At 46.5% G+C, this 72,089-nt stretch overlaps 2 long non-coding RNA genes across 2 annotated transcripts in view; both read left to right on the top strand.

The window, feature by feature from the left end:
- LOC144118637 (uncharacterized) overlaps positions 1 to 8,053 on the top strand; it is a 10,767-nt gene extending 2,714 nt beyond the window's left edge. Inside the window, exon 3 of the long non-coding RNA XR_013312085.1 lies at positions 7,975 to 8,053. This is a non-coding gene — a long non-coding RNA (uncharacterized LOC144118637). The remainder of the gene's footprint in view (positions 1 to 7,974) is intronic.
- An 11,155-nt stretch (positions 8,054 to 19,208) lies between these two features.
- On the top strand, positions 19,209 to 43,260 carry LOC144118636 (uncharacterized). Its single transcript, XR_013312084.1, has 3 exons — positions 19,209 to 19,248; positions 21,236 to 21,304; positions 43,219 to 43,260. It is a non-coding gene; the product is annotated as an uncharacterized LOC144118636 (long non-coding RNA).
- The last annotated feature ends 28,829 nt before the right edge of the window (positions 43,261 to 72,089 follow it).

Raw genomic sequence — 72,089 nt, 5'->3', positions numbered from 1 at the left:
AATATTTCCGCAGAGCACACGGCATGCTTTTACAAACACGAACAACGCTATAGAAAAATATTTTAGTACAGGTTACTTTCAACAATTAAAAAAATCTGGCAGGTGATGCAGCTCGATCGGCAATGATTAACGAAATATTTAAAGTGTCAATTTCATTTAACGTGTCACAGCGCTATGGCATGGTATGCGACCATGGAGCGAGAAAAACATATTACGTGTCCTTCGGCTCATATTTTTCGAGACGAGCCGTGAGGATAGTAATAACAGCGGCCGCTCATGGCATATGGCTTATTTACTTTGCTGGTGTCTTAAAAACGGGCGTCAAACAATACTCCTGCTCCTTTCACGCTTTCCCCAATTTCTAGCAGCGACCAAATGGCCGTTTTGAGATAGAATAAAAAAACTTTTGTGATAGGCGCATGCTTCACTCTCTTGTAGTGTTCGAACAGAAGTTTCACACGCCAGCAATACAACCGGGCCCCTGGTCTAAATAGACAAAGAAATAGGTTTTTCTAATTTCCGCTCAGTAAAAATTAAATTGTACTGATAGTCTACTAATAGTGCACTCATATCGTTGCAATTGTGACTAGCTCCGAAGGAGATTTTATATCTTACTCGAGTGGTAATCCAGATGCTCAGACTAAGTGCCGTTCTGCAAAATCGGGATTATCACTGCTGTGTGGCGGAATGTATTAGATATCAGCGTGTATTCCACTGAAAGGAAGGAAGGCCGGCGAGAAAAGTGGGCGTCAGTTAACGAAACCATTCGGCTGCTGACCCGAAACAGCCCGGACCTATCCCAGCCGTGGTGGTCGCTTTCCCACGGAAGCCAAATGCTAGAAGCCTGTGTAGTGCAGGATGTCAGTAGGCGTTAAAGAATATCAGGCAATCAAAATTATCTGGAGTCTTCCACTACGCACCTCTCATAGCCTGATTCGCTATGGTGTGCCCAACTCTAGCGCTAATAAATGCATTGTGGCTTGGTTAGGTTTAGGGACCTTAATGTCCCTAAACCAAACAAGCCAGAATTCTTAGCTCAAGAGTTGGGCACGAGGGCTGACAGCATTACGGCTTCTCAAGATAGCCCCGCTCAGTGACAATCGGTGAAGACTGGCCTGCTGCTTGTTTCCCTGCACTCATCTCCTCCGATTCCCGGGCTAGCTTTTATAACCTCGGCAGTACTCCAGTGTGGTTCCAGGCAGAAGCACGGATGTATGACACAAAGATTATCTGGTCTTGAGCAGGTGTTTCGCAGCTACGACAGGAGATTCACCGCAAGTGCCACTCAAAGGTGATGCTGCATTCTGAAACACCTTTATTTCAATTTGCACCAGCCCAAGCACGCCGAATGTGTTGCCGACTCAAGATGAGATGGCACTGCGCCGGTTATTTGGCGCCTGGTTCCAGAAGCTAGCCAGCTGCAGTAACTGTCGTAGAAATATAGCCTGGCACAACTGTCTCCTGCTGGCTAGACGGTGTCTCAGAGCATCCTAGTTAAACAAATATTACACGTGAAATAGCAGCTTCTATCATCACCATGTGTTTCATGCGAAACTATTGAGACTGTTTTGAGTTCTGGATGAAATTATGATAGAGCGGCGAGAAGAAATGGCAAGCGCTAGATATCCAGCACGGTTGCAGCTTTGAGCACGTAATGGAGAGGCGGGTTGAGATCGCACGGCGCTGCATTTCCCGCACTGGCCCATACCGACCGAGCCGAGCCATCCCAATGTTTTCAGCGCAGAGGAGGTAGACAAGAAGCAGGTTTTGTCAAGCCCACCAGTTCGGAAACGTCTGGAGTCCGCAGTGCTGACTGCGGCTATTCCGAGCTGTGCTTTACCGTTAACGTGACCTTTGTTTTGATTCGGGTGCACTAGCAATGACATCGTATTTCTTAAAAAAAAATTAGAGACGCCTAAGCTCCATCTTAAGAGTGAAACGCGACAGCACCCACTTTTTATACCATGCACATAAAGGCATTACTGCACACTGCTCCTAAAGGCACCCATGCGCTTGCTCAAGGACGGACGATGACGTCGCACCCACACATAGCACTCCTGGTGGCCTTCACAAGAAGTGGACAGCCTTTGGTCTCTCAAGCTACGCCAGGCCTCCACCGCTGGGGCTCCTGGGATTTTTGGGGCACTAACGACACGAAGGAGCCGCCGCAGCCCCACACTTTGGCGACACTGACGACGGCGACGACGCCGGCTTTTCCGCCTCATGAGCTCTTCAACACTCTCGCTTTAAAATCTCAGGAACTACATATTTTTTAAAAGCGCGAAACCATGGGAAAACAGATTAGTAAGGAGCGGACATTGGGCAAAATCTGGCCTTATAGGATATACGAATGATGCCCTCAAGCTTGAACACTCTCCAACCAACCAATGGCGCCGGCCCCCGCACGCTCGTGTCTCCGAGCACAAGGATTCGCGATCAGTGACCCTGACAGTCAGACTGTACGCGCTTGGAATTTCCCGTTTATTCATTTGTAGTTCGTACAAACCGACCTGACCGTCTGAGTGTTTTTGCGTCCCCCCTGCTGTTCAACGCTGCAGTCCTGCGGTCTTTTGACAACTGCAAGGTGGGAAATAGTTTTTGTTAATCTATACGGCGCATATCAAGCAATTGAGACAGCACACAGGGCGAGCGCGCGGGTGCCTCAAACAGGGCAGTTAGAGCAGGCACGCCGGCCGCAAATACTGTCACTGTGACTCTTATGGGCATGAGATGCTTTTCTATATCCCCAGCAATGCATAATTTCTTTACATTTGCTGGCGGCGGGATTAAATGACGTAAACTTTGCAAAAACTGGCAAGTGTGTCAATTACAAGCGTTCTTGCAGTGACAGCACGGGATTGCGCTTGTCAAAACGTCATGAAATCAGGTATTGTACAGGACTTAAAACTTAAAGACCAGTAAATTCGGCGTCCAAAACTTCGAGCTCTGCGCGAATTAATATAGGCATTGCACCCGCGTATTTGTTCTCACTCTCCCCAGGAGGCATTGTGCGGACGACTGGCTTGGAGCCCCTGCTGTGGCAACCCCGGTGCAAAATTTTGTTTTTTTTACGAACAAAACAATAGTCAGCCGTGTATTCGGACGTTTAGGGTGGAGGGGATGACGTCGGTGAATTAAGGAATCCTTCTAAATCATTGCGAAATGTTACCGCCGTGTAGAAAATTATGTGGCGTGTCGACGTTCCCCACGCGCTGTCCGTAAAAACGTTTGCCCCTGGTCATAATTTCGACTCTTCGCCGCTTTTGCACCGTTCGACTGTTTAGGCAGTTTGGGTGTAAGGTTTATAAGGACGACACGTGCTTGTAATTTGCGTGTTTGAGCTGGTGTTGACCTCTAGGAGCGAGAATCACTGCTGTATGCCGTGATGCCACAACAGTGTACGCACAAGAGCAACAGAACGAACTTAATAATGTTGCCAAATGGGAGAAGGAATGTTTTTTAAATGCGCATGGTTGGAGGGGGGGGGATATTTCACAGCTGACATGGCCGCAGTAAACTGTTTACTTGTTCTCAGGTGCTTCTATTGTTTATTAATCATTCCTTATTATTTCATATATATTTTACTGTCGACAGCTTTTCGCGAACACAGCCATGCAGATAAATATGCATGCCGTAGTTACGACGCAGTATATCCTTACTGGTTTTGAATAGTTACTCAAAGTTAGGAACCAAATTTAAATGCTTATAAAAACTCCACAATATTTCTGCATCGCCAGCTCAACTATGCTCTGTGTGTTCTTGCAATGTTCGCAGAATTTTTATCTGTAAAATACACCTCGACGAGACTAATATTGCTCAAGTGATATAAACATAGCGCAGAACGTAGAAAAACATTTTAGCGGTTCTACTTTCTTTTATTGTGCAGAGATAAAGGCGAGTAAACTGAGTGAAACATCGTTCTGGGCGTCAATTTCTAGAAATTTCAGAAAAGAAACGGATAAGTCTCAGAAATCGAAAAGAACTCTAACCTTGAAGATTTTAGTACTCCTCGTCACGATGCACATTTTTGTTCGGTTAATAAAATTAGTACAGGCACGCGTAAACGCGACTGTATCCTCTTTCGCAATTTTTTTTTCAACGTGCATGTTTGCTTCTTTCTAGACGAATACTAATTATCGTTTAACTGTACATATCAAACAATTGCATGGATTGCTGCTTGAATCCACCCAACATAACTTGTAAGAAAATGTATCGGATCCATCCGACCTACCTTAGACCACGGTATTTCCTAAATTTAGGAGCGATCACAGAAATTTTCCACCAAAGCCGCGTGGCTTATGTCAGCAGAAGAAACTGGCGCCTAACCGGACAACACACAGCGAGAAGGACTGGACAGGCGCAACTTGCAACTGTTTATTCACAGTGTGAGCGAGTGAATATAAGAAGGTACATATATAAGAAGGTCTTTCTACAGTTTAAACCTTAGCGATGTCTTATGCTTTATGTTGGCTCTTTGATACTGCTGGTTTCCATGGTTGTTTCCTCTTCAACCTAAATATATGCATTCCCATTCGATAAAGACCCACATTTCAACTGAAGCTCACTGGCCGCACCTATATCACATACATTGTCGGCACACTGTTTTCAATGCTTACAGATTACATGTGTCGATTTCTATTAATTTTGCTGAAGGTAGGCTGTAAAAAACTACACACGCGTGAGGTCGCGGTGCCCTTTAAAATGGTTCAGCCCACACACTTCCTCGCTACTGACCCAGCCCTCAGCTAGACGTTTAGTCGACATATTATGTCATATGCGTCCCTGTTACTTAACAGGAGACAGATGATTGGGAAAGATCGCAGCCCAAGCTGCCCCAAGCTTTATAAAACCTTATCTGAGTTGAGCACTGAGCAACGCAGAATGCAAAGGCCGAGCACTTCGTCCGGGCCTCGTACAGCAGCGTTCGCTTTCCGAGCACAGAAGAGAATCCCCGTTCAGCGTGTCATCGCTCAAAAAACTTCCGCAGCCTCACGGTTATGGCTCTACATCAGCAAATCAAAGAATGGTAAGCGGCCCTCTGTCCCTTTTTGGCAACCCCGCTGTGAGGAATCAGTAGTTTTTTTGAATGGTAATTTGTGTTGCTGGCTTCTTTTTTCCTTATCTGAGCACCGTCCCCAGTTAGAACCAAGTTAGAATCTTGGTCCATGTTAGTTATCCCACACAAGGTACTTTTGCATTTATTAGGCTGGGGCTGCAAATGAGATATAAAAACTATAACCCCGTATGAGCACTTTGTTTCACAAGTCTTTGTGGCGTATTAGCCTACGCTATTGGATTCTCTCTCTGCGGGAGAGACAGACATATTGCATTGAGTAGAACATATTGGGGGCCTAGTTGACGTATATCAACAGACAAAACTATTAGTAAATGTCAATAATTGCAGTGCACTCGTTGCAGTGCAACAGCGATGAACGTCTTGTTAGAACGTGTCAAAATTACATCGCAGCATTTGAAGCGCTTGATTCCTGGTCTCTGCTTTTGGAATTTATATAAATATATTGTCGTTTATTTTTCCGGAAGCAAAAGGCGAGCAAACTGAGCGAAAGACTTGATAACTTAGGCGCGTACGCTTGACAGCCACCCCCAACGACGTGGTATGTCCAAACGGCAGTGCAACTGGAGATGAGAATAAAGTCAAGCTAGCAAGGAAGCCAGGTTGACACAGCTTACAAAAAAAACGCGCACTTTTCCTCCGTGTCTGGTTTCTCGTCCATCGTAATTCCCGCGCTATGTGTCAATCACGAATATGATTCGCCAACTTCCTTAAACTAATACCCTTGAAAAGTAAGGGCGACAGCAAGGTGACGCTTGCTGAAAAGGCAACAGTCACCATAATGATGGCTTTGGACAGAGTCGGCGCTCCGTCGCGCTGCAACGCTGGCTCAATGTGCTCAGTATAGCTCCGAGACGATAAAAATTTAACTTTAAGCCGGATATTGGACTTATAATTCGCTTTTAGCGATCTTTTGCTGTTCTTCTAGAAAAGCATGCGCGTGATATTTTGTTAGTTGCGACCATTTTTTGCCATTCCATGACAGGTTCTCTCATATCATGAATGGCAGTGTACCAGCGTCCCTCAAGAGAAAAGTGTACAACAGCTATATCTTACCGGTACTCACCTACGGGGCAGAAACGTGGAGGCTAACTAAAAGTGCTCAGCCTAAGTTTAGGACAGCGCAGCGAGCCATGGAAAGAAAAATGATAGGAGTAAAGTAGAGAGACCGGAAGCGGGCAGAGTGGGTGAGGGAACAAACGCGGGTTAATGGCATCCTAGTCGAAATCAAGAGGAAGAAATGGGCTCGGGCAGGGAATGTGATGCGAATGCAAGACAACCGCTGGTCCTTAAGAGTAACGCAGTGGATTCCAAGAGAAGGCAAGCGTAGCAGGGGCCGCAGAAGGTTAGGTGGGCGGATGAGATTAAGAAGTTTGCAGGCATAGGGTGGGCGCCGCTGGCCAAGGACAGGAACATGGGGGAGGACTTGGCCCTGCAGTGGGTGTAGTCAGGCTGATGGTAATGAATGTATGATGATTTTTTCCCATAATCCGCTTTTAGAGCTCTTTACCGTTCTTCGAGACAAGCATGCGTGTGATATTTGTTTCAGTAGCAACCATATTTTCTGTTATACTATTTTCGGGGAGGCGTTTATTACGGGGCCATTTTTTCCTACATTTTGCTTTGTTTCTGTTCATAATGCTAACGCTGCAAGCGGCCATTTTACTTTGCTAACGACAGCTCAAGTGTCACTGGATCAGCGTGCGCTCTTTAAAAAGGCAGTCACTACCATTTTTATCTAGCGATTCGGTGGTTGCCGCCCGCTGATTATGATTTTGGGGATCCATTTGATCCTGATGACCGCGAACAAGACTTTGATATGTCTATGATATTGTCAGTTCTAGTCTTCAAAGCATGCTGCTTGAGTGCAAATTTTGCTAATTTCTTGGTCAAGGCGTCCATTTATCTAGTATAAAAGTCATTCTTGATGAGTCGCTGTAGAGTACTCTACAACGCTCGGTTCCGAGGTGCGAAAAAAAAGGATGCTGTTTGTCCAACCAGATTCTGAACTTCTTGAAACAGCTGTTTCACGCTATGTGTTACAATGGCCCCATATTCTTGTGAAGCCAACCGCAATATCTCTGAAATTATTCGTGATATGATTCGCAATTATATTGAAGTTGAGCAAGAGCCCTGTAAACTTTAGCTCCTTATATGCAAATATTTCGAGCGGAAAACAACCTACATTATTTTCTTTTTTTTTCAACACAAACATGAACATATGTTACTATTGTTCATTATCATGTTCTGCCCCATGGCCTACCTAATAAATAAAGCACAACGCGCACTTGCTGTTCTGGTGGACAGCGCAAGGTTGCATCTTGCGCAGAACGTGCAGGAACAGCCGAATACACGCCAAGCTGGATATCAAGGCCAAACAGGGCACTTTATCCAGCGAACTTACTGAGAAGTCCATATCGATAACTTTACCTTTTACCACAAGGCTAGAGCTGTTTTTCATGGTGCCAACTTTATTTGATGGCCATGGCGCCATTGTTTATTTTCAGTCGGGTTATGCTCGTAAAGTGTCGTGCACCTCCGGCAGAAATATTACTGAATAGAAATGTGACGGAATTTAGGCTTTTATATTAAGACAAGCTACCTAGCGAGTTCTTTCTTCTTTGTGAAAGATATTCTACCACAGCAAAAACAGGAAAAAAAGAGAGATGCGATTTGAATGTGGTTACCGTATCTAGTAGTTTACTCAGGTTGCTGTAAAAGAGTTAAAGTTGGAGATTGTGTTGGGAAAGTGTAGAGGACATTGCGGACATTGCTGTAGAAAAAATTAAAATGTTTTTGATGAAATTAGGTTGCTCGAGCAGAGTTTTCGGACAGCACTGCTGAAAATATGTTTCCAAAAAAGCGCGCGATCCACCCCCCCCCCCCCCCATTCGTTTCAGAAATAAACGATTGCTATGAAACTCCTGGAATCTGGAGCTCTTTTGATATTGACGTGGTTTGTCTCCACGGTGGCCAAACGTGAGTGTTGCTTCCTCTCTTCGCTAATAAATAGAGATGAGAGATGAACCGAGGTGAAAAAATTCGCGCATTTCCATTTAGAACCTAGCACAGTACGACTGAAATGTGCACCCTTATATGTCTGTCGTTAATGTCGCGCGACGTGTTTTGGCGGGCTTATTACTACCACTTGCCACCACTTTGAGTCAAGAAAATAGGGAAACACTCCGAGATTAGGCCTTGGCAACTTACGGCGCTGGTGGAACCCGTGGCTCACATCCCACGAGTTGTGAGCAGATGAGGGAATACTAAATTATCTAAGTCATTGTAATTGATACAGTAAACCACAACGTAGACCGTACTTCTGGTACCTGAATCTTGAGAAAGGTCAACCAGCGCAAAACACGGGAAGAAGGAAAAAGATGATATGCATCACATCGACTAACAACTCGTGTTTAATCCGCCAGAAGCGAAATATATAGTCAGAAAAAGGAAGATAACAATGATGAACAAAACACTACAGGACAGATGACTTGATACAAGGGCTCGAATAATTATCAAGTCAACAGGAGAGATAGGTGATTTTTTCTCGAGCAGGTGAGCAGATGGTTTGCTGACACAAATGTGGCTCATCTGCTGAACAACCAGAGCCTCGAAAACTTCCCTCTCTTTCTTTATTTTTGTATTTGGTCATCACGCTCGTGCGGTGCAGGAAAGGCCTGCAAGTTTTTGGAGGAACCGTGCTTACAGTGTGCAGCTATATTGCTGTCTGTGCCAGTTCTATGTGATCTTGCGTGCTCGCTTAATCTGATGAACAGACAACGACCTGTTTGCATACTTATTTTTTACCAAAATAAGTAGCACACCATACATGACACAGCACTGACATGTGGATCCCCATTGCTTGACGTTGGTGATTCAGGGCTGTACTCTATTGTGGACTAATAATTGTTCTCTGCAGCGTTACATTTGACAGGTGGTATGAAGCTTGCCTATTTAGCTACATTCTGCACAGGAAACTTCTTTCGCCAAATGGTAACGCGTCTCCGACTGCCGAAGCGGAACGCTATCGCGTGCAGGTTCGAACGAAACAACAAAGAGATCAGAAAAAACAAAACGAAGCCGTATTTATAATTTAAAGCAAAATGGCCAATAAGAAACGAAAACGAGAACAAGAAAAACACACTGAACTCGTGTACAACACTACAGAATCAAGGAAACAGTTCACCAGGCACTGAGTGCCTCAGGTGAAACGGAAGAAAGGGCGGATGCGGGTGGATGCAGTACGACGCGTCGCTGGTGTTACGTCGAAGAAAGCGGCGGAATTGAGCCAGGTGGTGGTAGGAGCGGAGAGAAACACAGGGAGAGGCCGGTGGCTCCCGTCAACAGCTCGAAGTATTTGGCCGATGCAGGAGAGTCGCAGCAAGGTCGACGGCGTACTGAAACGGCGGAGGCTTAACGCAGGCTATCTAAGGGGGCCTTTCTGCAGCACGGACCTTCATTTCATCGGCTGCCACCTCTATTCTTGCAAGAAACGCAGGAGGTTTACGTTGGTGATCCTAGAGCGGTCACTGCAGCACGGGCCCAACGTCCGACGGCTGCCACCTCCCTGCTTGAATGACACGATCTCCGCAGCAATGTCTCCCTTTACACCTCGGTTTTCTGACACGTCAGCTCTCCGCTCTTGACACGTCAGCTCTCCGCTCTTTGTGCTCGCCACGTTCTTCGTCACCATCTCGCACACACCATTCGAACGCGCACACGTGCAACGCTGGACTTTCTCGCGCAGCGCTCCGCTGTCGACGCACCACTGTCGACGCGTCGCGTTCAAACGTCCCCCGACGATTCCGTGTGCCCATCACATATGCCCCCCCCCTCAGCTTCGGAAAAGTATTTTCTCATGGAAAAAAACTACCGTTGGTGCTCACAACACCTATGTTCATGTGGTAACCAGACAACTTATATGCTGCCGAAGTCACCGAAGGCACTTTACACGGTGACACATAGAGACACATGGAAACGTGGACAGAGGGAACATGTTAAAACTTATACACAGAGGGTAAAACCTTATACATGTGACAAAAGGGAAAATAAAAACAGTAAAAAATATCAGACACAAACTTTAAACATGTCTGTACCATGAAGGTGAATATGTACACACTCAACAACCCTTATGCGAAGAAAGAGGGAAAAATAATGTACAAACACTACCAAACTACCTTTGCACAGATAACAATTGCATACAGCGGATAGTAGCACAGTACGTTGGGCATACCCTTCCGGCAATTTTCAAACGACTTGTGCAATCAACGCTTACGTTTTCCGAGCCTGTCATCTTCTTCGACTATGATAAAAGATGACGCCGGCATGGACTCTTGGGACGCACGCTCTTTGTACCGTTTGAGCGTATTGATGTGGAATAGCTTCTTAGTGTGGCCCAAGTCGATCTAAAAATCACGTCGTTCTTTTTGCCAGAAACCACGAATGGACCTTTCCACTGCATCAGGAGTTCATTGCCGCTACTCTGCAAAAGAATGAGGGCTCAATCTCCAACCCTTAAATGCCGCTTCCTGCTGTTCCTGTCATAATATCTGTTCTGAGACTGTCGGGCACGCAACAAATTTTGTTGTGCCGCTCTCACAGTTTGCTCGAGACGTTTTCTTAGATCGAAAACGTAATCATATGTCGTCTTCGTGTCTTCTCCCAGCTCTTCCCTTGTCCAGAGCTCTCTGAGAACTGCGAGCGGTCCTCGCACATGTCGTCCAAATATCAACTCAAATGGAGAAAACCCCAAACTCACCTGCGGATCCTCTCTGTATGTGAACAGAAGCGAAGTGATATAATGATCCTATGCTTTGGGCTACTCATGACTGAGCTTCCGCAGCATCTGCTTGAGCGTGCCGTTACACTTCTCCACCATCCCATTGCACATTGGATGGTAAGGGGTCGTGCTGAGATGTTTCACCGCCAAGAGATCATTGAACGTTCTCACCGTTTCGGAAGTTAAACAGAAGCCCTAATCACAAAGGATCACTCTCTGAAAACCTGTTCGCGAAAACATCTCTACCAAACCTTCTGCCACAGTCGCTGAATCTATCTTTGGCACAGCAGCGGCATCGGGATACCGCGTGGCAAAATCGACGAGAGTGAGAATATATCTATTCTCTTTCAGAGATGTGGGCCACAGCAGACCGATAATATCGACAGCGACCCGATCAAATGGAGTGTCGATAAGACGCATGCGTCCCAACGAAGCTTTCCCTACTTTGTGCATTTCGGGCACGTCCTTTGGCAGGTATCGCACGACCTGAGATACCTATTTATCTCCTCCTGCACTCCTGGCCAGTAGAGATATTCCAGAACACGAGTTGTGGTTTTCTTAATACCCTGATGGCACGCAAACGGGCTATCGTAGGCGAGCTTTAACACCTGCGATCTGTAAGAGTTTGTAAGTACTACCTGTCGAACCTCTCTGCCAGAGGCGAGATGATAGAGGCGATACAGCAACCCCTTTTTGACAGAATACAAGTGCGAAGTGCCGTGTTTGCTTTGGAACACCTTTCCTACTTTACTACAACACGTCTTCAAAGACTCATCGTCTCTTAGCTCGTTTTGTAGCATTTCCTTCGTGAACCTCATGTGACCAAAGCTTAAAGCAGTACTCTACCTCCTTCGTCCGGAAACTTTCTTTCCAGCCAACACCACTTTTGGGCCCTCGCCCTCACCATTATCACTCGCAACCTCGTCACAAACTGCGCCAGGACATAATTTAGCAATGCACCCCCCCATTTCTTCAAATTAATATCTGGATTTGACGGCTCACGGTCCTCTGGAATATTTCAGATTGTGACATCGTACAATGGTGTCTCCATGCACTTTACCACTGCCGCGCCACTGAAGTAAGGAGAAGCGATATAGACTTCTGCCTCGGGAACTTCCAGACTACTGCCATCAACAAATAACACCGTAGATCTCGAGCCGGTGAGAGCTGAGTAAGGAACTAGGGCTCTCCGCACTACCACTGTATTGCCCCTCGTCTCGCGTAAAACACGTACGGGTAGGCCTCCGAGCTCTCCCTCTACTACAGGCATGTCTTGGGCGTCTGCAGGCTTTTTTCGGACAAGACCGATCACCGCGTTACCCTCAGCAAGTTCACGCCTATCTGCTGTTATCGACACGATTTCAGGCGCAACACGTTCTGGCTGAACACAACAAGACGATTGCTTCTGGTTTTCGTGCTTTCTTGAGCAGGAGCTTACATCATGCCCTGTTTTACGACAATAAGCGGAATAAAGCTGTTTCGGCTTAGAGCGACAGTCAGCAGCCGTATGTCCAGGTCGATTACAAATGAGACACCTTCCTAACTGTCTATTGATGGTACATCCTTCTCTCTCGGAATGCCCACCTCGAGCGATTCTTTGAACGAAGCCAAGTTTCTTTGCCGCGGGGCCTCTAGAAAGTTGTCTGCTGCCTGAGCCATTTTGTTCAGTGTCTTGCATTCTCTTTCTCGAAAGAAAATCGCCATACGACCATGGCAGTTTCTCATGAACTGTTCGGCCACCACCAAGTCACATAAATCATTGCACTTTGTGACCGTTCCAGATTTCTCGACCCCTCGATTAAAAAGACTGAGCAAGCGTGCTTCGTATTGCTTGCCTGTTTCTTTATCTAGCGGCTTACTTTCATGAAACCTTCCGCGATAACCCTCTGCTGTGACCGAAAATGTTGGAGCAAGGCTAGTTTTGCCTTATCATAATCCTTTGAATCTGCTGGACACAATCGACCGAACACAAGGAGAGCTTCCCCAGTCAAGGACATACTCCGTTTTTCCTTGGGCCAGCTGTGCCCTTTTGGAATACGCTCAAAAAGCTTGAGGTATGCATCCAAGTCATCCCTGCGATTGTCTAAAGGCGGGATCAGTTTGTGTGGGCTAACCGCTGCTGAGGGCTCCGGTGCGGGTTCTCGATTACCCCACCCCCCCTTCCCAGCTTCTGTGAGCCTTAATTGGAGCTGCAATATACGCTTTTCAGCCACTGCTAGCGATTTTGCATTTTCGCGTTCGGCTTGTGCTTTACGTTCCTCAGCCTCTGCTTGCACCTTTCATGCTCGCGTCCGGCTTCTGCTTGGGCCTTGGCATGCTCGCGTTCGGCACTTGCTAGCGCCTTTGGATGCTCATGTTGAGCCTCACGTTCGGCTGCACGTGCTGCGCGTTCGTTCCTTTGTTCGGCAGCCACCCAGGTGAGCAGCTCTTCATCTTTCAACCCCATGCGTTCACCCAACTCGACAAAATTCGTTAGTGTTGCCATCGTTTCTTTTTACAGACCCACGAAAGGAAAAAAAAACACGGCTTTGTCGTGTTCGGGTAGGTAAAAAGAAACGATAACAACACTAAGGAATTTTGTCGAGTCTGGTGACCGCATAGGGTTGAAAGACGAAGAGCTGCTCACCTGGTTGGCTGCCGAACAAAGGAAGGAACGCGCTTCACGTGCAGCCGAACGTGAGGCTCAAAGTGAGCATGCAACGGCGCTAGCAGGTAACTAAGAAAAAATTCCTTAGTGTTGACATCATTTCTTTTTACCAAACTACGAAAGTAAAATAAAGAAAAAAACACAACTTCGTCCTGTCGCGACCCTGCCGCGGTGGCTCAGTGGTTAGGGCACTAGGCTACTGATCCGGAGATCCCAGGTTCGAACCTGACAGCGGCGGCTGCGTTTTGATGGAGGCGAAACGCTAAGGCGCGCGTGTGCTGTGCGAAGTGCGCGTTGAAAATACCCAGGTGGTCGAAATTATTCCGGAGCCCTCCACTACGGCACCTCCTTCTTCCTTTCCTTCTCTTAGTCCCTCCTTTATCCCTTCCCTTACGGCGCAATTCAGGTGTCCGCCGATATGTGCGACAGATACTGTGCCATTTTCTTTCCCCAAAAACCATTGTTCATTTCTGTTTTTCCTGTCGCGGACGCCAATTGTCGCGAATTGGTAACGCGTCCCCAACTGCCGAAGGGGAACGCTATCGCGTGTAGGTTCGAACAAAACAACAAAAAGATGAGAAAAAAACAAAAGGAAGCCGTATTTATAATTTAAAGGGAAAGGGGCCAATAAGAAACGGACACATAAACAATAAAACCACACACTTAACACGCGTACAACACTACAGAATAAAAGAAAGAGTTCACCAAGTACTGAGCATCCCAGATGAAGCGGGGATGCCTTGCAGAAAGGGCGGATGCTGGTGGATGCAGTGCGTCGCTGGCGTTGCGTCCAAGGAAACGGCGGAAGAGAGCCAGGTGGGAGCGAACAGGAACACAGGGAGACGCCGTTAGCCTCCCGTCAGCAGCCCGAAGAACTTGGCAGCAGCAGGAGAATTGCAGCCAGGACCCGTCGTCTGCGTCCCGAAATGGAGGGGACTTAAAGCAGGCTATCCAAGAGTGCATTTCGGCAGCACGGACCCTCAGTCCATCGGTTGCAGGAAGCTTGCATCGGTGATCCAATGGAGATCACGGCAGCACAGACCCAACGTCCGACGGCTGCAACCTCCGCGCTTGAATGACACCACCTCCGCTGCGCTGTCTCCCTTCACGCCTCGGTTTTCGGTCGCGTCAGCTTTCCGCTCCTCGTGCTTGCCACGCTCTTCGTCGCCGTCGCCTCGAACACATCATTCGCACGCGCACACGCGCAACGCTGGGTTGGCACGCGCAGCGCTCCGCTGTCCAACGCACCGCTGTCGACGCACCGCTATCAAGAATCCCCTGATGATTTCGTGTGCACATCCCAACTTGCTACTGCAATTCGCTTCATTGCAGCGCAGCTTTTTGCAGGCTCTCTGTCCTCAACGTCGATAGGTGTATCCGCGTCACACTTTTGCTGCATGGAGTCGTCACCAAATGACTCTTTACACTGCAGGATTACGTTGTGAAGAAGACAGGAGGCTAAAATGCAGTTTCTCATCCTCAATGTGGGTTGCATGTCGAGATACTTAGTCTTCGGAATTTTCCTTTGAGCTGAGCAAATGCTCGCTCAATTACTGGCCTGGCTACTCCTAGGGTTTCATTGATCTTTGCTGTTTTGTCAAGTGCACAATATTTCTGTATGGTAGCATGAGATCTACTGACCGGGGACAGGCAGAGTCGCTTTAGATGTGAAAAACCTCTGACAAGTTGTCAGCTACTTTATGAAGATCACACCTGGCAAAAACTTTGGCATCATACATTCGTCCCGGGCGGCCTGCATGTATGTGAGTGAATATCATGTGTCTGTTGCAGCAACCCTGTAATGTGACTTAATTAAAATATTTCCTCTTGTACTACGCATCTTGTTCCTTTTCAGCGGCTTTGATTGCAAGGTTGTAGCCGCCCAGAGCACCAATAGCCCCATGAAAGTGCCATTTTCTGCCAAACTCCTGAGCAACTTCTTGGAGGTTTGCAGGCCAATGAATGTGGCCTTTTGCAGCACATGCCCATACCTCTATAATGCCATCAGATAGAACAGCAGACTCCTTATTGACACCAGCCAGATCGATCAGCAACTCCACGAAATGATTCCTGGTTGCTCAGCACATACAGTGTCTTCAGAACTTTTGTTTGCAGAGGTACGCGAGGTGTCCTCTCTATAGTCAGCCGCTTTTGTGTGATTCTCAGCAGCACCTGCGTATCAGGCAGAGTATTTAAACGTCGCGTAGTGGAGAGCGCGAATTCTGGCTCTCCAGTCGAAAGTTGGGAGCTTAGAGCATCGATGGAGTGAAGTTCAGAAGGAACAAAATAAATAAGTGGATTTTAAAATACTGGCTGACTGCAAGTGTGAAGTATTGCCTTTTCGGTGGACAAGTATGACCTTACAGCGTTCGTGCACACAGTGGCCAACAAGGCATTGGCTGAGGAGAGAGCATTCTGCCTTTTTGAAAGCGTAGAACATTTGCGAAGGAATTTCACCAAGAAGTCCGGTACCGCCCTGTGCCGTCACCTCCCTCAGTCCTGTGTGTGCTGCGGTGTAAAGCACCTGATGTCTCACCAACTGGCCTACACATCTACCCTCCTAAAGGCTGGAAGTGTTCACCGAAGACGGTCCGTTTGAGCGGCTTTGTCATGCATGATGTCATTCATGTACAGTGCAGCCAACCAACTTGTATGCACCGACGCCGCCGGGACGCTACAAGGGACGGGCTGAAGGCAAGTCTCGTTCAACCTAGCCTCCTGGAACGCCGCCGGGGAGTAGGTGCGGCTATCTGGGTCATCACAATGTCAAGGACGCCCGCAGGCGGCCTCGCCCATATTTATTCATTTATTAGCAGACTATGCAACGCGGCTGTTGCCTGCACCAGCATCTGGCTGCGGCCAACATCATGAGCGTTCGAAGGCGTTCCTGTTAGCGCAGTCTCAACCTCTTCGGAGCACGGCAGGCGTAGGTCACGCGAGTCGCTACTGTGTTATTTAGGTGTAGGAAGCGGTTCTTTACGGCATAAGCCACTCAATGGGAGCGCAAGCATATGTGGAGTAGCTAAAGGCCTTCCGAGCCTTTGCATTGGGAATAATTAGATGAACGGTTTTCCTTTATTTCTTAGGAAAATTTACCGCATTTGAATCTTTCATATGAAGAAGCCATTTTACCTATTGGAGTTGCTTTCGCCATATCCGCATATTTTTGCTGGAATTTTCTATCTAGGACCTCCATCACCCTGAAGCACCATGTGCATACAGTCGGGAACACTGGTGGGCTACCGTCGGAGCTGCTTTACAGCGCCGTGCTTAAACAATTTAAACAAAGGAATATGGTCTACTTCTACATAATGTCGCTGTGCCTTGCCTGAGTTCTTATTACAACAGGTCAGGAAATTGAAAATTATTTTTTCAGGACAGGAAATGGCATAGTAACTGTCTCACTTATCTAGGTGGACAGCCTAACCGCGTCATAAGGAAAGGAATAAAGAAGAGAGAGAAAGAAGAAAGGAAGAAAGGGGTGCCGTAGTAGAGGTCTCCGGAATAATGAAATGAGGCGAAACGCAAAAGGCGCCCGTGTGCTGTGCAATGCCAGTGCACGTAAAGCACCCCTACGTGGTCGAAATTACCCGGATCCCGCCACTACGGCATCGTTTTCTCTCTTTATTCTTTCAGGCCTCTTTCCTTCCTTCTTTACGGCGCAGTTCTGGTGTCAACTGATATATGTGACTCAATTATTGCGCCATTTCTCATCCTCAAAAACCAATTTTAATTTTTTTTAATTTTCTGCCACACTGAGCAGATTGATATAGAAACACTTACCGTCCTAACACACAAAATTATATATCTGGAAGTTCAGCAATGATTGGCAACTTCAACAAGACAATATTAAATGAGCACAATTATATATTAATTAGAAATATAATAAAAAGAGACAATCTGAAAATTTTTCTTCTCTGAAAGGACATTGGTAGCGTAAATTGTCTAAAAAAAATTGTTTTTTTCTTGCGTTAGTCAGACCTGCCGCATTTACCAAACAATGTATATCTGTTAAGCTTTAAACGTGGCATGAACAGAGCAATTAAACTAAATATGCTTCTCAATGATTTTTTTCATTATTTAATTATGGCAACTTAACATAAATCCCATTCAGCTTTGGTACTAGGCGCGAACACACACAGAACACAAGGAAGGAAGCGGGACAAACGGCGCTTTGTCGCGTTTCCTTCCTTGTGTTCTGTGTGTGTTCGCGCCTAGTACCAAAGATGAATTGTGACCAACTCGCCCAAGAAGACGTTCTTTTAAGAAATCCCATGAAGTAAGCCGAAGTTCTACTCGTGACCGCTACATTTTAAACTCACGCTATCATCGAACCGTAAGGTAATATGGAATATAGACATAATCTAGGTCGTGCGTTATATATAACGGTCTACGTTATATATTGGTGCAAAATAACGCAAGGATTATTGCTGCCTTACAGAGGTGAGCTACCGAGAGGATTTCAGAGAGATTTGTTCAAATCCAGGATGAAAGTTTTTTTTCATTACATTTGTGTTACGGTTTGCCACTCGTTAGCCACTTTTGAATTCCAACCGATTTAAGACGCAAATATGAAGCATATTGAGCCAGGTCGTTAACTGGCAAGACCAAAACCTGAATAAAGGTTTCGGAGTCCATACTATGCGTCCTCCTTTTTTGTCAGTTTATTGCTGCCTTAATCTCTGTTCAAGTGGGGGGGGGGGGGGGGCGAGGCGGGGGGGGGGGCGAGGTTCATGTTCCAAGAAACGTATCAATAATTGAGACAGTGCACACTTACTCATTATCGAAGAAAAACTGCCTACAAATGACCAAAGAAGGATGGTTATGATTATGTAACGCGAGATTCAGTGATAGCGGTTTAGACATTTAGTTTTGGGGATACTTTGTGGTAGAAGAGATACAATGACTTAACATCGCATTGCTGTAGTGGTAAAGTGATGCACACCTGCAATGGCAGGCGGCTGTTTCAAACATAGTCACCCGTAGGCTTATGCGACCCAGGTTGACTGTGATATAAGGTGAGTGCATTAATGACCCGTGGGTGCGTTAATGACATCCGCCCACCACCATGGACGCCGATAGCGACGACGGCGGACTACTACGACGCGCAAGCCAGGGGCGGGCGCCTCACAGCTGTCGCTGTAAAAGCAAGTGACATAACTTTAGAGGATGTGGGGCTAGACGTTAGAGTTTACTGAACTCGAAGTGCGGATGAAAAGTGGTAACGATGTACAAATTAAGAGCGCCGCTAAACAATATGCATCATTTCAGCCTGTCGTGATCTGGTACTAGAAATATTTTCGGCTTGCAGAGCTGCTATCAGAATGCATAGTTGTCGGTTCGCTGAATGAGACATTTGTGGTTCTTTCATTTGCTTCTTACTCCTTTCTGTCACTGAATGTACACTTCCCGATCAGCAGAAGAAGTTAAAGCGCAAGAGAAAGCACGCAAGATGGGTGTGACAAATATTTATCTCACTTCACTCTGATACTCACTGTTTCAAGATTCACTCCAAAAATGACATCAATCATCTTGAAAGCAGGAACTTGCTAAAATTTTAATGTTCTATACATTAGGTCATTCAAATTATTAGAGCGGTTATAGCATCTCCTTAGCAATCTAGTTGAAAGAATGGGGGAACCAGGAAGTAGTTATTATATTCCGGAGTGACGATTTTTTGGCCTGGCGCACTTTTTCTCTTCTTCTTCAGCCAATCCATTAATTGTGCCAAGGTCTTCCTTTCCAAACGTGAGTGAATTTCTGTTATCTTCAGGTTGCTTGTTCGTGCTCCACTAATAAGCTAATATACACACTTAGACAATGCACAGCCGCAAGGTATAAGATATTGGGCAATGCGCGAGAACGCCCCAGGCTTTTCCTCTTCCAAAAAAATGCGATGAGGGAAAAATTGCAGGTTTAGAATTATGTTCGAACAGTTGCCGCGCTGCGTTAGAGCCTTCTTTTCTACTTACTATCAGCAATTTTCAAATAGACACTGTTTTCTTGAATATGATGCACAGTTTTTGGGATGCACTAGTAACTTCATCTATGCAGATCTGTCACCATATGACTGCTAATTTATTTTGTATAGGAGTAACACGCTTTTGGGTATAAATTATCAACTGTTGCAATTATTGATGGCCGGTCATGAGCACACTTGTACACATTGCATCAGTATATATGTGACCAACTGCATCAGCAGCTCGGTGTTTTATGAGTTATGCTTCATGAAAAGGAAACCGTCTTCAAGAATTCTGAAATCTTATTCCAAATTTCATACTCATATAAATACATGATCGTACTAGAAAACAGTGACTGTTTCAAATTGGCAGTTTAGCGGTAACATAGCAAAGGGTGTGTATTTAAACCTTGTCTGCATGGTGAAATGTTGTTTTGAACACCTATAAAACAAGTACAAAATAATGAGGATTGTACGGGATCGGTGATGCGCGGGAATACAACTGGTCCGCCGGTCTCGGCGCCCCACCGCTGCAGCCTTCCTTTGAACTCCCCCCTCACCCCGGCGACGGGCGGCGGAGGGACGCGCTGAAAAGAAGCGCCCGTCTTGTGGTTAAGCACCCCGGGCAGCAGCGGCCATGAGCTTTGTTCTCCAAGGCTCTTTCGCGCCGGACGTTTCCCTCGTATTGACAGACACCAGAAGCGACGCGACCTTGCAACGAACGTCTCGCTTGGAAGATTTTGAAAAATGGCAGTCTTCTCAAGGAGGGGGGCAATAAAAATTACAAATGGGCAGCGACGGCCAGATTTGAGATAACCCCACCGACCGGGTAGATGAGGCGTTAGCTAGCCGGTAGGCATGGGGCGAGCTAAGCCGTCTTGGTATTCCTGCATATGCCCACAAGAACGCGAATCCCACTGGGAAACTCGGGATCGAGTAGACAGTCGCGCGCCGGAGCCTGATGAGAGCTCTAATTGCGGGACGGCGCCAAGGTTGACGAGCTTCGAAGAAATAGATTGCACGTGCTGGCACTGTTGTGTGTTTGTTATTGATTTTCTTGTTCTGCGAGAGAGAATGTTTTGGTAATACTGAAAAGGCTGCCGGGCGGGGCAGGCAAACCTGTGGACCACTGGTTGTGGCGCTTTCTGAGGAAATAGGTTTTTCTTTTTTGGAACTCAATTTGATGCTCATTTTTGTGTTGTTTACTTTAGAGAGAGGGTTATGTATCTTGCGGAAATTGGAGGGCTGGCCACACACTTGTTTAACCAATCATATTATAGTTTCACAAGATTGGACGCTACTGAATGTGGGCCGGGCCTTTAGGTCTTTAAAACCGGGCCCCGAAGCCCTGTAAAATGTTTCTGGAATACGGTCAGATGTAATTCATCTTGGCTATACCAAGTAGGGGCCTCCCCTATTGTTAGCCAGTTCCTCTGTTTTGTTGTTTAACGTTGTTGGCGCTTAAATTGTCTCTTATGTATCAACTTGTTTGTAATGCAAATTTTTGTATATAAAACAGTCAAATCAAGCAACCGTCTCTGGCGGTGGGCACCTATGTTGCGAAGAAGACAAAGAACCGAGTAGGCCTACAAGAGATCTACAACTTTACTGGGATATTAGCCGCTGATTGCCTAACAGACTATGATCCACGTGATTCGACGATCAGCTTTTCAGTGTGCGTGGAACATAAGCCAGAAATATTTAATCACAATTTTCGTTATATTTTAAAGATGATTTTTGGTGTTTGAGTATCTAATACACCTGTTTTTCTTTTAGTGGAAGAACTGTATAAATAATGACTGCTTAAATGGCAGTAAAGCAATAAATAACAATAAGACATGCTTGGTAAGTAAATTTTCTACGCATCATTTGTTTTCGGGAGATGAATACGAATAGCCTTGACAAAAATTGTGAGAGACTTGCCATTGATTATTTTGTTGCGAGTAGAAATCTCCTTTAATACGAGTAACTATCTCTAAAGAGGCGTTAAAATGTTGCTTTTCGAGAGGTACTTCTTTGGAAACAAGTTATAGGCTCGTTGACTTCTAACCACATATATGCCGCACACGTAGCGATGTTTTTTTAAAAGAGCAGAAACCACTTGACTTTTATTAGTAAAGCCTAATCAGACATGCGAATAAAGCGCAGTATGGCACAGTGAGCGTGCTTTTGCATGGTATGTTTCATTACATTACAGACATAGCAGCGATCTGACAAAAGTACACAGTATTCGAATAGTTGATGCTGGCCTGAAAGCGCGCGTCTTAGCCGAGCGTTTTTACGGCCAGCGGGGCGGAGCGGGCGAGCGGATACACCAGCGGAGAGGCGCGCGAGAAAATAGTTCTAGCTGGGCGGATCGCCCGTCTTCTCACGTGGAGTAGAGTCGCTTGCTCTGCTGCTCCTCCTATCGGTCACAATTTGAGTTAGAGTAAAAAGAATATCAATTAAGCCTGCTAATATTGAGCTGAAACTGGTTATTAAAGGTAGATTCTGTTTTCTTAGTTAATTATTTGGTAAGTGTTGCGTTTTAGATGTACAAAAGAGCAGTCTGTTAAACAGAACATGTTCGCAGTGCTAGTCAAGTCAAGCCGAAGCAAAACGAGTCAGCTGTTTTCACGCACATTCGCGAATTGGCGACTGCCATCTTGAATACCCATACACGCCCGCGCGATCTTACGCACGCTCGCGCGCTGCCTATCGTTCCGCTGGAGAGGGCTTTCCAGCGGGCGTAAGCTTCGCTCCGTGAAAACGCTGGCCGGCCCAGCGACGTGCGCATGCGCAGTGGTATCTGCGCTCGTCCGCACTTCACCGCTCCCCGTAAAAACGCTCAGCTGAAACTGTCTATTATTATTCGTCTTAAGCACCTCGCTGATTGGCGTGTTCCACAAATATACATGCTTTTGATGCTTGTAATAATAATAATAATATTAATAATAATAATAATAATTGGTTTTTGGGGGAAAGGAAATGGCGCAGTATCTGTCTCATATATCGTTGGACACCTGAACCGCGCCGTAAGGGAAGGAATAAATGAGGGAGTGAAAGAAGAAAGGAAGAAAGAGGTGCCGTAGTGGAGGGCTCCGGAATAATTTCGACCACCTGGGGACATTTAACGTGCACTGACATCGCACAGCACACGGGCGCCTTAGCGTTTTTTATCCGTAAAAACGCAGCCGCCGCGTTCGGGATCGAACCCGGGAACTCCGGATCAGTAGTCGAGTGCCCTAACCACTGAACCACCACGGCGGGTCAATCGCGGCTTTCACGAAAAATTATTTTCTTCATACTTACTTCTTCCCTCAATGGTTCTACAAACCAGATTTTTTATTTGATTTGATTGTTTGTTGATTCCTTTTCAATACAAGGAAAAGCGAAAGGAAAGCTAAAGGCTACTAGCCTGACGAGGCCGTTCCTCTGCGCAGATTCGACAGCATTACAGAAAAAAAAAACACACACACGCACACGTTTATTATTGCACTCTACACCGTTCTATGTCATGCTGGATCCAGTACATATCACTATACACAAATATGTACTACATATTTTTCGCCGTAGTTGTGACAAGATGAAAAGAGGAAAAAAATATGAACACAGATGAAAAGCTCAGTCATCGTGGCGAACATATGTACATATAAAAAGGAGAAAAAAATAAAAGACTAAGAAAATAAAGGCGGCATTCAAAACACACCGTAAAAGACCACTGTTTTACAGATGTTACACACGACTTTAAGAGAGAAGTCACTGGTAGCAAATTTATTTCTCAATAAACAGTGTTTTTGCCGTGTTTTTCTTCATTGATTTGTTTAGGTCGACATCGTCTGGCACTTTATTTGGAAGCACCGAAATTTGGTAATTTAAATGTTTGCCATAATTCGTTCGCGTTCAAAGATTTCTGCGCTCTTGCCTCCGAAGGGCGAGAGAGTGTGTTTGAGCGGGACCGCTACTTACGTGAAGTTTATGTTTTTGTACATACTGCAATAACATGAAACAAGAAAATTCATCAGCTCTTAGCAGATAATATTTCGCAAACAGTGGGCCTGTTGATAAGTCTGGTGGGTGTCCTGCATGCCTTTCAAGTAACCGAAGTACGCGCTGCTGTAACTTATGTATATGAAGGTAATTTGTACTGGGGGTTGTACCCTGAACCAAAATACAGCAGGAAATTCGGAAATAAAAGAGAGTATAATAAAGAGAAATTTTAAGCCACAAAGGTACAAGTGAACTTATTCTATATAGGCAGCCGAGCGGTCTACTTAGGTCCAGAGAAAGATTATCAACGTGGGTGTTCAAAGGCAAGTTTTCTAGAAACTATACTCCCAGAAAGTTTTCCTTTACCTCTTCTTTAATTGAGTACCCCGAAAGGAAAAATGATTATTTTTGTTCATTGGCTTATTAGTTGGAGCGAATATGTTATGTTTGGTTTTATTAGTATTCAACTGTAACCTGTTAGCGTGTAACCAGTCGGAAAGTGACTCCATACATTTATTAACACCTTCCTGAAGCTTCGTAAGGGTGCGTGAACAACATATTCGTGTCGTTTGCGTACTTTATTAGTTTAAGAGAATTATGGATGCTACGAATATCGTTAATACAGACTAGGAACAATAACTATCCAAGAATAGAACCTTGGGGAACTCCATATTTAATTAATATTTTTGTAGTCGTTTCTTGGTGGACGCCTACATACTGAAGCCTCTTGCTTAAGTAACTTTCTATCAGTTTAAGGATAACGCCGCGAACACCGTATCTTTTCGGTTTAATTAATAGCACATCGTGACGAACTGAGTCAAAAGCTTTCCGTACATTGATAAACAATCTTAGCGTGTAAAACGTGCTCGAAGTTAAGTCACGCTTGATACTGAGAAGCGCGTCCTCGGTAGATTTGCGTTTTTGAAATCCGAACTTCATATCACTGATTACACCATATTTTGAGGAGAATTTTTCTACTGTCATATTTATGACTCCATCAAATACTTCGATAGAACAGGCAGCACCGAGATTGGCCTATAGTTGCTTATGTCTCCTTCAGCATCACTTTTGCGAATAGGATAGCTGCGAGCTATCTTAAACGAGTCAGGGCATATTTCAGTCCCAACCATATTATTTATTATATCTGCGTAATTGGGGGGGGGGGGTAAGATTTCAGACACAAGTTTAATTCGCATTGCTTCAATTTCATCAAAACCAAAAGCAACGCCATTTCTAATCCTATTAGTAAGTTTATTGATATTGTAAGGAGTACATAAGTGTGAGTACCATGGAGTTCACTATCGTCACGCGGTTATCAACCATTTTTTTTCTTCTTCATTATCCTGATCGTACACTGCACTCGTGGTAAAATAGGTATTGAGGGCAGCGGCTGCTTCAAGACAAGTTAGTGTGCCTGTGGGTGTGACTATATTTTCCTGCAAAGAGGAGCCGGATTCTCATAACGAGATAATCCAGATTCTCACAGAGGATTTCTTCCAAGAAACCTTCTATAAGAGGGCATTGATAGAGATCATTAAAAAATTATATACAATTTTTTTCATTTTTCTCTGAAGTTTTCTTAGTGCCAAATTCGCTTTTTCTGCTATTGTCTATTTTGTCTTTCGTAAAATTTCTACTCGTTTTCACTACGAAAAAATATAACACCACACTGTCTTCGAATTGCTTCGTTATATCTCCAAAGTGCTACAAGCTTCAATATTGCCTTGTTTCTCTTTCCCAACTACTTTATAATCCATATTCTATTCCATTATTCCACACCCCCGGCATTCCTACCTCTCTACGGTTTCTATTTGACGCACTTTTATTGATACTGTTCCTTTCCTGTAGCGCTACATTTTACAACCTTGAATTAAAATTCAAAGTTGCCTTTGTTCCCCCCACGAATTTATTGAAGGACTGTCGCTGTTCTGGTTACCCTAAAATAGTCAACATTTTCTGCTTACAGAAAGCGCGAAATAGATCAGGCTAGATTTAGTTTTTAGAGTTTATGCACAGAACCACTTTGCTCTACACTAGGCTACCTTAAATGTAATCCATGCTATATAAATCATGAACGACTGTGGCGAAAGAAGCACTCCTCTTGCTAGCCTCTTTGTCTGTACACATCCTATGTACCACATAGCCTTTCTCATTTTATTTAAGGTAATTTCCTTGCATGCTCCTCTGATTAGTTTGTAATGTTGGCATTAACCCTGTTTCTTTTTTAATGCCTGAAAGTAATCCCTGTTTATATTGCCGCATGCAAGGGCATGGTGACCATCTACGAAATCTCTGAAAAAAGTCCGCTACCGTGTGGAGGACGTTAAAGCAACGAGCGTTCGCTGCTTGGTTTACGAGGTGAAGAAAGCGAAGAAGAACGCGCCGCTCGTCTCGGGAAACGGAACATAATACCCTTTGAAACGGGGTGGACTGCCACCAAGCTCGGCTACGCGTGCACGGCTGCCGCCTAGCGCCATCTATCGGAGAAATTACGATGTACGTGTACCCGTTGTGGAGTTACATTCCCTCCAGATACGTCCTAAACGGAATTCGCTTCGTTTGGGAAGTGAAGGGGGGTCAAGGTCGGCCCAGAATTCGGCTTGCGGTGCGATATGGTAATGCCTCAATTATTAATTGCATGCATACAATGTTTGCCTATTATTTAATTGTGGTTTCAATTCTAAACCCTAACTCTTACGGTTTTATTTGCCTACGAAGCTCGGTACACAGCTGTGCCCGGATGGGTGCCCTTTGTTGTCGGAGTATATATAGCGGAACGAATGCATACATGAATAGCGGCCCCGTAACGGGACCGTTTTCCTACCCGTCATAGGATATTGGATGAGAAAGGAGGGCACAACCAATTTTATGGCCGCCATCTTGGATTCAAAAAATCTAAGTAAGGCCGCCATTTCGCCCCCTGATGTCATACTCACATAGTTACACCTCTACCCACCATATTGGACCATGACGTGATCATTGGCTCGCGGCAGGTGGTTGTTCTACAATGCTCTTGTAGATGGCGCTACAAGTCTCAATGCGAGATGTGCTGTTTTCTAGTTGCTGCCACAGATGGCGTTGTGATCTCAGGGTGGTAGCAGACCCCACGATACCTCGAAACGTGATAAGTAAGAGCTAACGTCTCAAAATGTGACAGCACGGTTACAAATGGGTTACGCGAGATTCAGTGGCCGCTGCTGGGGAATTTATATCTAATGATGTGTTCTGGTGAATACAGCTACTGCAAATACTGTAGTTTTTTTAAGCGAAATTTATTACCCCAGTGCATCAATGATGGATGAAGGTGTGATGAATGATGTAGTAGAGATTAAATGAAAGGAAAAAGGTTAGCTAGTTTGATGAAGTCCAGTAGAGAACGATGGTGTGGTCCCTGCGTCAAGGTAATGCATGAAGCAGGGTTGCTTGGTGAAAGACCTGCTGCCATAAGATGCCGGAATCTTGTAGGCTTGAGAGCTGGGCAGTCCCACAGTAAGTAATGTATGCCGGCTTCAATGTCCTCGTGTTTACATATCGGGCACCATGGCCGAGGAAACAAATCTCGGTACTGAGACCACTTCCGAGTGACGGCTGGTGTGAGGGCAACCCAGACCCAGATCCTCCTAAGCGCAACCTCCTCTGCACAAGGAAGACCGCGGGAGAGGGTTACCGCATACGGAGGGATGAGAGCATATGTGCGGCGCCGCAGGAGTTCCTTTCTTGATGAAAGGAAATAAAAATTGCCGAAATGAAGCAGCCGAGGCGGTGATGAGTTTGTATTCGCAAGGCGAGTCGCTAAATCTGCCTGGATTTGATCGGTCAGCAGATCCCATAGGCCCACTCAATACGTACTGGCTGCGGGATGCGTGCCGCGAGCCGGTGGATGTCCTGACATATCGTTGGACAACGGCTAACACGTCTTAACAACCGGACAAATTGAAGGGCGTCAGTGCGGATGACAACGCGGGTCGCAGGGAGCATAGTTTTGTCGGCCACGGAGCAGAGTGCTTCCTGAACTGCAACGACCTCAGCACAAAAGGACGAAGGGGGTTCCGTAAGCTGAAACGAAGAGGTTTGATTCAGAGCAGGTCTGCACGGGCAGTAGATAGTTGTTGTTCGTTTGCAGTCTTGTATGCTTGCGTTTACGTAGATAACACTGGATCCTTCAGGCAGGCTAGCATCTTGTTCCTCAAATTATGGCGGAGCAACGAAGCCGAATTAGCAGATGTTGGCCGGCGATTATCTGCTGGCTTGTCGCTGAGCTGTACAAACTTCCATGGGGGAAGAATTGGCGTTGGCGGCTGAAGAATGAAATGTGACGTTACATAAGTCCTCAGTGCATGCGTGGAGTGCGATAGACTGGCCTTAAAGCTGCGCGCTTCCCAGCGCTGCTGCACCAGCTCATCAATAGTATCGAGCTGCGCATTCTCTTGTAAAGCTATGACCGGTGTGATGCGTGGAAGGCACGTAATGGTCCTCATAGCCTCTCGGTTCATGGCTTCAAGGCGATCCCAATTGGGTTCTTGCAAGATGTGGAAATTGGGTTTTGTGACGTTCCTTGTGTGTGCTACGAGGGTCCGCGTTCGACGGCGCGGCGTAGACGGAGCCCCCAGTGGCGGCGAAAGCACTCAAGGAAAACAATTCAGCTGGATGAGAGGAGATCGGCGACAGCCGGTCTCGTTTTGGAAGCAGCCAGCACACATGTTTCTACTGTATATGGCTGCAAGCAACTTGAGTGGGATTTGCTTTCGGGCCTGCCGCCATGGACCGCACGGAAAAGACCCAGGTGACAGCTGCGTCCTATTACGGAGCCATACTCGTTGAGAGTGAACGATCAAAACGAAGGGGTTTAATCACAACCGGACCCCCTGTCCATAGTGTCGGCACGTGTCGAACGCCACCGCCGCCGCCGCGGGGAGACGGGCGTTATCTTCCCCAATTACCGTGACCGTTCCGGGGACAAAGGGGCCTCGTTTCGGCGGGCCTGGCCCCGTGACAAGACGGCGGGCATCATCACCAACCCTCCTGAGCACATCCCAGGACAAGGGACCACGTTCCCGGCCTTTTAGTGACCTCGCGTTCCGGCCTTGAGTGGCGAGTGTCATTTGATGGAGAACGGAGGTCGGTGACCCGCGGGAACCGTCAGAGACCGTCTACCACAGCCGACGCTACCTCGACGACAACCTTCTTTCCCTCGGACTCAACACGTGACGGGGGCGAGACCATAAGTGCGGTGGTGTTTGTGCGCCCAAGTGAAAGCCCTAAGCCCCTCCCACTCCGGCGTGGGCGTCCTCACCCTGGGGAATGTGGGGATAAGAGGATATAAAAATCGACAAGGAGTACGGAAGAAAAAACGCTGAGGACGACATCGTTCGCCAAGGGGGCCTTCAGCGCCGAAGCCCGACGGCGTGCAGCTTCTACCAGCAACCGTTCGAGCTTAACTCCGGAGCCCCTCCATCGTCCCCATGAAGACGTCCTCACGTAAGCCCGGACACCCCAGGCTCTGATGTATAATCATTGACTATATGTTTGTTTAAACTGAGCCATACGGTGTCTCTTTGCCTTTCCGTCCCGTGTGGACCTGCGCATTATGGGGGGTCGTCAGAGTTTGATAAACAATACGTGGCTGAAGAACTGTCCTCACCAATCGCCGCGCAACGAACGAACCTGCGCCACCAGTTTTAGGAGCAATTCTTGGAATCAAACCCAAAGTCTGAATAGCTTTCCTTTTTGCCTCAGAAAGCCATGCAGTCGCTGATCCTGATTGGTGAATCATTAAGCCAAGGATTTTAATACTCGGACTTTCCTGTAGTGGGCTGCCTGATAGACAAACACGAATTGGACTTGCAGCAAGTTTATGGCGTCCCGAGTTGTTGGCCACTGACGTGTATGTAGTTTTATGCACGGATAGCTGAAATCCGATGGATGATGCGTAATTAGAGGTAACATCCAAGGCAGATTGAAGGGCAGCCTCCTGAGTACGGAGATCTTGGTGAATACTCTACACCGTGATGTCGTCAGCGTACTGAAGAAATGTTATGTCACGGATGTCATTTTAGCGCCAAGCCAGCGGGATGAAAGCAATATTAAATAACGTCGGCGACAATACTGATCCCTGGAGCACGCCACAGAGAGGAACAAATGATCCGACCGCTTCGCCGCTGAGGCATACTACAAATTTTCAGCCTTCCAAAGATGATTCGACAAAACTACGCACTCTCAGACGGAGATGGAGCATGTCAATGGAGTTCAGAAAGGCTGCATGACTGATGTTGTCATATGCCTTTTCAACGTCCATCGCTAAAACGGTCCGCACTTTGCGGCTGCGGGTAGATGACAAAACTGCAGATACCAAGACAGCCAACCCGTTCTCTGTACCAATATATGGACGAAAGCCGATTTGTGCAGGATGATAAAAACCCTGCTGCTCTAGCCACCATGACAATCGTGTGGCTAGCATTTTCTCCGCCAGCTTGCACAGCGTAGGAGTTAAGGAAATAGGTCGCAAGTTGCCAAGGTCCGTCGGAGGCATTCCTGGTTTCGGGATAGGAATCACGAAAGCGGATTTCGAGCTCTCGGGCACTGCGCCATCCAACCATACTTTGTTTGTGGTGTCTAGTATTTGAGGGAGTGCAGCGCTACTCAGGTTCTTGTACACCTCGTACTGAATATTGTCCGGGCCGTGCGCTGTTTTTCGTTTCTCATAATCTATTGCAGCCAGCAACTCAGGCATAGAGAATGGACAAGCAATTCCATCTACGTCGACATCAGACGGCGTTTGATATGCATGTGCTGGGATGCCTGCCATATTTAAACCAACCGTTGAAGAAGGCACAGCATCGTATTTTGGGAAAAACTTTCGCGCTGCTTCTTTGCCGAAATCATCTGTCGACAAGTTAGCCGCGAAGCATGCGGTTGCTGCTGCGTCAGTCGAACGGCGACCGCGTTCTATTGTACGGAATGTTCGCCAGAGAGAGGCATTCGAGGATTTTGCAGAAAATTGTTCGCACCACGCATGCCACTGCCGTCGAGAGAGGTCGCGTTCATATTTGCGTGCCTTAGCTGTAAGATAGTCCAATCGCGTGCGAGCCTGCGACAAAGAAGGGTCTCGCGTAGCAGCCAGCTCGGCTTGACGGCGTGCCGTCCACAAGTTAAGAAGGCCGAGGTTTGGTGCCGGTCGACCAACATCAGTCCAGGTGGTAGTTTTAGCACTGTTGAGCGCTGTTTTTGTATGCACTCAACAAGGATTGGCGAAGAGTCTGAGGAGAGATTGTCCATACAGTAGCTAAACTTGTCCCAGTTGATCACAGAACATTTGTAGCGTAAAGGTCGGAAATGTGAGTTGTGAAGACCGATGATGATAGGGTGATGATCACTTCCCCAGCAGTCTGGCTCCATGTGCCAGGAGGGAGCACCCGGACCCGACCACCACGTCAAGTCTGGAGCATAGGAAGCACTGCGAGTTTGACGCACTGGCCGTGCTGCTGCCACAGGATGGCTGAGCTGCACAAATTGGGCATCCGTGAAGGCGTCCCGCACACGCCTGCCACGAGGGCTTGAAGTGGGGTACCCCCAATCCTGGTGAGGGGCGTTAAAGTCGCCTCCGACTAAAATCGGACACCCGGGATACTGCTGATGGACACTTGTTAGCCAGCCAAAATTAATATGGGAGGAAGCACCAACGGCTGGTCTAACGTAAAATGAAACGACCACAATGGTTCCCTTCTTAAATTTAGCAGCCACTGCACTACCTCTCGATACGACGTGCACCAGTTTTCGAGAGCAAGGCGTACATGAGAAAAAACTTAGTCCACATCCACCGCCGCCTTTCCCGGTGGAGCAGCAGTTTGTACACGACGGTCTATCATTGAAGGAGACATGTAGGCACGGAAGCCTAGAATCGATGGCAAAGCGTTTGTTTCCTGTAGCAACATGACCCATACCTGGAGCTTGTGAATTTGTAGTCGGGTCTTGAGCTCTCCCACCTTCGTGGAAATGCCTCTGCAGTGCCACTGTAGCACACCAGCACGATTGGAACTTGCCATTCCTAGTTACTAGCCTAAGCGCTGCAGAATCACGAATGCCAGGTTGGACAACTGGTTGACCATAAACCGAAGCAAAGTCGCGGAGTTGTCCCGTGGCATTGCGGTAATCTGAGAAGAGGCGGCAGGAAATGACACTGGTGGGCGGCAGCAAGGCGATGTTGCTGCGCCATTGACAGATGTGGCGGACGATTCCGCTGCGCGTTTACGTCGAACGGGCAGTTCACGGTGCTGCCGGAGCTTGGTGACCTCCGCTAAAAGACGTGCGATTTGTTCGTCGACTGCGGCCATATCGTCCTGCGGTAGTTCAGGCACGCTGCGCTGCTTTGTTGGTTGTTTTCGGAGGCGTTCTTTTCGCACATTATTGTTAGAAGGCTGCTAAGCTGAAGGATCATGCGAGGTGTGCTCAGGGAGCTCCGGCCACTCGTCGTCATCCCACTGGAGAGCTGCGAATCGATTGTATCTCTGCAATGAAGTTATACTGTCATGTATTGGCCAATGCTTAGTCATTCGACGACGAGCCTTTTGTGTTACCTTTTGTTTTGTCGGAAAGCTTGGAGATGTTATCTCGTGGTAGTCGGATTTACAAAGGCCGCATCGATAAGACACTGTCTATTCCGATGTAATTTCACCGCCAAAAGTGAAAGGGCAGGATTTGCGCATATGCCCAGTACGAAAGCAGTTATAGAAATATACCGCACTCGGTTTATATGGCCGAGGCCGTAAAATACAACCGTAATAGTACAGACGGGCTGGTAGTGTCAGAGGGCCTTGCAAGGTGACTATGGAAGAGCGCCCCTTTCCCATGCGTCGGGCCTGGATGACACGGTGCCTGGGACAGTACAGCTCACGTTGGGGTGCAATTTGATCGTCAGTGATATCGACACTGTAGACGACGCAGACTGCAAGTCGGAGCCTTCAACTAAATACACTTGTACTGGCACTGAGGTTTCGCCTGTTAGTGAATTTTTTTAAATTGTTAGTGAAATACTGGTGAGCGTTTGCAGTCGTTATACGGCGGTAAGATTCGGAAGCCGCACTGCCATGGTGTTGGACTTTGTCCTGGCTGTGAAGCCCCGAAAACCATTTGTTCCGAGGCACGCGTCCAAATTAGCTTGTAAAATCTTGTTTGGTATATCCGTGAGGCTTCTGTTGGCCAGTGATTTAATGGTCACTTTGTAAGAAGACGATCTGGGTGTAGGCTCCACCGAGTTCTCGATTGTAAGACAAGTGCGCTTACCTTGGGAGCGATCACTTTCCGAAGCTGGAATCGGTTGGCTGTCGTTTGAGGGACGCTTGTGGGTTGCACGAGGGCAATTCTGCACGGGTAGAAGTGCCGATAAGTCCATTGGAATTCCCTGTTCATCATGCCGTGCGGTTTGAGGCCCATAAGGTGGTGTAGAATTGATGGCCATTGTCCCTGGCGGCAGATCACTTACGAGCAGTTCGGCATTTCGGGAAAGCTGGAGGGGTGCATCTGCCGATGAACCCGGAGCACAAAGCTGTACGTGGCGCCGCGGATCAGGGGTCGACTTCGTGGCAGGTGCTGTCACGAGAGACGCCGGCAGAGCTACCTCCGCCAGCGCGGTAGCGGAGGCACTAAGCCTAGCGTCAGTGCCTAGCTGAGCTACACTCATGCATGGTTTCCAGGAGGCCGCAGACGGTGGGAGGACGTACGGAGCTTCTTCAGAAGGCGTTCAGAAGGGTTCTCTCTTTCGGTAGCGATGTCGATATGTCGCAGCTTCCTAGCAACACCGGCAACGATATAGATGCAGCACAATGGATAACATGCCCTCTTTGCATCGGCAGACCAGAACGCTATCTCGTTGCCTCTGAAGTTTTATCGTTTGTTCTCGCAATCAGGGAGGCGCAGCTCCCTCTTCGGGATGGCGATGGAAGTGGAGGACATGAGGCCTCCTCTGGAACCCGGTGGGTCGGCGGCTGCCGCCCAGAGGAAGCGCTTCTACCAATCGAGCGAGGCAAGCAGCCAGACCACAGTGCTGCACTCAGCCACAAGCTAGGACTCCTCGGCGGACGACGGGTTCGTCCCAGTAATGAGCAAGAAAGCCAAGAGAAGACTGCGTAAGAGTGAGGACTCGTCCTCATCAAGTACATCTACCGTGATCACGACGCGTGGTGCATCGGCGCATACAGTCCTGCTTGCGCCTTAAACGCCCACCGACAACTTCAACCTGCTGAACAAGCTACGTCGGTGTTTCTCGAGACTCACCTCCCGGGGGTGATCAAGGACGTCAGGATCAAAAGCCAAAGGAACCTGCTTGCCATCGAAGTAACGGAGCGGAGTGCCTTGGAAAGTGTAGTCACCATCAAGAAGATCGGAGACATCCCCGTCTGCTCTCTTGTTCTTAAAAGCAATGGCACAACCGCTGGCGTCATTTACGACATCGATGCGAACATCTCAGACTCCGTCCTGCCGATACTCATTAAACCAGCGACGAACAGCATCGAAATAACCAATGTTCAGCGCCTCGGCAAGTCAAGGTGCATCAAGCTCACATTTAAGGGCGATTGTATTCCATCGTACGTGAAGGTTGGCCAATTTCGACATGCAGTTCGCGCATTCATCCCAAAGCCGCTTCAGTGTCGGAAGTGTATGAAAATTGGGCATCTAAGTGGTGTTTGTAATAACACCATAGCGTGCCCGCGCAGCTCTGAACCACATAGTTGTGAACGTTGCCGCGCTACGTTCTTGATGTGCGCCAGCTGTTGTGGCCCTCATGACGCTTCTTCGAAAGTATCTCCCCGCCTGAAGAAAGAACGGGCGGTGTTGAAGCAAATGATGCGAGACCATTCAACGCACAGAGAGGCCGCAGCCACGGTGCGTCGGCGTCGTTCTCGTCGTTAGCGATCTGCTAGACAAAAGGCTGACAGCGGCAACGAAGCCCCACTGCTCCTGCTTCAGAGGTGACATGGCCACTATTGTGGAAGCCAAGCTCGACCTTGTTGTCTGAGCAGGCACCACGCCCCCACTTTCCACGCCTACAGCCGAGTGAGTCCAAGGCAGAGATCCAGCCCTAGGTGAGGAACTGCCGGTGTTCGCCATTTCGAGTTCCGTTATGAACGCCATGCGTGTGATTCTGTCCAGCTTTCACTCGCCAGCAGCACGGAATGCATTGCAGGTACTGGACGCGCTAAATCCAGTTCTTGCAGCTTTTCAGTAGCAGACACAATGGCTCTCCCAGCGTTACCATTTGAAAGCCAAGTCAGAGAAGCATCTATTTTCCAGTGGAATGCCCGTGGACTCAATTCCCGCATTTCGCACATTCTCGAATACGTCAATACACACATATTTCTAATCATTGTGATTTGTGAGCCCAATTTACAGAATCCCATATGAATTTCTGGCTATGATGCGTTTGCATCCTCCACGCACAGGGGAAATAGCAAGGTCATCCTCTGCATTCGAAGCGAGCTTACTTATGTGCACCATACGGTTCCACCTCACGACCATAACCAGTACGTCTGTATAAAGCTGAAAAGGCGCACCCTGCGTTTACGCTTGGGGGCGCGTACTTATCTCCAACTACTAGGTTTGACGCGGACAGACTGAGGGACTTGTTGGCTGCAACACCTGGGCCTTGGATCGTCACTGGTGACTTTAATGTGCATCACGCCATGTGGGGAGGCATCCGGATGAATTCGAAGGGAAGCAGTCTTGTCTGTTTCACCTCTGACCACGACCTACAATGTCTTAACGACGGTTCCCCAGCGCACATTGGTGAGCTGTCTTACAGCAGTTGTGTAGACTTGGCGTTTGTGTCTCGGTGCCTTGCGAGACGCGTCCGGTGGTTTGCCGATGTAGAAACGCATGGAAGGGACCACATCCCCACATATAGAATTGTTCCTGGTCTTGCTTTATGCAGATCTGCCAAACGTTTGCAACGAATAGACTGGTCTATGTTTAAAACCTTTATGGAAGAAGCCTGCAGAGAAGACATTACAACATGCATTAAAGAGCCCATCGAGGAATCTATGAAACACGAGAGATGCTTCTTCAGTTCAATACCAAAGTTCACAGACTTCTATGTGTAGGTTCAGCGCCTCCGATCACTTCTACGAAGAGAAGAGAGGAGATACAGGCGCACATTGTCGCTGCACGACTTAAGGGAGGCAAAGCGCACACAGAAGAAATCCAGCGCATAATTCAGATCTTGTAGGCTCCCCGTTGGAAAGCATTCTGTAAATCACTGGATCCTCGAAAGCCTCTCTCACACATCTGGAGTGTGGTGCTTGATTTGCGGACATCTCAGCAGCTCCAACCATTCAAGTCTCTCGCAGTTCACCAACGACGTAGCGAAACGGAGATTGGTGAAGATTTTTGCGCAAGAATAGAAGGTCCCAGGAACCAATCAACAACTCTGATTTGCAGCGAAGTGCCTAGATCTAGGGATTCGCGAATGGACCTTCTTTTCTCCGTGGAAGAACTAGACGCCGCCATGGCCGGTTGCAGACGGTCTTGGCCATGGCCGGTTGCAGACGGAGTATGTAACTCCATCGCCGGGGCCCGATGGAGTTACATACTCTGCACTTGCAAACCTTGGTCAGGAGGCTCGACGTGTTCTTTTAGACATCTTCAACTCATCATGGTGTGCGGGTACAGTTCCGGACGCGTGGAAATCGAGTCGTCTGGTTCCAGTCGTTTAACCTAGAAAATCGCCGCTTGACCTAGCATCATACCGTTTAATCGCAATGGCTAGTTGCGTGGGCAAACTCATTGAAAGGATGTTACGCGAATTGAGTGAGGTGTGGAGCGCTATCAAATATATCCAGATGTAATGTCAAGGTTTCGGCGGGGACGTTCGTCTATTGATAGCGTGATTGACCTGGTGTCATCAGTTCAACATCAGAATCATCTGACGCTTTTGACCGCGACGTTGTCTCTGGATGTTAAATGGGCGTAGGATAACGTCACTCATCAACCTATTTTGGACTCTCTGGAAGCTGCAAAACTTGGTGTTCGCATCTTCTGCTGGATATGTAGTTATCTATCCCACCGATCACTACTTATGGAGACTGTGGACGGAACAACATCTACACATTACGCTTCCCGTGGGGTCCCACAGGTTTGAGTACTCAGCACAACGCTTTTCAATCTTGCGCTTGTCGGCCTTGTCTATGTACTACCACAGTCGGCGAGAGTCTCAGTCTATGCAGACTATATTTGTATCTAGGCATCCGGAGTTGCGCGACCACAAGTTCGAGCAATGCTTCAAAAGGCGGCAAACAATCTTGCGGCCTATCTCAGCCTGCAACGCCTGGAGATTTCTACTGACAAATTTTCCGCTGTTGTCTTTACGCGCAAGGGCATATCCCATTGCCCCGTACGAACAAATGGGTCAACAATACCCTACGAAAGAAGCCATCGCTTCCTTGGAGTAATAATCGATCGTAATCTAACATGGAGCCCACATGTTTCGTACATGAAAAGGCGACTGACATCGATCGTTCACGTTCCCTCTTTTCTTGGAGGGAAGTCGTGGGGAGCATCAGTGCAGTCGCGTCTCGAGCTGTAGACCGCATTATTTATGGGATTCTTTCGGTACAGTATCCCTACACTACGAAACTTGAGGAAAACGAACATACAATGCCTGCATAGTGTTCAGGCTCAAGCTCTGCGAACGTGCCCAGGACTGCCAAAATGCGTGTCTACAGCCGCAACAGTACTCATCACTCAGGAGAATCCAGTGACTGCCTATGTCACAATCGAAGCCTTGAGAGCGCATATTCGTCACCTCGATCGGACTCCAGCACGCCATCTTGCCAGTCTTCCTGCTAACCGGCCGAGTACATCGTTTGCGAAAATTATTGATGCCCATCGCGACTTCCTCCCAAACCAATTTACACCAGCTTCTGGACCGACTTCTTCATTACGGGGACTGCACCAACCTCGTGTGCTTCTTTCCATACCGGGCATCAAAAAAAAGGCTTATTTATCGACGAAAGCACTAAAACAGACCATCTAGAATATTTGCATGAGAAATACGGACACCGACTGCATGTATACGCCGACGGCTCAGTGACCCCTGCCAGTTCCTCGGGCTCCGTAGTCATCCCCGTAAGGACCATAGTTAAGAAAGTGAAAACACCACACCGGACTTCATCGACTGGTGGAGAACTTACTGCTATTCGTGTCGCCATTGAGCATATAAGTGAAGAAACACCCCAGCAATGGTCTGTTTTTTCTGATTCAAAGGCAGCCCTCCAAGCGTTACAATCTGCTCTTCGTCATGGGTCCCATGAACAACTTGTCGCGGAAGTCCGAGAGCTCCACCACACAGCCATCAACAAGGGGCAAGATATTGTTTTCCAATGGCTGCCAAGACACAGCGGCATCGCAGGCTACCACCGCGCGCACGAGGCCGCGCGAACTGCTCACCATGATGGTGATTGTGTGTCCATCCCCATCTCAAGAGCCGACGCAGCGGGTAGGCTTAGACCACTGTCGCGGGACATCACGCTTGGCGCGTGGAGTTCAGGCCAATTCTTGCATTCGCGTTTAAAAACCTTGGACCCAGCTCTGAAGCTTCGGCTTCCATCCGGACTACCACGACTTGAAGCATTATTGTGTCGCCTGTGGCTTGGTGTAGCTTTCACCAAGAACTACTCCATCTTAATAGGTATGGCTGACAGCCCTGCATGTGCCAACTGCTTGTGTGATGAGACTATAGCCCACATTATTTGTGAACGCCCTGCCTACAGCGCCGAAAGACAGTCTCTCTGTCTGCCATGCACTGGAGCATCTAGACCTGCGCCCACTGACGGAAACGATGATTCTCGGCCACTGGCCGCGGCGATCGTTGCCGGTGAAGGCCTCCAATGCACTGCTCAGCTTTTTCAGGAATTCTGGCCTGCACGATAGGCGGTGACTTTGCATAGTGAGTTTAATTTCCTGCAACTGTCTTTTCCCCTTCATCTTTTTCTCCCCTCACCCCTTTCCCCCCATAAAGGGTAGCAAACCGGCTATTCGTCTGGTTAACCTCCCTGTCTTTCCTCCTCTTCTTCCTCCTCGCATCGGTCATTGCCCACGATTTACTTGAAGTACCTCGTGTTTCAAGGTCACATGAGGAGATTTCAGCCAAGAAGAAGGATCAGCTTCTGGAAAGGTCGCCGAATTTGGGTCACCACCCACCGTAGGAAGGATTCCATCTTCACAGCGTTGCAGCCACAGCCACTTTGCACGGGGTACAAGGTTCCTTACCCCAATGGCAGGATTATCTCCGACCGATCGTGAACACGCAGGATCCGCCTCGCCAAAACTATTCGTCGGCGAACTTTTTCTCTAGCAAACAACGGAAGATCTTTCCGCTCGCGAACCCACAGCAGTGGCCGCACGCAGGCTGTTAGCGCCACGTTGATGGTTCTTTGCAGGTGCGTCTGCTGACAGCTCACTGGAGGTCTTGCGTGAAAATTCCTCCCAGGTTGGCGGTCTCCGTTCTTAAAGCTGTCCACTCTTCAGAGCCCTCCTGCTGCTGCTTGATTCCGGTTCATTGACAGAGATAAATTTACACCAAGAAGAAGTCATATGTCCTATATTAATTCTTTTCAGGGTTCAGAGTTTTCCTAACCTTGAGTAGCAAGGTTGATGTCTCCTATAGAAAGCCCACTCTGAGAAATTTTGAAATTTTTCTAAGGTTTATTAAAGAGATTTGAATTTTTGGCTCCTCTCGCGGTGGTGTCAATGCTCCAAAAAAATAGCAAAACATGCACGAATTTTTCAAAAACATAAGCCACAGTGATGAAAAGAATTAAGGGGGGCTCTCAGCGGAGACATCGCTAGTTCAAGACATTATAAATGATGGAAAAGTTTGACTTAGCGCCGCAGCTTCTGACAACTCTTGGCGAGAGGCTCGACTCAGTATTGTCTGACAAAACGCAATGATGCATTTTTTCATACGCTAGGCAAAGTTATGCCTTCTTCGCAGTAATTCATGCGGAACATTCATGGGAAAATATTTTGAATATTTGAAAATTGCAAGGTACTAAGGAAGGCATGGTCCATAACTCTGAAGTAATTGGAAAGCCTTTTTTAGCTGCCGACCATCCTCGTCATTCTTATGAGTTACGTCCTTACCATTCTCAGTGCAGATTATAGAGCAGAGTAAGGAAAGAAGCGGTGGTGTTTGAAAAATATTTGGATGACTTCAAGACATGGCTGCGTATCAGTCTTCCTGATTCGAAGGCAATAAAAATTACCACTAAGAATGTAAGAACATAGCGGGAGTCTTCCAAATCTGCCTTGATTTTTGCTGGCTTTGTTACTGAGGTACAAATTGCACTAACAAGGGCAGCGCGTTGCTGTTTGGTGCTAATAACGATGATAAGGTCTCCTCGATTAAACTACTTTAAAAGACATACCTTTTTACGAAAATTTCCAGTCTTGGGGAAGGTACCGCAGATACCCTTTGTAATGCGACCAAGGCATGTTATCCATGTTGCTGCATCTACAACGTCACTGGTGTTGTTGGGAGGTTGACATATCGACATCGCTAGCGGAAAAGGGGACCTTGGCCACTGGGTAAGCAGGAAGAGGGCAAAGGTGCGGCGTCCTGCGTGCGCGGCTCACCAGGACAACATGCGTGACCATTTGATTGGACATTAATAATGAAGCGATATTTCACGTCTAGGGATCTAGACCAGATATAGTCGGACGGCATGTGTGCGGGCATCTTCTTTTCTGCTCATGTTGCTAACGCACTCTACTTTTTTTTGTAAATGTGTAAAATGTGCCCCTTGTAAACTCTTTTCCGCAAGTTCAGCACCTCTCGTAACTTGACAACAGAATTTTGAGAGACGGAATCTCTGGATTACGCCCTAGCCGAGACGACCCAGGCGTACCAAGTGCCTACATAATAATAATAATTATTATTATTATGTAGGCATTTAAGAATTGAATAAACGAAAATAGGATTTTTAAGGAAAGGAAATTTCGCAGTATCTGTCTCACATCTCGGCGGACACTTCAACCGCAGCCGAAAGGGAAGGGATAAGAGAGGGAGGGCGAGAAGATTTAAGAATAGATAATTGCATTTTACAGCTTTCTACAAATAACAGAGGTTCCTTTAGATCATCCCGCAGAACACTAACTATAACGAAGTTCAGAGTTGAGTCTTAAATCTACACCCAAATCATGAAACTTTCTAAACAGAGTTGCCGGATGCATTTTGAGCACCATAAGGAGGTACACAGACTTGCAGTGGGATAAGAATACAGCCTCCAGAAGCTTCAGCCGGAGCTCCGAACATGCATCTTGAGGTTGAGTGCTTGCATCATCGCTGAATTGTTTACATAACAAAACAAATGCGCGCTACAAGCCTCTGTAGACCCTAGCGTCTTTTCAAACCTCAAGTACTCAAGTTGAGCACGCTTCTTCGAACTTCTGTGTTGCCTCCACAAGCAGGGTAATACTTTTATACAAGATCATTTAGTCGAATTCTGCGACCAAATGTCCTGAGCGCATTTCACAAAGGTCGCTTTCAGGTGTTCAAGGGTTTACCTGCCTACAGCGCCTTAGGCTATGAGCGACGCCGTGGATGATTCTCCGGATAACTTCCACCACCTCGCGCCAAGGTTGAACCGGCATTTTCCGGGTCAGCAGAAAAGCACCTTAACGAGTTAGTCAGCGCGGATCTATATACAACAATGAGGGGAAAAAATGAAGGTATTCTCGTCTATGGCACTTTTCTCATCGAGGAAAAATATTTTTGCCGATAGGAACCACTTTCAGCTGTTGCACAGTAGAAATCGGCGAAAAACACCGGTGTAAGAAAATGACCCAAACGCCGAAAATCACCCGCCAGTATTCCTTACAAATAAACACAGGAAAATGCGTGGCTTAGAAGTGCCCAGAGGTTTACACACTGAAGAATAGACTGTCGACTTTTTTGCAGCTTGGCTAGCAAGGAAGTAAATTAGGAATATCAAAAATCTCACTAAACTGAAGAGGCAATTACCACACTCGGAAATTCATAATTTAGCTTCCCTTTGCTGATTTCTTTTATAAAGTGAGATCTGTTCATCCATCGTATCTGCGTGTCGAGTCGTAGTAGTAGTAGTACAGCAGCATTTCTAGTCGCAGCAGCAGCAGTAGTAGTAGTAGTAGTACTAGTAGTAGTAGTAGTATTTGTCGTAAGCGATGGTGATTGTCCATGCCGACGACTCGGAACATGGATATTTTAGGACGAGGGTTTGACATGAGTGGAGCAATGCGTAACTGGTGGGTTATTAACACTGTAATTTACCGGGGGGTAGTTACCCTAAAAAAAAGAGGGTATCGCGAGAGCAGATGAATCCCTAACGGGAGGACTGCTACGGCAAAAAATGGGAGAATATGGCGAGCGGGTTAGAAGGCACAGCCGATGTCTGGTTGCCACGAGAAGTACCCGCAGTGCATTTACCCTGGAAGGAGAGTTCATTTAAAGGAGGAGGATGTGGCGAGAGGGCTGAAAATTGGAATTGTCAACCGGGGAATTGTTTCTATGGAAGGAATAGCGTACGGCGAGGAGAGTTTATTACGAGGGTAATTAGCGTGGAAGGGAGAAGGTTTAGCGAGAGTTTAAGGCGCAGGCGTAAGGAGGTTGCCACAGACACCACGTGATCGATAGTTACCCTGGAACGAGGAGGAAGAGGGATACCGTGGAAGGAGGATTGTATGGCGAGAGAGTAGGAATGCGTAAGTGGAAGGTCGATACCACGGCAACCATTTGGAGTGTGGTTATCAAGGAAGGAGTGGAGAGAATACTGCGAGAGCGGAGTAATATAGCATGTTCAGTGCTGGCGATGACATTTTTTTATGGCCGAAGACCATCATTTGGCCAAACAGTGCCAACGCAAAAAGCACTTTTACTACAATAGATGAGATCATAGACCCATATTCTTAGCATTTCCGCCAAGAGATGCTGAGCTCCAGGCCGGCATAAGGTTTGTGCCCTCTGTATCAATGGTGGGCACCAGATGGCACTGCGTACCGATCCCCACGCCTCCCGCATACGAGGAGAATGCTCGCAGAACTACGTTACTACTCTGTGTTGGTTGCGGGACATCGAAACCGTTTTCTTGTATTCCTTTTCTAAGAACCAAAAACCGGCGTTACATGCCAAGTTTCTTCCGAAAAACTTGCGCAGAATCAGCTCAAGATCTTAACCGTGTGAATGGATGCTCTTGTTGCCTCAACTCTATTTTCTTTATTGTTGCTAACCTCTTTTAAAGCGCAAGACAACACATGGGAGCACAGTACCGGTGCAGTTCCATCAGCGCGCCAGTTCATTAAAGATATTGTGTTCAATAGTATTTTCATGACGAAGGTTATGCATTAGACCTTCAAGATAAATACTGCACTCTTTGAAATTGAGAAGGATGCTATTTTTAGGGCCGGGAAACTCTTGGAGCTTGCACGTATTAAATTCTTCCCCTTCTGCATCCACGACGTTTCAGGGCAATTAAAAGCCCACTTGAAATGGCTGTGAAATAAGAGCCACACAGTTTGTGGACTGCGCGTAAAGTTAGGTAGAAAAAGAACGATATTGCAGAATTATGCAGTAAAAGAAATAAATATAGGAAAATGAGCCCAAAATGTAATCCTATATACTTAATTCTGCTCCTCATATGGTTCTCACTCATCCTATATACTTAATCCTGCTTCTGAATGCATCTTTCCTAGTTTCATAGCAAGCTTTTCTAGCAATTGAATTCTTCAGTGTGTTTCATACCTACAGTGTCCTATTTTTCCTGCAGATGACTTTAGTTTTCGGAGAATTTCCCAAAGAAAGTGAAGGTACACATCTGTGTGGGCGGTGCAAAAATAGACAGTGCACAACTTTAGAATGGCCAGGACTAAAAGAGTCCGATTGGAATGATGTATTTAAAAAGACAAAGTAGGAACATATCTTCCAGTCAAATGCAAATAAATATGAGTTTTGCAAAGAGGCTGTGGTGTGTTATCTCAATCATTTTTTATTATCATACTATTCATGAGTTTACAAAAATCTCCTTCTTTTAAGTACCAAATCTGGTTTAAAAAGCGCTGAACTGGTACTTCCCGCGCAGGAAAGAAACCTTGGTCTACGTCTCACTGACATACTGTGGCATACCATCCTTTATGGGGCGCAAGAAGATAAGCAAAGCAATAATGTTTTCTTAATGAAAAAATCTGGTTATTCGACTCAAAGTTACGTTTTTTAAATCTACTTGAAATATACTAAACGTATCTAATAAAGCTGAAAAGGTGGGACAGCATATGTCCCAGTGCGCGTGGGAGGGTAAAATTAAAGTGAGACAACAAATGTCCATCTGAACATGAGGCGCTGTCACACGAAGACAGGTTTTTATAAAAACTGTTTTTTTACAAGAACTGGCCTGAAGGGAATGGCAAGAAACACTTGATCCATAACGGCACACACATTGCAAGCTCCACACAGAAAATTCGCGCGGAACTTGGAGCGCATTGTGGAGAGAGAGAGAGAAAAAAAACGGCCGTGGCTTAGCTTGGTTAAGCCTGGTGATTGCGAAGCAATAGTTCACGCGTTGCCGTCTCAAACTCCTTTACTCTTCTCGCATGTTCTTCACGTCGTTCTACTGCAATGTGTCCTTCGGGTTGAGTCGGGCCAGCCTTGGTGAGAGATTTCTCCTGTCTTTTCTTCGAACGCTCTTGTCTCTGCTGGGGTGTTTCTTCTGCACGCTGTTTTCTTCGCTTTTCGTTTTCCTTCTCTCGAAACGCACGTTCCTTCTCGAGCCGCTGCTACCGCTGTTCCGGGGTTTCTTGGACACGTCTCTGCCGTTTAGTCGCGTTCCAGCGTTCTGAACTAGTAGAAGGAGACTCACTGTCGGGCAAACTCATAATTTCTTCCTTTGCTTCTGCTGTTTCCACAGAGGAGGTTGCACGTTGTCGCCGAGCTGCATACTGGGCACGCCGCTTAGAAAGTCGTTCTTCTTCCGTCTCCGCAGCTCGCTGATGCTTCCTCTTTGCATTCTGCCGAGCTGCCTTGTTCGTAGGAACCATCGTAACATCTGGCTGTATGACTTCCTTGGCGAGAGGAGCGGAGCTGTTTTATACAGCTGATGTGACGTCACTCTGACCGTAGCGCCCCTGGTGAGAGGAGCGGGAGTTAGGCCGCCGTTGGTGGCTACCGCCTCGCCTCGCGACGGCGTGAGATGGGGCCCCGCTTTTACACAGCTGGTGTGACGTCACACCGACCGTAGCGCCCCTGGTGAGAGGAGCGGGAGTTAGGCCGCCGTTGGTGGCTACCGCCTCGCCTCGCGACGGCGTGAGATGGGGCCCCGTTTTTACACAGCTGGTGTGACGTCACTCTAGGTCACGTGGTGTGACGTCACGCAGCGAGGTCACGCTAAAGGTCAATGATGCCTACCACCGCCTCGCCACGGAACAGGCTGAAGTGCGACCTAAAGTAGTATTGCTTCGCACGCAATAAAAAACTTTATTGAGGTCTCTTAAGAGGTTGGTGGTTCGGTCTTCGTCTTCATCGCTGTCGACGCTTGACCTCTTTCAGCAAGGTTGGGCCCCTATTCCAGGGCTCCACTGAGCCTAGCTGCTTCGCTTGCGTGCTGCACTAGTGCCCTTTGGGCAATGAGCTCGCAGCTGGTGAGCCGGCTCTCCCACTGCTCCGTACTCGGGGGTTTTGTGTTGGTGGAATGCGTAGTTGCGTTCGCACTCCCAGGTGATATGGTATAGCGTGGGGTTGCCCCGCACAACGGGCATGTGTCCCTGAATTGTGTAGGAAACATTTTGTGTAAGATGTGTAAGTTAGAGAAAGTTTCCGTTAGCAGCCTCCGCCAACTAGCTGCTTCTTGCTGTGTTAGGGACTTATGCGGAGGAGAGTATCTAATCCTCCTTCCTCTGTAAAAGTTCACTATCTCCGAATATCCGATCTCAACGGTATAGTGGTGACCCACGCTTTGTGGCTGCTCAACTCGGTACGTGATCTCGCGAGTTAAGCTATCCGCCTTTTCGTTACCCTCTATTCCCGTGTGTGCTGGAATCCAGATTATCCTGTGGGTTGTGTTGTGTTTGAGATGCCCTACTTTACGGAGGATATTTAGCGCGGCTCTGCAGATTCTACCTTTCGTGTAGTTTCTGCACGCTTCTTTTGAGTCCGCAAGGATGTATAGTTATTTGTTTCTCCAGTAGCCTTCAGCCGCCGCCAGCGCCATGGCGACCTCCTGCGCCCCCGCTACCGTATAGCTTCCGGTGGTTGCGCAGGTAATCAGCTTGCCTGTGTTGTCTACCACTACGGCTGTTGCTCTAATGCATGTTGAATTCCTATTCCAAGGGTATAATGTTGCGTCCGTGTACACCGTGCTTTCGAGCTTAGCTAGATGCCGTTCTACGTAATCTGCCCGCGCCCGTCTCCTGGCCGCGCGGAGATTCGGACCCATGTTTTTCGGTATTATAGGGCTGACCTGGAGGGTCTTACGGATGTCGTCGGGTACGTCGGCGTATCGATTGAAGCGTCCACTCATGTCTCGACCTAACCTCGTCAGGAGCGCTCTTCGTGTGGCCGCGTCTCTGAGTCTTACTATTTGTGCTCGAAGCTGCGCTTCCACCAGCTCGATGAAGGTGTTGCTGATCCCCAGCTGTAGCAGCTTTTCGTTCGGTGTGTTCTTCGGTAGGTGGAGTGCCGTCTTGTAGGCCTTCCTTAGGGTTGTTTCTACATGTTCCCTTTCACCCTTGTTCATGGAGTGGTACGGGAGCGAGTAGGTCACCAGGCTGACTATTAGGCTTCTGACGAGTTTCAGCTAATGGTCTTCTTTCATCCCGTATCTCCTTTGGGAGTCTCTGGTTATCATGCGACTCACCTGCTCCGCTGCCTTGTTGAGCAGGCAAATCGCGTTGCTACATTTTCTGCTCCCCTGCAGCCACATTCCCAAAACTCTTATCGTGTCCCTTTCTGGAATGTTTTACCCCTCCAGCTTCGCCTCGAGTACTGCCTTGGTGGGGTTCCTTCCTACTCTCAAGAGTTCGGATTTCTCCGTAGAGCAGGCTAGTCCGCTCCTCTTTACGTACTCTTCTACACAGTAGAGAACAAGCGGCTTCTCCTCGTTCCAGACGCTTTTCAGAAGTGGTCTTTTCCTTGAAATCTGATTTGAGCTGGGGCCCCAGTCATCATGGCGCAACTTTTTCGTCCATTTTTACGTTGAAAATCTGCTCGCGACTTCCAGCACGAAAGCTTTGCCGCTAGATGAGCTATCGCCCAATAATTAGCTTGAAGTATAGAAAGTCAATGTTCTCTACATCTTCAAGGGCTGTATACTGTACAAAAGAATTCACAATGGCAGCGTCAAGCAGAAAATAAACTATTCTTTTCCATCCTTTTTTTGACCTGTGATCTACCTGATAAGCATTCCGCTTTTGATCGAAGCGGTCAACACTGCCCATCCAACAATTGTAGTCCTTCAGAGCCTTTGGGCATGTGACATGAACTTTTTTCACACGGTAGCTTTCGCTTTAAAAAGGTTTCTTTTTGGGGATAATGGTAATTGGATTTTATATGGACGTCTTAGTGTCCCGCCACTGGTAGAATGAGATTGGCTCCTTCGACGTCTAAATGAATGACCCACGGGCTACCTTGTTATGCACTTTCACTTCAGGCGACAGGTTCTTTCTAGTGCCCCTGAACGTGCCACAAATTAGCACGCCTTGTTGTCTAAGGCGTACAAGTAGCTTCGAGGATGAGAAAAAAATTGCCTGTGCTTTAGCTCTGGTTAAACCTGGAGAGACGCGATAGCTACAGCTAGCCTAGAGGAGCTCGCTCAGTCGAATTGCAAAGTCAGCCTTTCGCCGCTGCGCTTCGGTGGGCGTTCCTTCTTGAGCTTGGTCCCTAGACGTGTATTCACTCTCTCCCCCCGTCCACTCTTCCCCCCTCGGTTTCGACGGGCATGGCGCCGCCATGCTGAAGGCTCGAAATGCTAGCGTAATGTAGGCGCGCGGCGCGCACACCAGCTGCGTGCTCTGACGTCACTCCGGGCATTCGCACAAGTGACGAGGCGGGCGGCGTCTGCTCCGCCGTCGGCGCAGCGGCGAGGGCTATGAGGTCTATGAGTTGACGAGATGAAGAGGGCTATGAGTTGTGGGCTATGACGTCACTCCGCGTATGCGCACAGCTGGCGGAGTGGTGGTGCCAAGGCTCAGCGCGCAACCGCACTGACCTCGCGAAGTGGCTGGCGTAGTGTAGCTTTCGCTACAAAAATGTCGTAATATAATTGGGAGCCTGCTTGAACAACATCTTCTCTGAGGGAAAGGACCGCATGTTCACTCAGACCTGGATTGTCTGGCCTATATTGTGTGCGTCCTGTGTACAAATCAAATTTGCACAAGTATCCGGTTTCGCTGTCGGCAAGACTCACATTTTGTAGCCGGGATTTATCTTTGCCTTCATCGGCATGTACTGCTTCATTGAAGACGCGCCTTTGAATAGGATCATACATTCGTCGACAGCAATGTGTGAAGACGGCTCATACTCTTTCTGAACCCTCTTGTTCAGCATATTCATGAGATGTCTCACCTTGTAGTATCTGTCGTAGTTTGGCATGGTCTTTGAGGGCAGCTTACAGTTATCGTTCAGGTGCAAAGAGTTCATGATTTGTTGAAACTGCTGAAACGACATCAACCTAGAGATTTATGGTACGTTGAAAAATCTTTCAGTACTCCACTATAGATACACCTGTGACAAGGGGTGAATTCTCATCCGAATGAGCAGGCCTATATATGCCTTTAGCTCGCTCACTGTTATTGGCTCATTGTGGCTCATACTGAGATGCATAGAGATTTATTTCTTGTACTATCATTTGCCACACGTCTCCATCAAAACTGATGGTGAATGCATCACACACGCTACTTTTTGGAATAAGATTTGATGAGAATGTGGGCGGCTTCTCTGTGATGGCGTCAGGAATGTCGATCGGCACTGCTGCATAGTAGCGCGTTGACTGGGGCTCCCATTCGTCATTTTCATCCAATCCATCATCATTCTCAATCGCCTTAGCATGTACTTTCTTTTCTTGTGTTTTCCTTTTACGAATTCTTTAATGTATTTTGGGTGGTGGCTCATCAATCTCATCGCTTTCTGATGTCTCTACAGGAACAAGGGCTGACGAGGAGGACACAATTAAATCATCGAACGAAGAATCTATGAAATAATCACTAGTTTAGTCATCTGGGAGGCTGAAGAATAAAACTGAAGCTTCCTCAGCATTAAGATATCGATTCGCTAAAAAGAGAAAAACAATACATTCCATTTTTTGAAACAAGTGCCAGTAGTATGGAGTCCTTGCTAGGCTAAAAAATAGCGTACAATATCAAATTTTCCTAAATAAATCACGCTACGCTGGCACAAAACAACTAACCCATGCAATGACAAACAGCATACAGACACAGCAACACGGAGAAGATAAATTAAATATTACCGGGCATTTTGGAAGCACCTACGGTGAGTTCGAAAAGCAATGGCGTGAACGTCCACACTTCGAAAAAAAATCGTAGGTTTGACCACGCACTAGGGTGCTTCGATGCCAGCTCAGCCGGTGTGGAGACAACCTCAACGGCGCCGCCACAATGAATCACACGGGATAAGCGGCGCTAGCGTTTGTAACGGCGCCGTTCATGCTCTCGGCGCACTTCAAAGTGCTTTAACTTGAATAGCCTTTTGTAGCGAGAGCTACATTGGGCTACAAGTCGAGCATTTCGCGGTACATCGGAGCGGCCAGTTGTGATTCTATATAGCGGCGTCGCTTAAGTTGTCTCCACCCGGTGCCTGGCGCTGGCATCGAGGCACCCTAACCACGTACAGGCTGCCAGCGCCACCTTGTGTAGCAAACAAAAACGTGTAATATAGTTGAATTAAATTGTTATAGATGGCACAACAAGTAGCTGTCGTTCCAGGTTTCTCTACACTCACGGGACATCACATTTCCAAACCTATGCAGATGGGACACGGGTGTCCCTATGAGGCTAAAGGGTTAAATATCAAACCTGGTGTTAACATGCGCTGAACCGGTACTTCCAAAGCAGAAAAGAAACCTTGGTCCTACGTCTCACCGACATACTGTGGCCAACCATATTTAGGTCCACCCAACTTTCTCTCCCAATGTTGGCCCGACTTTGGGGACTGACACTGGCCAAAGAGTACTAAACGTATAGGCTGTAGACATAAGGGCGACAAGCGTGGCCGCCCTTACCAGTCGGCTCGTGGTTACCTGCAGTGGTTCGCCCAACCTCTGGGATTGACACTGGCCAAAACATGGCCAATATACAGGCCACCGACACATGGTTGACCTGGTAGACTGCAACTTGCTAGCAATACTTTGTGAACACTAGCACGTAGTTGATTTTCGTAGGAAAGCTTTGTTATTCCCTAGCCCAGAAAACAGATTTGACTTAGTCATTTCTCATCATAACCATTTCTCGCAACCTAATTCCTTCGACAACGACTGTGCTGAGAAAAATATATTTTCAACATTGCCCATTTACACAGACTTAACATGCAAAGACCCTGTATACCTTTCCAATCCTTGAGAAGCGATATTACTCGCTTGACGGTTCCGTGCAACCGGTACTGCGAAGCACTCTTTGGGTGTTGTCTTATTGCTCGCTATGCTGCTGTTCGCACCTGACGCTGGCGGGGTAGAAAATTTGTAGTTCCGAATGTAAAAAAAACCATCTAGCCAGGAATGTGGTGACCAGTTTGAAAGGCCCATATAACGGTTAGAGATACAAAGCTCTTCACGCAACCAAGTTTGCGGCATACCAATGCTTACCAGTCTGAATTTAAATCTCTGAGCACAGTAAAGTATTTTTCTATCCTGCATACAACTGTTTCACTGAACAGCCCAACCAGCCCATGGAATAGGCCCAATATTGAAAATGTATTGGCAAGGCCTGGCCCTACATACGATCTGTGTGAAACCATCCCTTTCCAATATTGGGCCAATTATCAGTGCTGCTTGTGTGCTGCGTCCGCTGTATAATTACAATGAAAGGCAGCTGCTATAAAATTTCTTATCTTGCACATATTAAGACCGCATGCACAAAATAAAGTTTTACGTTTATATATGAAATAGATTATTAAATGGTTAATGACCCCCCACTATCATGTCGATACGAAGAGTATTTTTTAAGCATGAGTGAGCACAGCTTTCAAAAGTTGGAAGAAGACATAAGATTAGATTCCTTTCTTCCTGTTATCATACACGGCAATGTTGTCAAATATTGTGCATTTCAGCACAGTCTATTGTTTAGGCATATTTTTTAGCATTAGAGTAATTAAAATCGCACACAAATAAATAAAGCAGTAATAAAACTTCAGGACTAACCACGCATTATATTTTTCAAATCCTATGTAGGTATACACTCATTTGAAAAAAAATCCATTCATTTGGTAGGGATGTGCAATAGTCTTGGCTATATCTTAGCCGAATAGTAATAAGAAGTGTGGAATTATATAAGGTAAATTGTAAAGTAGATGAGGCTGTAAAGAACTACGGTCGTGTTTGAAACTGCCTCTTTTTTACTGTAGTATGAATTGAACAAAGTAACACAGCTAAGCTAATGGCAGGTGCACTGTTTGAAAACTCAGCGCTAGAATTAAAAGCAAGGCACAAAATGGCAGCATAACATGTGAAAGACTATGTTACTCTCATGAAAAAGGCTTGCAAACTGCAAATAAAGAAAGTTGGGTATGTTGTCAAATTTCTTACAAACTTAGCCCGCGCTTTCTCTTAATGGGCAGGGAGCAAATTTAAATAACATACACTTAGAAAACCTGTTCTAGTATATTAGTAATTTATTTAGATTTGGCAATCTAAATAAAGTAAATAAAAAAATAAATATCTCCGTGAAAGTGTTTCGAAACCCGCGACGGCGCGAACACATAAGATTCATTAGCCTGTGCACGAGAACACTATGCTATCGCTGCAACCGATAGCACCTCGTATTAAACTACAACGCACTCTCGCGTTGTGCAGTACGTGTCGTCGTCATTACGAACTAATACTACTATGGAACTAATATTGTCGCGAGACATGCTGGCGACCCAGCGAAGCAAAACAATGAGCCAACAATGCCCAACACATGCTTTTGCACGTCTAGGCGTTGTTTAACTATAGCTTAACCCTGCCAGTTTTTTAACTCATCAAAACCTATATTATACACCTTAACACCGTGAAAACACAAGTTCCAAAAACTAGAAGCGCTGAAAAATTAAATGAAGGTAACTTTGATACACAAGCAGCAAATATGCTAGAATTTAAAATTTTTTACTTCAGATGAAAGGCATACCAATAAAACATTTTCCCTTTTCTTACTGGCTGCATAGACAATGCACCAAACTGTTCGTCAGCAAAATTGGCGCAAGAAAGAAAAGCAGCCAACAAGCATGAAGAAACACTGCACTTGTTCTTTAGTCACGGCACTGCTGGCTGTCTTTGGCCTCCTTCACTGTGCTGTGCTCCAAACAGCCACCCTTTGATCACAGCGCTGATATTTCGGAGGGGCGCCACCTTGCCATGGTTAGCAACCACAAAGCCTACGGACCAAATGGATAAAGATAACTAATATAGCAGGGTCAAAATCCAACACCGCAAGCATTTATTCTTGAAAGAATGAAAGAAAGCAGAGTGCCATGTTAAGTGCTCAAGAAAGCATTTTTAACAAAGTATGTTAAGTGTCATTATCAAATGGTTTCCTTGTGCACCATGTGCAGTGTGAGTGATATATTCAAAGTATGTTACCAGCACAGCCATGAAAAGAATAACACCACTTGCTTTACAATAAGGCAGTCACCTGTTATGAGTGCAAAGCATGCACCTCAGTCATCATAATAATGGAAATCTCAGCTAAGAGAATAATTTGAAACATCACTAAAATGAGGGAGCTTCTGATCAACAGGTAGCAGTTAAGCCACTAACCCTGTGTTGTGCTAATTTTGTATTCCCTCTTTCGAAAGTAGGCACAGCCATGCGTGCCCTATGGAGGTAGCAGTTGCTTCCATTGAAACATACTCCTTTCTCATTAGCAACTATTATCACAGTTTCAGTTGAATGCAATGTTAGCTTGAGGAACGTTTATACTAGCAGAATTACTTTAATTCACAGCTGTTCTCAGAAAGAAATTGGTAAAAAACACGCGTATCTTTCTTATATTGCTGTATTGAAATTTATACAGACGAATGTGCGTTTGCAGCCATTTTTATTGTTTATTGAGTTATACTGGGCCGTAGCTTATGGCACACATGGTACAGTAAGATCTGCACCATGTGTACCATAAGCTACAGCCATGGATGACAGCCAGCATAAAGTGTGGTGATCTGTAACGACCGTGAATTGGCGGCCGAAAAAGTATGAGTGGAATTAATGAGCTGCTCAAAAAACGGCAAGGCATTCTTTCTTAGTGATGGTGTAGTTACTTTCCGCAGGTTTCAGAGTGCGTCTGGCGAACGCAACTACTTTTTTACGAGTAGTACAATTACGCTGGCGAAGAACAGCTCCAAGGCTGTAGCAGCCGCCGGCGGCTATAGAACATATATTCAAAGTTTGCGATAATGCCCCTGCGCACTGCTCACTTAACAACCCGGGCGACCACGTGGAGTCCAATGCGCCGTGCACAGCGTATGAACAGACGGAACCAAGGGCAATGGCGTGCAATTAGCCCATTCTTTATGGCATATCAAAATGTAGGGAAAGGTTGTCTGGGCGACGTACTTATCGACGGACTTTTAGTGCTCCTCATTGGAGCCCGCATGTACGCAGGACAGACGTACATATGTTTCCAGAGGTGGCTTTTCAGATTTTTCAGATTTGCGATCTGTTGCGAAGATGCGAGAACAGGCAGCAGCAGGCCGCACATGTGTGAGTCGAAGGCGGCTGATGTAACTACAAAGGCGCCTTCAGCAGGAGCATATAAAAAAGTGTGAGGGCTCTGCAGATACATATAAATTAACAGATCATAGGAGCCGCTAAAAAATTGAAGTTCAGGGACTGTAGACTGCAACATAAAATACATATTATTTTATCTAGCTGCTCAAAAAGTATAGATGAGATTTCAGGCTGGTATTATATTTAGTCAATGGCAAGCGTGGACAGCTGTGCCGCGGGTAGGGCAGGATGATTAAAATTCCGGAGTTTCTACCATAGTCACTACTTGCGAATGGTGGTTAACGTAATAATGGCACCATCTCGGCAAACGGCGAAAAAGCAGGGGAGCAGGTTATACGATTTGATGGATGCTCCTTTTAAGTGCTGCGGCCGCGGTGGCTCAGTGGTTGTGGCACTCGGCTGTTGAACCAAAAGGCGCAGATTCGATCCCGGCGGCGGTGGTCGCATTTCGATGAAGGCGAAATGCTAGACACGTGTGTACTGTGCAATGTGAGTGCACATTAAAAACCCCAGGTGGTCGAAATCACCCGAAGACCTCCGCTATAGCGTCTTTTAGAGCCTGAGTCGCTTTGGTACCTTAAACAGCATAAACCGAAGAAGGCCACAAGTGCTAATTCATGAGATACAACGCAATTTCACAAGGGAAGAAAAAATCGCCGACGATTATGCTTCATCGTATTGCAGTTTTTGAACTCAGCTGTTGCTGCTTTATTTTAACCATAGGCGACCGTAGAAAAAACACGCCGTGCCGAATGGTTGCGCAAATGGGTACCGGCTGCGGCAGCTCGCAAAGTGATCCAGCCCCACGTTACGAGGAGAAAAATTAATATTTTTAGGCAGGTACATACTGGAACTTAGTGGCAATGAAAACATCTGACGCACATTGCTACTTTCTACTGTTTCGTTCACACTGATAGCGTCAACTGCGGCCAAGACTAGGGGGCTGAGAGGAGATCTATCTGCCAGTTTCGCTTTTGCTCCGCGTCGGAACTCAATGGACAGTGTAATTGCACTAGCGATCCGGCGTCAAAGTGACTGCGTTGCAGTTGTCCTTTGTGAGTACGGAAAAAGAAAAGCTTATGCGATTCTCACTTGTGGTATGCGACAGCGTCGGCCTCTAAATGGCGTGGCGGAGTGAGGGAAGGTTATCCACATATGTGACCAAGGAAAAGGGCAGGCGCCTGGCGGCGCAGTTTTAAGTTTCCAAGCACCTGGAGCGCTGGCTTATTGCGGAGACATAGTTTGTGTCGGTTTCACCAAATTTGCTTCTATAGGTTCTGTGGCTTCAACAAGGAGGCCTAAAGGGAATGTTTTTCGCTAAGAGCTTGAAATTGGTGCGCTTGCGCTTTGAAAGCGACGCCAGAGCTCAGCTTTGAATAAATAGCCCAGACTACTGGTGTAAGCATGACGTCACTGCTGGTGAGTCTGCACCAGCAGCCAAGTGCGACAGACTTTGAAGGACGGCAGGTTTTCTGTAACTACCTACTGATTAATTTATAACTAATGAAATAAAATGAGGGTATACTATAAGCAGTGATATGTCACAGTAAATGATACAAAATCGCAAATCCTGGAATGCAAACGTAACGACGAGCAGCCAAAATAACCTCAGATACATCAGATTTATAATAAAAACACTGTAAAGACGCAAATCAGACGAACAAAAAATGTGGGCAGGCAAAATCTTTGTCGAAACAGCGTAGTTCCAAGCCAAGAGTTCGAGAGCGTCAGCTTCGTCTTCTTTAGCTTTCTCTCCTTCGGCGTCACTGGCCGCTGGAGCAGCAAACCCCAATTGTAAGTCCTACAATACCCACGGGGTGAAAAAGCGCCATCCTGGCGGCCTAAGGGCACGAGATGATAGCGGGGTCGTAATAGGGTTTCAGGCGGTCGAAGTGGACGATTTCGCGGCCGCGGCGTCGATAATCAGGCGAAGGCGTGAGGGGCTCGACGAGGTAGTTAACTGGAGATGTCTGCTGAACTACGCGATAGGGGCCGTGGTATTTACTTAGCAGTTTTGTCGACAGGCCCAGGCTGGAGGAGGGCACCGAAAGCCAAACTAAGGAGTCAGGAAGGTAAGCTGGCAGCAGACAGGTAGAAGTGGCGCGGGAACTTTTCTGACGGCACTGATCGTGGGCAGTAAAGGAACGGGCGAGTTGACGGCATTCTTCGGCATGCGCAGCGGCTTGAGAGACGGTTGTAAATTCGGAGGAATCTGGGCGGTAAAGGAGTATGGTGTCCATTATTAAAGATGGCTCCCGGCCGTAGAGAAGAAAATACGGGGAAAAACCAGTAGTTGCTTGCATTGCAGAATTGTAAGCATAGGTAACGAATGGGAGAATGCGGTCCCAGTTGGAGTGATCGGATGAAATGTACTTGGCCATCATGTCGCCGAGGGTCCGGTTAAAGCGCTCGGTCATGCCGTTCGTCTGGGGATGGTAAGATGAAGTTTTACGGTGGACGATGTGACACTCCCGAAGAAGGGCCTCCAGGACGCCGGACAAGAAGAAGCGACCTCGGTCGCTGAGCAATTCCTGAGGCGCACCGTGGCGAAGAATGATGTTTTGAAGAATGAAACCGGTGACGTCGGAGGCCGTTGCAGCTGGTAACAGGGATGTTTCCGCATAGCGCGTGAGTTGATCTATGGCGACAATGATCCAACGTTGCCCAGCAGAAGTGCTAGGAAGAGGGCCATAAAGGTCGATTCCATAACGGTCGAAAGGGAGGGCCGGACAAGGTAAAGGTTGCAGAGGAGCTGGTGAGTGCTGTGGTGGATCCTTGCGCCACTGACATTCGAAGCAAGAGCGGAAGTACTGACGGACAGAACGGTACATGCCTCGCCAATAATACCGAAGACGCCGGCGGGTAAAAGTTTTCAGCAGACCGGCATTAGCGCATTGCGGGTCGTCATAATAACTGGCACGAATAGCGGAGCGGAGATGCCGGGGAATCACGAGCAGCCATTTGCGACCATCTGGTAGGTAGTTGCAACGGTGCAGCAGCTGGTCACGCACGACAAAATGACGGGCTTGACGACGGAGTGCTCTAGAAGGGGGGCTGGCAGAGCGATTGGCTAAGATATCGAGAATAGAAGCTATACAAGGATCCTTGCGCTGCTCAGAAGCCATATCAATGGTATTGAAAGAAGGCGTGAGGCTGAAAATAGAGGGTTGGTCGAGTGCAGAGGACACGGGGGAGCGTGAGAGGGCGTCAGCATCGGAGTGTTTGTATCCGGAGCGGTAAATGACCTGAATGGCGTAGTCTTGTAATCGGAGAGCCCAACGAGCGAGGCGGCCGGAAGGATCCTTGAGTGACGAAAGCCAGCAAAGGGCATGGTGATCTGTGATGACAGCGAACGGGCGCCCATATAAGTAAGGGCGAAATTTTGTGATCGCCCAAATAATTGCCGAACATTCTGACGGATTAATTAGTCTCCGCTTTTGTGAGCGCACGGCTCGCATAAGCAACGACGTACTCATTGAATCCAGGTTTCCGCTGAGCAAGAACGGCCCCCAGACCGATGCCGCTGGCGTCCGTGTGGAGTTCTGTAGGGGCGGAAGGGTCGAAATGGCGCAAGATCGGAGGGGAAGTGAGAAGATGGCGCAGCATGGCAAAAAGCTCCGTCTTCTTCAGCTTTCTCTCCTTCGGCGGCACTGGCCGCTGGAGCAGCAAACCCCAATTGTATGTCTTACAACACATATAAATGATTGCCAGGACTCAGGGGAGTACGAGCCGCGGCGAGCAATTACAGAATTTAGAGAAGCAATGTCTAGAATCTCCAGACCACGACACCGTCGAGAAAAGATTTCAGCCTTATGATCACCTGTTGCTGCAGAGCATGCGTCGGCCATGGACCTTATACCTTTTTAACACTAAAATGCCTTTTATCGGGCTCTTGCACTCATGTTGAGTAAATGTTTAGTTGCATTTCGGCTTCCTCAATGACCGGCTGGCGTAAGCCATCACTTACTGACCTCCAGCGTGGCACTGAATGAGCAGAGCTCCAGCTCTGACAGCGCTGGCGTCGGGTTCAACTTCGTTTTCAGCAGAAAGGTAGAAATGATGCAGGATATGGCACGACGTCGGAAGAAATTTGGGATGGCGGAATTCAGAGTCGCAGTCGGATGTCCACTTGAATGGCACATGTTTGTGTAGGAGGCACTTGCGAAGCGAGGCGACATCGGTAATCTTCTGAACAAAGCGGTTAAAATAAGATCAGATTGGTAAAAAGCTGCGAAGTACATTCACTGATTGCGGTGCAGTGAATTTGGTGACAACCTCAATGTTCTGAGCACCCGGACTTATGCCGTCCTGATCAAGCCCGTGACCAAGAATAATTGTTTTGCTTTGGCCAAAGTGACGCTTCTTAGAGCTAAGTAGAGAGCCCACTCTTTCAGTGCAGTCTAGTACGATGGCGAGGCAGCTGCTATTCTCGCTAAACCTATTATAAAAGATCACTGCATTGAACAAATAACAGAAACAAATATTCCGCTTTAGACCACGCAAAATAGTGTCCATAAATATTTCAAACGAGGCAGGCGTATTGCATAGTTCAAAGCGCATAACGTTAAATTCATACAATACGTCGGGAGTTAAAAAAGCAGTCTTTCCTTGTCATTCGTCTGCATTGGTATTTGCCACTATCAAGATCTCAAATCAGTCGGCCGAGGAAAAGTATGAGGCTGAGTGAACACAGTCGATGGCATCGTATATGCATGAAAGCGGGTACACACCTATTTTTGTTACGGCATTAAAGCGACGATAGTCTACGCATAATCGCCACGTATTGGGCTTTATTTTATGAGGATAACTGGAGCCGCCCAACGGCTTGAATATTTCTCTTTAACTTTGCTTTTTAACTTGTCACGAGCATGTTCGTTTATTGGATTCTGTTCGATCGGTGACGCACGGTAAAACTTCATTCGTATCGGGCATGCGGAGCCAGGATCGATAACATAATGAATGGGAGAACATGGAAGGATGTCAGGTTTTCCCTGGATAAATAGAACTCAGTCACATGCTTGTAAAGCAGTCCCACAAAAATGAGGCACTCGTTAATGGAAAGAGACTTAGTAATCGTAGCTTGAAGTTGAGACTCTGCACAGCGGTGTGCCGGCTCTTTAAAAACGCGCTTACTGCACGCCGTGAATGAAATAGACAAGACTTCCGCGAAATGGGCGAGTTTAAAGCAGTTAGCTAACATGGAATAAAATATGGCCAGGAAGCAGAGCGATAACGAAGACGAACATTCCTTTGAAACTGACTGACAATACCTGCCTGAGGACTTCACCATGCCCATCGGAGGTAACACCGCCCTACTAATGCTCGTATTTTGCCGATTTTCGCATCCGGCCCTTGCCGCAAGTACATACCGAGTAACATTCCTTAGACTGGTTAACTTTACCTCTCAACACATGCGTCTTATCCAAATAGAAAGTCTACTGAGATCCGAGTTTTTAAGCCGGAACATGTTTTGCAAAGATCGACGTCATAAAGATTTCTGAAATGAGAAGCACCGTACGTAATGAAGTGGAATGTTCTGAATATTTTAAAAAGTGTCTTGTTTTTTATTTAAAATAAAATATACAAAAATGCCAGCAGACGAAAATGCACCCACCGCCTCATCATCTATTAAATATTTATTTTGTTACTCTAAAGAAACTAGCAGCATTACCTACGGGCGAAGAAATAATCGTAATCTTGTAGATTACTACGCACGCGGGATCTGTACACACACTTCACTCCAGTTAAAGACAAGCGTACTTGCAGTAGAACCTACTTGAAACTCAAAATAGTGTCTTATTGATTCACTTCCTAGATGAAAGCAAATTATTGTATTTTTTAGCTGTCAAGATATTATGCCTTGCGGAAGTCGCCGCGGTGGCTTATGGCTTACGGTACTTGGCTACTGACCCCAAAGACACGAATTCGATCACGCCGCGGCAGTGGCATTTGGCTGGAGGCGAAATGCAACATTCCAGTGTGCTTTGCGGCGTCTGCGCATGTCAAAGAACCGTAGGTGATGGAAATGATCTGAAATCCTCCACTACTGCATTCCTCATAGCCTGCGTCACTATGGGACGTTAATCACCATAACCGAAGTTTTTCGGAATAGGAAAACCTCACCAACGCACTATGTCAGATTCTTGATTTCCTTACGGAAAGGCGAAACTATTTTTGTGGGAAAAATAGGCTCGGATGTACTTTTCCCGGGCAAGGTCTAGAAAAATATACTTATTTGTACCAAATTAAAAAATTGTAAAATGATTCGCGAATGCGAAATCAAATGAAGAGCGTTAGCTAAGTTGTTTTCAGTAATGCTTTCGCCAAATGCAAGTATCAACGTGTATACCACGAAGCGACGATTCGTTTGGTACCACCCGCATCCCTCTGCGACCACTGATGCGCCCGCCACGGCCTTCCGAAGGTCGCCCCCCATTACGGATTTGAGGAACAAAGATCGTCGGTACGAATCCCTCACACACACCAGGCTTAACACGACTAGCAACACTGTGCACCCGATTCGTTTGCCAACATTCGGAACCGTCTGTACCAAACGTGTGGGTCAAAATTTTATAACCGATGGCGACCCTAAGTGGCACCAGTGTCGGCACCCGCTCAGACGGTACGTACATAGGGGAACATCAGCATAGGGTGTAATCCCACCATCGTGCCGACCGGACGACTGCGTGCGCGCGCGATCACGTGATTGGGGTCACATTTTACACGATGCTGACGCAATCTGTTCACATGACCGGCCGCCATCTTGAAATCTCGGACGAACAAGGAACGTTCGAATGCGAGTAGTAAGACCTAACGCACTTAAAACTTTCACAGGACTTGAGTGCTTGATCTCTCATGGAAACGGCTTAGAGGGAAAACAAGGGGTATCGAGCATACGTTAGCATGTAGACGTTGTCGTCAAGAAGATATAATTTTGGTTTCAGTTAAGTTATCAGATGATTCGGAGCAATAGCGCAAACAGGACACGAGACCAAGAAAGAGTAGACAGACAGACAGACAGACAGACAGACAGACAGACAGACAGACAGACAGACAGACAGACAGACAGACAGACAGACAGATAGATAGATAGATAGATAGATAGATAGATAGATAGATAGATAGATAGATAGATAGATAGATAGATAGATAGATAGATAGATAGATAGATAGATAGATAGATAGATAGACAGATAGATAGATAGATAGATAGATAGATAGATAGATAGATAGATAGATAGATAGATAGATAGATAGATAGATAGATAGATAGATAGATAGATAGATAGATAGATAGATAGATAGATAGATAGATAGATAGATAGATAGATAGATAGACAGACAGACAGACAGACAGACAGACAGACAGACAGACAGACAGACAGACAGACAGACAGACAGACAGACAGACAGACAGACAGACAGACAGACAGACAGACAGACAGACAGACAGACAGACAGACAGACAGACAGACAGATAGATAGATAGATAGATAGATAGATAGATAGATAGATAGATAGATAGATAGATAGATAGATAGATAGATAGATAGATAGATAGATAGATAGATAGATAGATAGATAGATAGATAGATAGATAGATAGATAGATAGATAGATAGATAGATAGATAGATAGATAGATAGATAGATAGATAGATAGATAGATAGATAGATAGATAGATAGATAGATAGATAGATAGATAGATAGATAAATAGATAGATAGATAGATAGATAGATAGATAGATAGATAGATAGATAGATAGATAGATAGATAGATAGATAGATAGATAGATAGATAGATAGATAGATAGATAGATAGATAGATAGATAGATAGATAGATAGATAGATAGATAGATAGATAGATAGATAGATAGATAGATAGATAGATAGATAGATAGATAGATAGATAGATAGATAGATAGATAGATAGATAGATAGATAGATAGATAGATAGATAGATAGATAGATAGATAGATAGATAGATAGATAGATAGATAGATAGATAGATAGATAGATAGATAGATAGATAGATAGATAGATAGATAGATAGATAGATAGATAGATAGATAGGAGGAGGGAAAGGCAGCGATGTTAACCAGAAAGGGGTTCCGGTTGTCTACCCTGCACACAGCGCTAACTTCCAACAACTTTACTGGAAACAAAAAGCACAACTGTTTATACATGTAATTATTGTAGTGTCGTCACAATGCATGCGCAAAACTTACTGCGAACGTAGGTCGGAAATGTAATTTTTTTAGAGTCTGACGGAATAATTATATTAATAATAATAATAAAATTTTTATTTCCTCTTTCCAATACAAATTTGTGCCTGCCAAATCCTCAGAAGTTGAGGGCCAGTGCTTGCACAAGGACTTCCTAATCTGGCTATCTTTCCTGCTTCAATAATTTCATGAGTGCGCTTGTCCTTACTTTACCGAACTGAAAAACACTTGTCTATTAACGGCTTGCACTTTACAGATCCGTTGAAATGTTTGACAGCGCATGTTTAAAATGCAAGCCTTTAATAGACAAGTGTTTTTTTAGTTGATAAAAGTAAGGACAAGCGCACTCGTGAAATTATTGAAACAGAAAAGACAGCCAGATAAGGAAGTGCTTGTGTAAGCACTCCTTCAGTCAGACTCTCAAAAAAAGAAATTGCCTACCTACGTTCGCACTGAGTTTTGCGCATGCATTGTGATGACACGGCAATAATTGCATGTATGTTGCGTTTCTTCTCCAATAAAGGCGTTGGAAGTTAGCGCTGTGTGCGTCTACTCGTTCTTGGTTCCTTGTCTTGATTGCTCTATTGCTCCGAAGTATGAACCAACAAGCCCAAATTTAAACTTCACCAGATGATATCAGTAAAGTAAATTTGAAAAAAAATTAATTCCGTAATATAAACGTAGTGCTATGGTTTGCGAAAATAGGTGGACTGAGCGGCGCCATCAAAAGCACTGTAAAATGGAGGATAAGTACTACAAAATTTTTGTCGGTTAAATCAGTCTTTATTACTTAGACTGATAACTGCACACCTGATGACGTTGGATAATACGAGCGAGTGCACTAATGCTGTGAGCAATGTATACGGTATTGAAAAATTATAACTGGTTTTTTTCAAAATTACGTAATTGCTAGAAGCATTTTGGCGGGCTTGTGCTATCTCCAGCTACTTTTCGCACTCTACGGATTGCAGTGACAGATTGACAGTATGAGATAATCAAGGTCGAAGAGTATTATCTTTGCCTTTAAAAGTCAAATTATTATGTCTTCCTTTCCCACGACTTCATTACTAAACAAACGATGTATAACCTATTTTGCAAAGTTTCATGTCATGATAAAGAAAGTTCTCTCGGAGTGGGCTCAAGAAGAAAGCCCTCTCTTAGTGCCGTTTACATTTGCAGGTAAATAAATAGCAACACAAATAAAATATGAAATAAAACAGCCTACAGCGTTTGTGAACAAAAGGCTAGACATCAAATGTTCGTGCTTCTGTAAGATGGTGGGTCAAGACAGACTAATAAAATAGCGAAAGGGGCCTTCTAAAGCTAAGCGCATTTAAACAGCAAAAAAAGAAAGAGCGCTGAGATACAGACGTCCCTTTAACGCACCCAAGTTGTATTCGTGGCGTCTCGGTTGGTTTTACGACCGGCCTGATTTTGCTTTCTCGCTGCCCAACTTTGAAAGTCTACACAACTTGTAAAGATTTTGCAAAATTTTCTTTTTTCATTTTATTGGGCATTTTAATAAATTACCCAAATCTCTGATCTATACGCAGTCCTTCCTTCAAAAAGGCAACGATACGTCTTTCAAGAAGTAGGCAAAACAAATCGCTCAGCATCCGAAGCACTCGCCGATCTACTCTTCATAGTGGTGAATACAATATTTCATTTTCGAGGACGGGGTAGCATACCTTCGTGCAGTCTAGCGGGGCATTCGACAAGCTGCCTCTCACCCTTTCTCTCTAATCTTTGGATCCACTGGCTAACTGCATGCAACGGGAAAAAAATCAGACCAAAATATATCCTCCGTGCGACACTATATACATCTCAGTATATATAGTCTCGCACGACAATTTTACAAACTCCCAATATTTTTAAACACCCCTTACGGCAACTCTCGACCGTCAAATTAAGTCCAACCTTCATCGGCCAAGCCGAGAGTGATTTTAACGTCAATCTGCGCTCGCCTAGGGACACATCTAATGGCTGGCTTATTGTGGCAACGTAGCCTAAAACCTGTGTGTTTTATTACTGGACTATAAAAAGGACAAGTAAATGATGTGACCGTGACTGGTTTTTATAGGCACATTCATTTAATCGTCAGAGCTACGGAGATACATTCTGCAATGTCAAAATGGCTCCTGACAATTTTCCTTCTAATGTATAACCGACGTCGACCATTACTGCCTTGATTTATTGCAGTCAGCTTCTGCTTCTACTTCGCTGCCAAAGCAGCCGATAGCATTTGTAAGCCTCCCAAAAGCCCTTGCTGAACCCTGATTAATCATGGCACCAGTTGGTTAATAGAGGCTTTAGCATAGCATACAAGGCCAACGCTACGACTTATCCGCCGTGCACCTTATAGCAGTGCGCACGCAGGGATGGCCACAACGCATCAAATATGCGGTCAGCCGCAGTGTGCCTCCATGGCTCGTCGGGGCGATCTGCGCATGAGCATTGCTTGGTTGCTGTACACATCAAAGTGTAGCGCAGTCGGTATACCCTATGCTAAATGTCAATAATGGCATAATGTCCCTTAATGCGTTTCTGGTTTCGTATGAATGTATTCTTCGCACTAAACTGCTCCGCAGAATGCTACTTTGAATATAAAATGGCGGTCGCCTCATGAAACATGCTTGCATAATCATTGTCACTGATTCCACAGTGGCTGAGTGCCATAGCATTACATTCGCTGCGACAGCTTTTAAAGCACCGTTCGCTGCATTTATCATCGTCCCCGTCGCAGCAGTACTAATAGTAGAGGTAGGAGTTGGGGGCGTGACCTGTGATTCCTAAGCCATGGGAACGAGCACATAGAGGGTTGCACTTGGAGGAGAGTATGGCGACAGCTGTGGAACGCGCAACCGGGGTTGGATACTGTGGAAAGAGGTCGAATAGGGCGACGGTTATGGTCTAAAGAAGTAGAAGGGTATAGCGAGTGTGGAGGAATGAGCAAGTGGAACTTGGTTACAGAGGAAAAAGGAGGGCACGGTAAGAGAGGAAGAGTACGGAACCAATACAGTTGTCGCTGGAAGAACAGGAAAGACGGTTATCGTGCAGCGAGTAGGGCTGTGTATGGTGACAGAGGAGACATGCTACCCGAAACGTCGGCTCAGGCGTCTGGGCATTGTGCCACACGATAAGAAACTCGGTACCTGCTTAACAAAGCGCCTGGAGCGGTGAACTGAAGAGGAGACCAGTCGAAGAAAGATTATGTGAGGTAAACTAAAAAGGATGGTCAATGCATATCCGGATGTCGCCATGAAATTTTCACCTTAACATATTGCGACTGAAACTATCTAGAGAGTTCTAACCGATTCCTGCGTTACACAGCAAAAACCGTCCAGTGGAAAGGAGTAAGACGATTCGAAAGATAAATATATTTCAACGGTGAGATTCAGCAGAATAGTGTATATTTTCTTCCGCTGGAATTCTGTGAGTGAACGTATTCCTGGAAACCAGGACGGACACTAACAAAAGTATGAATTTAGTGCACTGCTGCACTTTCTTCCTGGCGGTATGTTGTCTACACTGCGAAGGAAAACGTAAGTGTTACCATTGCTTCTTTGACTTCTGCAACATATCTCAGCCAAATAAACACACACACAAAAACGAATTTTGTATAAAAAAATGTTGGAAGCCCCCCCCCTCTTTTCTGAAATAATTGAGACCTTAGTTAAGGGCTTCATTTCAATCATCTGACTTAATGGCCCTTGTTATCAGGCACGCCAGTCACGCAGGGCTTTGCTAGACAGTGAGACTTCCGCCCAGAACGGGGAGAGGTGAGGTATGAGGGTAATGACAGAGGACGAAGCCATTCCCAGGTGAAATAGTAGAGGGTGGGGTGTGCGCCGAAAAAATGGCAAGTTGAGGGTTACCATTTGGGAAAAAATCTGTCTAAGTGCAAGGTCGGGAAAAAGCGTTAGTCTCGATGTGGCGCCTGCAGGCCGCTTCATCCCGATAAAGATTTTTGTGATGTGGTGAGGGTGTTAAGCAGGATATTCGTTAATATGGGAGTGGGTGTGATTACGTGAGTGGGACAGACTCCACTTCCTACTTCTTGCGATGACTTTGCATTGGCCCGGGAAAGATCCGTTCAAGCAGTGTCATACGAGCGCGCTTATTGCCAGAAGAGACAAATGCTATGTGCCCAGAGGAGGTGTGTTTCCGTGATGTGGCTGTTGGTACGATGTTGGATGCTATGCGCTGAAGACGACAACAAAGCCGGTACATGGCTGCGACAGGCAGTTTCTCAACCAACGCTCATAACACTGAATTCATCCGGGTTTTTTGTCGTTATTTCCACGCCCATGGAATCGTCTTCCTACTCTGTGTTACTGTGAGTGTGTGCTGTGGTGGTAGTAACTGTTTCAACTCCCCAGCCAGCCCCCGTTTCCGGGTACCCATATTGCTGGGCTACATCTTTGCTCATGAGGTTACATTGGAGTCTTTGAAGGTGTTTTATTTTCTGGTTTATTAGGCTCTTTCATTGCATAGTAGGCGCCTAATTATAGCGTTCTGCCGGCTGCGGAGTAAACGGATGTACCGGCATTACAGGAGCAGCAGAAAGAGGAGAAGAAGGAAAGGCAAGAAGGTTAACTGGAAGAATAAACCGATTTGCTACACTGCTCGGGAAAAAAGGGGTGAGAGAACATAAACATGAAGGAGAAAACAGAGTAGCAGGAAAATGAAGTCAGTATGCAAAGTTAGCAAGCGTTCGGCAAACTCACTGCCTATCGTATAGACCAGAAGTTCTCAAGAAGTGGAGCAATGCTTTGGAGGTTTTCACCGCCGACGATCGCCGCTACCAGTGGCCGAGAATCTTTATTTCTGTCAGTGGGTGTGGATCTATACTCCGTTTCAATCATTAGATGCAACGCCAGCAAAGCTAGCGCTCTGGTTTGCGCAACCTGCCTGCTCGACACAAAATAGTGCGTTGCTTGTGGTGAGCGAAAAATAACAAATGCTTTGCCGGCAGGCTTCGTAGATAATATATTTGTCATCAGCGTGACAAAAACGCTCCTTTTGCGAGCGAATCGATCGAGATCTGTGATTTTGTATTTTTCGTTTGTCGTTTTTTCGCATTTCAGGCTTTCGCTGTCCCCGCAACCCTGGCAACCCTGTGTACTCTTTCCGGCTCCCTTTCACTTTTGAGAAAATGGCGTCCAGCTCAGCGGCCTCGGCCAGCTCTCCAGAACGCATTTTCTCGAAGGTTCGTACATCCAAGCTGTCAAGGCAAGCCAAGCAGGTAATTGCAAATGCGTACTCGCGTACCAGGATCCGTTTTCTGGAGAAGTGTGTTCGGGAAGTACTGAGTGCTGCGAGCGAGGATACTCGAGTATCTCCCCGCACCGTTGGCAAAAACAAAGCGGAGCACCTGTGTGGGCCTTTGGCGTCTCCGAAGAAAAGATTTCGCGACGTGAAGATTTCATGCTCGTGAACAGTCAAGAATGACAGCTTCACAGTCCAGTATGTACACGAAGAGGGAAGTCCCAACACTGGACAGGGTGCTAAAGGCTGTAAATGAGGACGACAACCTGCCGAACTTCAAGAAAACGACGTTGTGGAGATTTATGAAGTACATCAGATTCACATTTGAAAAAATAAAACGGAACCTTGCGCTGATCGACCGAAGTGACATCATTGCGTGGCGGATACCTGCGGGTGGTCAAAGAATTCCGACGACAGGGCAGGTACGAGTCGTTCCTGGCTTATTTTCTTAGGCAGCATGTTTAGGCTGGCTTCCTATAGAGCTTGTTGTTAGCGTTGCAACCTCGTAGTCGTAACAGTTAGTGTTGCTTCAGAATAACACATTTAAAAGGATTCGTAGCAACGTTGCTGTTGCCGAATTTAGCGCAGAGGTGGCGTTTCACGGCCAGTTTTGCGCTACGTTTTTGTGGGCTACGTGTCTGCATGGGTGACATTTAATCGCTAAATCCCAATTGGTGCGGCAAGCAAAAACAACAAAACTGACAAAAATTTCGTAGCACTGCAATACGTAGTGCCATCTGGTCGTCACCGTAGAAACAAATGAACACCTGCTGTACACTGCCCTTGGCTCCGGTGATGCGAGTTACTGGCTCTAGTGCTGCGAACGTTGATAATTTTTGTTCGCAGCCGCCGCAAGTGAAGAGATTTTAAATTTTGCCGAATTATTCAAGTACCCCATGCAAACATACAGTAAATATAAACTGGCTACCAAATTCCGCCCGGCGCGAAATAGAATCTCGAACAAGGGAGCAAAAAAGCTGAGATAACTCTTTTTCTCGATTGTCTTTGAGAGGATGTTTGTGAGACAGGGGTCAGCAGTGTGTTTGATGCTCTGCGTTGCCTACTTACAAGATGCAGTGTGTTTGTTTACTTACAATCATTAACTCGCGCACTCGGTTGTTTCGCATTTAAAGGTGCATCATCTACCTAGATGAAACCTGGGTAAACGCAGGGCACACAAAAGAATACGTCTGGGAGGACAAGACTGTGAAGTCCTCTCAGGATGCCTTCCTTAAAGCTTTAGTGACGGGATTGGCTGCGCCTTCGGACAAAGGGGACCGTCTGATCCTTGTACATGCTGGGATCAGGGCAACAGGATTCGTGTAAGAAGACGCTGACTTCTTCAGAGAAAAAAAGGGAAACCACGCTGACTACCACTCTGATATGGATGGCAACTTCTTTTAGAAGTGGTTCACCGACAAGCTTTTACCAAATATTCTGGCCAATAGCGTTGTCGTCGTGCACAATGCTCCATATCATAGCATGGCTCTTTAAAAAGCACCTACCAAGTCTAGCGCAAACCTGATATTCAGCTTTGGCTCAAAAAAGAAGGGTGTTCCATGGTCACAGGACATGGTGAGGGCAGAACTGCTGGAGCTTTCTCAAAATGTATACACACCCAGCGTTGTGTACCGCATCGACACCCTGGCAGCTACCCATGGCCACGAAGTGCTTCGTTTACCACTGTACCACTGTGAGTTCAATCCTATTGAACTTGTTTGGAGCCAAGTGAAGGGATACACCGCAAGTCGCAACAAATGTTTCACATTGGCTGAAGTGGAAAAGCTCCTGCAGGAACCACTGGCGTCTGTAAGCCAACAAAACTGTTGTGTTCATATAGAGTAAGTTGAGGCTGAAGCATGGCAACGCGATATGATTGTTGACGTTGAAATTGAACCGGTTGTCTTCAGCATTTGTGACTCGTGCAACTCCTCTTCTGATGAGTCGAGCACTCATTTCAGTGCACATGCAAATTGCACAATGAGCACATGCTCATTTGCATCAAATTGTATCAGGCAGTAACTTGTAGTGCAGGTGGTGAGGTAGATGTGAAGGACATGGTGGTGGCGGCGGAGGAGGAGGTGGTGGTGCGTGGTCGTGTTAATAGTGTCTGTATAGAAGTAGGATTTGTAAGGAAGTGCAAATAGTACTTTTTCCAAAAAGAATGTGAATAGTTGTACACATCGTCAATGTTTGCCGTTTTTGGACGATTCATTGCAGAAAAATACATTGGAGCTTAATCATGCGTTGTGTCAATTATTCGAGAAGTGAGAAAATTTGAGAGCGAATTCGATTCGTTTATAATAATTTTGAACATGTACCGTTTTATTCGTTCGACTAATTGAACAGGAATTTATTGAATTTACTGTGCAAAAATTTCGAACATTCACACACCATTAGGAATGGGCCTCATTTTGTGTGTGAGAGTTGGGAATGGTATGTATGGGTGTCTGATCTTCACGTCCTAAAAAGGGAATCCTGATTTGGTGTTGTCTTGCATTAGTGTCAATCTCTGGTTGTTTTGACATGTTATGCAATGCTGCAGTGCCAGTGTTGAGGCAGCCAGTACTGTATGTTTTGTCCTTAATTTTTGGGGTGTGTGAATGATATCAAGCTGGCTCTTGCTTAGTTCAGTGTGAACTTGTTTGTTTCGAGTGATGTCTTTGTTATTACGTGTCCCAGGAATTTGATTTTGTTGTCTGAAACTGCACTGCTTTTTGAACCCTGTCCAGGCCACTGCTTCCTTTCTGGACGTTGCTAAAACTGCGCAGAAAGTCTTTTTAGCGAATGCAGTAGCACTAAGCTATTACGTTTAATTCAGGATCTCCATTAAGCAGACACCCGCTGCGCAGTATGCCACAGTCAATTCTCTAAAGGGAAGAAAAAAGTATTCTAATGAAAAAATTTAATGTAATGAAAGTATTTGATTTCTTTAGAACGAAACGCCTTTGTGCTGGCTACCAGATACTCGCGCGAGCAGATCGTGCAAGCACACTTTCAAATGCATATTTCATGCAAATATGCGGATAATTATGCCCAGAATTCTGAACGTCAATAGCGTGAGCTCTGCCTCAGCACTTCTGAAACAAAGAATATGTTATGTTGAGTAGCGTCTTGACTAAACGATAAATAATTACAGGAATCACCACTAATGGGTCACACCAGGGCGTATTCATTGATTACTAAATTTATGAGACCTTTAAAACAAATTCAAGAGGATAGTTGCAGCCGCTTTTAGTTGCCCAGTATTAACAATAGAATTCTATAAATCTGTAGTCGTTGGTCTGGATGGTGTTTTCGTCGGTCTTATGTGACAGACCGGTTCCTCTGTGGCGGAATATGGAGTCCACTGACCACCACCGAAGTGGTCTTCACGTCATTGTATCACTCAAAATCAGCGAGCGGACAAAAACAAATTTCGATGGCAGTAGTTCCATTGATGTACAGCGAGCGAATGCGTTTTAAAAAGTTTTGAAGCACCGCATAAATTCGTTGGGTCCAAATGCCATTCCAAATGTCGCTAACTTTTTGACCCAAATGCCACTTAAAAGACCGCATAGCACGGGTATTATGATAAATTGCTGTAACAGTAGCAGAGTAATAGCATAGCACTACTAATCTAATACAGTTGTAAGGCTATAATGTGGAACTTGTGTTTTGATCTCAAAGAGCAACGTAAAACATCTATTTTTAACTGGTATGAGAGAGGCCTGTACCGGTCTCACACATCTTATAGAGTGCTAAAGTCAGTTTTTACGAGTCCGAAAAATTATGAACTCTCTCTCTGTTGTAGCGATATTGAACGTTGCCATGTTGTTTTAGCCGATGGCACAAAGTTGACCAGCGTTTGCCAGTATACTTTTAACGCCTGTATGAGCGATGACAAAGATAGGCCAATATAGACAATTTTCTAAAATGGCAAAGCCAATTCTGGCAGACAGTGAGGGAACGCTGGCTAACAGGGCCCGTGATAGCCACGATTCTATGATGGAAAAGCCAGCAATGGCAAAGAATGATAGAATTCGGGCTAACCTGGAACCATCATAGCCAGAATTTTATGATGGCACAGCCAGTAATGTGACTGCAATGAATAGCCAAAGCCATCATTGTTTGTATTAAAGATTGGTACACGCAATATCAGATACTCATTGAGAAATATGGGCGCTCTTAGGGCCATGCTTATCCAACGGGTGTCTAATATTGTCCCGCTGTCATGTGCTACCTAGGGAGTGCGTGCCTGCTGCCATTTCGTTCCTTAAAAAGCCCCCCGTGGGGTGTCCGCGAGCGAAATGCAGAGGTCAGCATTGCTTCTCCTTCGTTCCTAGAGAAGATATTTAAAGAACCGCAGTAAATCATGCTTCCTTCCGTCCCGCTTCGACCTGAGTCACTCCGAGTGACATTTGGGGGGCGCTGTTTCGGCGAGATACCGCGAGACGGAAATCAACGGGCGACTGCAGCCGAGTCGGGCGGCGGCTGTGCGTATAGGCGGTGCGTCCAGGTGCCTACAGTTTTCCCACCCAGAGCCCTGGCCTTTGCAGGGGTCCAAATGCGTGGGTGGTGAAACGCGCACCTAGTAAGTATGTTCGAGTTCGCGTGTGCGAAGCTTGCGCTCCAGAGTTGGGACGACCTGATCTGGTTGTCCTCCGTCATCGCCGGCCATCGCCGGTGACGACGCGCGAGGAGCCATCTATGTGCGACCTGCATCGTCTAGAAGAGCTTCGCGCACACCCTATCCTCTCTTGTGTTGTGTCGCGCGCGATGTGACCCCTTGCTTGGCCGTGCGGCCTGCAATCGCACTTAGGTGTGCCGTCGAGCGTGTGCAGTCCATCATCCGCGCGCAGTACAGCGGGCACGCTTGCGGCTGTTGGGGCAGGGCTATGGGTTGTACTGAGGCCTGAGTATTAGTGCAGTGTTCTGTAATGCGGCTTATTGCATAGCAAAGAATTTTGTTCTGAAATAACTACGCCTGCCTTCCTTCGGAGCGAGAGCGCATGCACGCGGCGAACGCTGGCAGTGCCCTCAGCTTGCTTTAACCCGAACCTGCGTTATATGAGCGAGATTTCGTGTAATTAGCGCAACGTCACAGGAAGTAATCCCGCCATATCACGAAACTCTTTTGATAAACCCTCATTAACTTAACAGCATGTAACACTTATCGCAAATTAGGCTATTAGCATCGAAGTTTTTCTCTAACTCTTAAGTTAGAACCCTTGCGTGCAACGGCACAAC

This window comes from Amblyomma americanum, chromosome 2 (assembly GCF_052857255.1).
Source record: "Amblyomma americanum isolate KBUSLIRL-KWMA chromosome 2, ASM5285725v1, whole genome shotgun sequence".
In the NCBI taxonomy this organism is placed as follows: Eukaryota; Metazoa; Arthropoda; class Arachnida; order Ixodida; family Ixodidae; genus Amblyomma; species Amblyomma americanum.
Note: the sequence above shows the minus strand (reverse complement) of the source record. Positions and strands in the feature narration are given on the sequence as shown.